Consider the following 59,576-nt stretch of genomic DNA (forward strand, 5'->3'; position numbering starts at 1 on the left):
AGTACCACTGAGATATCGAAGAATGCGTTTGACTGCAACAACATGGGTGTCCATTGGTGAATGCATGAATTGACAACATTAATTTACTGCAAAAGAAATATCAGGTCGAGTAAACGTCAAATAATGTAATGCACCAACTATACTCCTATATTGTTCTAGACTATGATATAGGTTTCCTTCTTCCTTGGGTAACCTATGAAATGGAAGACAAGGAGTGGCACATGGCTTTGCATTCTGCATATCAACTTTGGCCAATAGATCCTTGATATATTTCGATTAAGAAACAAATAATCCAGAAGATTGATATTGAATATGTAACCCCAGGAAATAATGAAGTTGTCCCAAGTCCTTTATATCAAACTATTGAGTTAAAGCTGTGATTACATCAGATATATCACTTGCACTACTCCCAGTTAATATGATATCATCAACATATAATAACAACACCATAATGCCAAGATCAATGTGTTTAACAAAGAGAAAATAATCTGTTGGGATTGTATGAACCCAAGCCTGGTAAGAAACTGGTAAACTTCTTATTCCAGGCTCGTGGAGCCTGTTTTAAACCATATGAAGATTTCTTTAACTTGCAAACAAAATGAGAATGATGAATAGGACTAAGAAAGCTTGGAGGCTGAGCCATATATACCTATTCATGCAATTCCCCATGCAGAAATGCATTCTTGACATCCAACTGTCTTAAACTCCACTTAAACTGAGCTGCAAGGGTAAGAGTTAACCTCACTGTGGTTAGTTTGACCACGGGACTAAAGGTTTCATTATAGTCAATCCCTTTTTCTTGACTATATCCATTGGCAACTAAGCAGACCTTGTATTTGGAAACAGATCCATCGGAATTCTTCTTCACTTTATACACCCACTTAGACCCAACAAGATTCTTACCACTTGGAAGAGGAACAAGATCCCAAGTCTGTTGAGTATGGAGAGCATTGATCTCATCTTTCATTGCTGCTTGCCATTCTAGTATCTTACTAGCAGCTTTGTAAGTAGTTGGTTCATCAATAGAACTCGCAGGTGGAATAACACTAGCTGTAAAAGCCCTCCTCTTAATAATCCCACTCTTAGCTCTAGTCTGCATTGGATGAAGACCAACTGAAGGTATTGAAAGTACAACTGTGAGTTTTTCTGGTTGAAAATTAGGATCCACGGGGATATTGGACTGTGTAGCTGTTGCAGATACTGGAGATGAAGACAAAGACTCAAAAGCACTAGAGGAGGTGATAGGGTGTGACATGGTATTAAACAACTCTAGAGCTGAAGTGTGATTATTCAAAAACTCTGAAGCTCGAAGGGGTTCATTGATAGATTCTGGAGCTCGAGGGGTTGATAGGTTGAGTAATGCAGTTGATGACAAGACATGTGTTTGTGATGGTGATGTGTCAAGTGTTTGTGATGGTGGTAATATTGGAGGAGGTGGTTGTGAGATCACAGTATTGATATTTGTGACTAAATGAACAAGTGGGGTGGAGCTATAATGTGATATAGACTGTGATAATGCAGGTTTGGAGACTAAGGTGATATAAAGGAATGTATGTTCATCAAAGAGAACATGTCAAGACACATAAAACCTCCCTATGTTTGGTTGAAAACAAATATAGCCTTTATATTGACCTGCATATCCCAAGACTATACACTGTACAGTTTTTGGTTGAAGTTTATTCGTATTGTATGATTTTAATAAAGGATAACAGCTACACCCAAATGTTTTCAAGTGTGAAAAGGTAGGATTTGTGTCAAACAAACAAGTATATGGAGATTTCATGGACAAGGTATGACACGGCATTCTATTTATTAGGTAAACTGAGGTTGCACATGCATGAAACCAGAATTTCGAAGGAAGTTTGGAAGTGTGCAGAAGGGTGAGGGCAGTTTCAATAATGTGTTTATGCTTTCTTTCAGCAGGACCATTTTGTTTAGGTATATAAGGACAAGATTTATGGTGTATGATACCATTGTCTAATAGAAATTGGATGAATTTATTGCTACAATACTCACCATCACCATCGTGAAAAATTTTAGTTGCAGCCGAAAACTGAGTAAGTAAAAAAAGCATGAAAATGCACAAATGTTTGAAACACCTCACTTTTATTTATTAAGGGAAAGATTCAGGTAAACCTGGTACATTCATCTACAAAAGTTACATAGAACTTGTATCCTTCAACAGATAATGTGGGAGAAGGTCCCCACACATCACTGTGAATAACTTCTAGGGGTTTTACAGTCTTATTTGCAGGAAAATGAAATGGTAGTTTTGTAATCTTTACTTCTAAACAAGGGACACATACTTGCCTAGATTTATCTACTGAGAAAGGAACTTGAGATTGGTTCAACATTCTTGCAGTGACAAAATTAGAGGGGTGTCCTAATCTGTTGTGCCACAGAGATAAATTTACTTGATGACAAAAAAGCAATGATATTGTGTAGGTAAGTGAGGTGTTTTGCATGTTTCTTTGACAGTGGGTGAAGGTGTATGAAATGGGATGGGATACAATCCAGCTCTACACAGCCTTTGATGTAGAATTATCCCCGTGATCGTGTCCTGAATCTAGAAACAAAACTCATCACATATAAACCTACAGTGATTGTCTTTACACAACTGATATACTGATAACAAGTGTTGGGACAGCTCGGGCACATGCAATATTTCTTTCAGTTCTAAAACACAAGTAGGCATTTTTAAAGTCAAAGAACCAGTATAAGAAATTGGCAAACCTGAACCACTAGTTGTGGTTATAGTGTCACCGCCTATAAAAGATGATGCCAAATTGAGATTAGCCAAATCTGAGGTCATATGGGAGGTTGCACTAGTATCAGCGACCCAAAACTGTTCTTGGGGAGCAGAAGGTTGATAATTGACATGCATAGCAGAGATAGTTGATGGAGGGGACCTGCCTTGGTATGAGAAATTGGCCTTGTGATAGCATTGTATAGCTGAATGCCCAAATTTCCAACAGATTTGGCATTGCATGTGAGAGGAAGACACTGTAGTGGATAAGTGCCGCTGAAAACAGTCAAAAGCAATATGTCCTCGCTTGTTGCATATTTGACATGTTGGGACATCATTACTATGCTCAAAACATATGGAGATATGAGGCCTTGCAGGTCAAAGAATACCAGGACTGGTATTAATATTGGTGCCAGAAAACCTTGTATTGCCATAGTTGTTCCTGCCCTTATTTCTTCCTCGAAAATTAGAACCCTTATATCCTCCAGAGTTGTAACTACCCCCATTATGATAACTAGCAAAAGTACCATTGGAATGTGAGGAACTGCCAATTTGATACTAAGATGGAGTAGATGAATTAGGCTAATAGGACGAACTCTCTACAAGTAAGAGACCCTTGCCTTTGGAACTACCACCTTGAGCGAGCATAGCAGGTATAAAAGATCCAGTTAACTGAGAATTTTCAAGGGTAGCTTCTTCTGCAAGTAATTGGGCTCCAAAATCTTTCAGAGAAATGACATTATCTCTCCCTCGAATAACTGTTCTGAAAGTATTATACTCGGATGACAATCCCTTAAGAGCAATAATGACAATATCATCATCATTAAAAGGCACTCCAGCAGCAACCAAATGATCACGAGCATCCTTAACTCATTGTAAATACTGAGATACTGACTCATATCCCTTTTTAATATTCTGAAGCTCAGTTTTCAATTGAAACATATTGGCTTTTGTAACAGTTGAGAAACGATCTTTAAGATTTACCCACATTTCATGTGCATTAGTACATCCAATGATGCATGACATACCAGTAACAGATAGAGTTGCAATGATAAGTTGCAAGACAACACGATCATGCATTTTCCAGACTTGATATGCATCAGTTTCTATCCCCTCAATATTGCAATCATCAATAAAACGAGCTGGACATTTGGGAGAACCATCCACAAAACCAAGAATTCCATGGCTTTCAAGAAGCAATTGCATTTGATAATGCCAAACTAAGTAATTCGTATCATCTAATTTGACAGTCACAAACCTAGACACATTAAGAATTAAACCTGTAATTGGAGATTGCACAATTTGTAGCTGTGCAGCAGTCACTATATTGACTCAAATCTTGTAGGCAGGAAAGAAGAACATGTACAATTTCTCCAAACTCTCCCATTTGTTTCGGACAAGGATTGTATGTCCTTCCGTTTTCGGTGTCCTTTCGTGCCCTCTTATTTTTTGTAGTTGCAATTAAGTCACGTTAATATTTTATATTGCTTTTTATAGAGATAATAAGACAAAAATAAATAGTAATATAAAATATTTACGTGGCTTAACCGTGACCACATAAATAAAAAGGCACAGGAAAACATCGTAGTGGAAGGCCAGACAATCCTTGCCCATTTGTTTCTTGGTGCACAATAAATGTATTTACCAGTTTAATTCCGTGCCACATAAACCAAAGGAACATATGGGCTGCAGTACTTTTGTTTGTGTCCATAAGAGAAATGTGTGGTGCCAATTTTTTTTCATAGCTGTTAACGTTGTTTAATCTCATCGTAACCATGAAACATATGGGAACCGACCGAAAAGCAAACCAAACATATGGGGAGCAGATGAGGGAAGATGTGAAACATATGGGAAATCGAGTTTCTTGCTCGAAGTTCCATGCATAACATGTATAGAAGCATATGCTGAAGAGCTTTTTCAGAGTGACCGTCACGTCATATAAGATGGTACATTATATAACATTATATAAATTATGGATTATGTATGTGAAAAATTTAATAACTTAAAAATTAAAATTTTCTATCACTTACATAAAAATAAGTAATGTATCATCCGTGTTTCCGTCACAACTAAAAATTTCTCTATATGCTGGCCATGCACGATCAACACGTTGCAGGTTCTAAAAGTTGACTGTTGTTGGATAGTATTTTACAAGGCAGGAACCACAGCCACTTGTCATGTAAGAAAGTAATTGACCTATTAATACAAAATATTTACAACTTGTACCACAATATTCAAAATAAATTAATAAATATTATTACTCACCTTATTTACAAAAGAAAACTAATAAAAAGAGCTTGAAAACTTTGAGTTTTAACGATAAAGACAAAATCAATGGTAAAGTGAATAGTACTATAATTGACTTTTTAGTATAAAAATGTGGTTTTTCGTTAAAATGAACAGTACTGTGAGCTTTTCGTTAAAGTTCCCTATTTACAATGAACAAATAATTTATTGCATATTATTACCCCTAACACACATATATATATACATATATACGTTCAAATGTATATAATACTACCATAAGCTCAATATATATATAGTTTACCTATATATATATATATATATGTATGTATGTATTTATGTATGTATGTATGTATGTATGTATGCAGAGTACTACATATATGATCAAACATATTATACTAATTAATCTACCTATATGTAAATTTATGATGAGCAAATAACATATATTTTGTAGGTATTTTATTTTGTATGTATTATCACATATATTGGGCACGTTTTATTATTATATGTACAAAATAAAGGTAAAATAGTATTGAATAAAATAATAATAATTTTTTATGTAGGTACATTATTTTGCATACATTGGGTTTGCTTTATTTGTAGATAAATTATTTTGCATGTATTTTACATATAGTGGGGAAATTATTTTGCATGTATTTTACATATAGTGGGGAAATTATTTTGTTTTTTTTAAGCAATCTAACATTTTAAAATTCGAATGGTAGGTGCACTGAATCAAATAAAATTTTTTTGTAGGTAAATTATTTTGCATGAATTTTTACGTATACCAGGCTTTTTTTTTTGTTATATATATGTGTGTGAAATAATTTACCTACATGTATATGTAAAATATAATTTGTTGACTTAACTAAGCATGTATTATTACATATATTAGGCATGTTTTGTTGTTATTATATATTAGGCAATAAATTTATGATTATTATTTTTTCGTAAAATCATTAATTCTCCCTTACAATTTGTATGGAACTAATTGTGTACATCAAACATTCAAGTATGGGTGTTTTGGGCATAGAAATTTTTAAATGTGCAAAGTCAAATATAATTAATGAATTTGCTGATATGGAATCTAGTCAATGAGTTTTATTTGTGTAAAGTCAAATATAATTAATGAATTTGATGATGTGTAAACTCATACAAGGATCACACTCTCACAATGAATTAGAAAATTTAAGCATAATACTAATGTATTGGACTCATGAGTTCAATATATTAAACCCATGAGTATGTATTTAACTAATGAATGTGATATCAATATATTGAGCTCACACTAGCACTAATATTATAAATATCAAATTCAAATTACATAATTCATATATATATATATCATACTCACTCAAATTACTATGAAAAACTTTACAAGTTACAAATAAAAATGCAATAGAATCAAGATGAAAAGTAGAGTGTGAAAGAAACAAAGTGTCCAACAAAAAAAAAAGCTCAATTAACTTTTTAACTTTTGAACTGTTAATGTATTTATTTTGTAAGATGGGTATGATTGGCATCGATCCCACACTTTATAAGCTTCTTTTTATTATTGAAAGAAACCGATGCAGGAGCGTATCTTATCCTTACAAAGCGGCTCTCCTCAGACTGCATAATGGCCTGACATCATACAACAGTCTAGAGATCACAAACTTTGAAGTGATACTTTGTAGTTGAACAACCATTGACTAATGTCTTGTTTTTAATAGTTTATTTACAATGAGTTTATAGCTTAGTTTGTTAAGAGCACTCTTACTTGCACTTGAAGTGTCAAGTTCGAATCCCTTCTCTTCCAATATCACGTGTACTGAAAAAAGTGCAATTTAATTCAAATTAAGTCTTATAAGTTATATGGGTGACTGCACAAGATGGTTCACATTTAAGAGAATTACTTGAATTCTCACATATTTGTTGAAGGAACCAAAAACACATTAGATACTATTATCTTCTTTTGTTTGGACCAAAAATTAGATGATAACTAGCTAATGCATTGATTAGAAATTCCTAAATGTTAGGAGAATCTCACATATATACATTGAATCTTGAATTGGTTGCTCACTAGATAACCCTAATGTGACAATGACAAGATTCACCATATTTTTGTTGTTTGGTTTTGTGGCCGGTCGAATTTTCAAACAGTCAAAGAAAAACAAACCACAAGGGACAACCGGTCGGTCTGGTACTCAACAAAACACCGCCGAAACGTGTAGGCGTACTACCCATATTTTAGATTTCACGTGTTTTTGTTTCCAGTAACATTTCTACATGCCTATATATACTTAAAACCAGAAAACAAGAAAAAACCAAGAGTCTAAACTCTTTTTAATTCACTACCATTCCTACCTCAAAACCAGAAAACAAGAAAAAACCAAGAGTCTAAACTCTTTCCTATAGTGCAGTGATGGAAGCCAACGTTGGCTTTCTCTCTTTGTGTTTGCTAGTCACCTTCATTCGTTTTCTGATCAAACGTTTTTGGCATCAAAGCCATAATAAAAACGATAGCAAAGTATTCAAGCCAGACTATCCACTTCCTCCCACTCCAAAATGCCTAAAACCATGGCCTATTGTCGGCAACCTCCCCGAATTGCTGGCTAACAAGCCCACATTCCGGTGGATACACGAGATGATGGACGAAATGAACACCGAAATTACATGCATCCGTCTTGGGAACACGAATGTGATTCCCATCACTTGCCCTCAACTCAGCCGCGAAATCTTAAAGAAGCAAGACGCAATCTTCGCATCGCGTCCACTTAGCATTTCCACTTTTCTTATCACCAAGGGGTACAAAACTGCGGTTATGGTGCCCTTCGGAGAACAATGGAAGAAAATGAGGAAGGTAATAACGAGCGAATTGCTTACTCCAATGAGGCACAAGTGGCTCACGGACAAAAGGGTTGAAGAGGCCGATCACATCGTCAAGTATGTGTACAACCAGTGCAACAACAATGAAGGCGGTGGCATTGTAAATTTGAGATTTGCCACTCAACATTATTGTGCAAATGTGATTAAGAAAATGGTTCTCAACAAGAGGTACTTTGGGGAGGAAATGGAGGATGGTGGGCCTTGTTTGGAGGAACAAAAGTATTTAGAAAATGTATTTACAATGCTTAACTACATCTATTCATTTTCTGCATCCGATTACATTCCATGCTTGAGAGGGCTTGACTTGGACGGCCATGAGAAGATTATCAAGGATGCCATAAGAGATACAAGAAAATACCAAGACCCCTTAATCGAAGAGAGGGTTCGTGAACATCAGAAACTTGGCAATAACAAGGAGGCACACGACTTGCTTGACATTCTTATCTCTCTGAAAGATAAGAATGGCGAACCCTTACTGTCTCTGGAAGAAATCAAAGCTCAAGTCAATGTTAGTCTCTCTCTTACTATCTCTCTCAATTATTATATTTTCATATGTATTACGTGCATGTTCTAGGTGTAAATGCATGTATAGATAAATATTGCTAAGAATGTAAATGAATCGCAATCGCGTCAATAACAGTACAATAAACACAAAAATCGTTGTGTAATACTATAGGATAATGCTAGGCAGACAAAATTTGTAAACTAAATGATATGTTACCAATAGGGGATAAGCACGTTCATCAACACTTAAGTAATAATTCAATCATTAACTTTCATGTCATCATTTAGTTTACAATATTTTGTGTACAAATTTAGTCTCCTAGCATTACCCAATACTTTAATGTTGTAAGTGTTGTTGCTAATTCACGTGTAATCTCAAATGCGTGTTTCACCATGCAAGGTCTTTCCTTCCATCAACGTGGAATTCATTCTCAACACATAATATAATTTCTTTTCTTTTTCCTCCATACGACTAAACTGAAATGATATGCATCTTCTGCCAGTTTTTCTTAGTAAGTACCAATTAATGATCAAGAAATTAACATGTATATTTGTTGTGTGGATACAGGAACTAATAATGGCAGCAGTGGACAATCCCTCAAATGCTGCTGAATGGGCAATTGCAGAGATGATAAATCAACCTGAACTCTTTGAGAAAGCAACACAAGAACTTGATGCTGTGATCGGAAAGAACAGACAAGTTCAAGAGTCGGATTTGTCAAAGCTCAACTTCGTAAAGTCCTGCGCCAGAGAAGCCTTCCGCCTCCACCCGGTGGCACCGTTCAATGTGCCTCACGTGTCTATGGCCGACACAACCGTCGGAGATTACTTCATCCCCAAGGGTAGCCACGTGATTCTCAGCCGAGTCGGACTCGGCCGCAACCCTAAAGTTTGGGACGAGCCTCTCAAGTTCAAGCCGGAGCGGCACCTCAAGGACGACGGGTCAGGGGTTGTGCTCACCGAGTCGGAGTTGCGGTTCATTTCGTTCAGCACGGGGATGCGGGGCTGCGTAGCGAGTACACTCGGCACTGCCATGACCGTAATGCTGTTTGCTAGGCTTCTTCATGGGTTTACATGGCACGTGCCACCCACTGAGTCAAGCATCGAACTCACCGAGTCAACTAACGATCTCTTACTCGCGAAGCCACTGCTTGCATATGCAAAGCCACGTTTGCCTGCTCATGTTTACCAAACGAAATGATTTGAATTGGGTCAAGAGAATCAGTTTCCGTCGGCATGCAAGATTTGATTAGGATCTTGTATTAAACTAAATAAGGTTATATAATATTTACTATGTAATGGGAGTTTGCACAAATACCCACCTAAAAGTACTTAGGGTGTGCAAATGTACTGCTGTGTTTTTCAAATTTTTTAATGCGTCACATAGACTATGCCCCATGTAGCAATGTGGCATATTTCTTTTTGTGTTAAAATTAGTCACGGGTGCATTCCATTTTCTTAAGAATATTAATTATGCTCCTTCTATCGTTGCCAATAAAAATAAAAAGAAGGGATATTATGCTCCATTCAATTCTATCTTTTTTCTCATAAAGTGTTCAAGAAAATCACGAAGATGTTCCAAATTGTAATTGAGCTACCATTTCATAAATGTGGAGATGAGTTTGAGTTTAAGAGTTTGAAATAAGGCATGTTGCTGTTCAGAGACTTCGATTAAGTTTGCTCGTCTCCATATCTGAGACGTCCAGCTTTTTTTAGTTCATAAATTATTCTTGAATTGATACAACAGAGAGATGGCTTCTAAAGAATCAGAGAGAGACAGATAGAAAGTGAGAGATCGAGAAAGGTGAGAGGAGACAGTAAAACATTCTTTTGATGTCGAAACTTGGACAGAGCTTAAACTGGATTCGACATGTATTTGTCCCGAGTATGGCTTCTGGTCTCAGTGCCATGGAATAGCTCAAGAGAAAAAGAAAATAGGTGTGCCATTATTGAAGGTTGCCAACAGACTGAATGTGTTTGAGTGTGAGAGTTGCGCATAAAACTAACTTCTTATGTGACATCCCACATCTTGCAGAGCAGTGAATCATGTAAACCTTATATGTATATTCTCATCTCTACCTAGCATGAGGCCTTTTGGGAGCTCATTGGCTTTGGTTTCCGTAGGAACTCTGAAGTTAAGCGAGAATGGACTAGAGCATTCCCAGGATGGGTGATCCACTGGGAAGTTCTTGTGTGAATTCTCATAAACAAAACCGTGAGGACATGGTCGGGGCCCAAAGCGGACAATATCGTGCTACGGTGGAGTCGAGCCCGGGATGTGATATCTTAACCAAATGATTGTGCACCGAGTGGAACGCTGGTTTGGTTAAGTTCTTTTTGTGTCACAAGTGAATAAGGAGTTACAATTTAGTGTGATTTTGCTACTATTTGCCTAGAAAGTAAACGAAGGGCTAAATAGCCAAAATGGTCCCTGGGATATGCATAACACATCACTTTGGTCCCTGATATTGAAAATTAATAGAAATGGTCCCTAAGATTGTCCACAATCCATCATTTTGGTCATTCTCGGCAATTTTCAAAGTTTCATAATTCAATCGTTTCTTAACCAAATTCAACCTTTAATATATCAAAATGAAGATAGGAAAGTGTAGAGCAAGATTATACCTATTTGGAAGCTCAATGGTTACCGGAGATGGCCGGAAAATAGCCTCAAAGTTGACTGGTCCGCGTAAAAACTAGAAAACTCGCCGGAAACTGGGTAAACTTTAAACGTTCATAACTTATTCAATACTCAACGAAATCGAGTGATTAAAAAACAAAAATCATAATTCTCAATGAGACAAAGAGAATTGTACCTTTATTGACGGCTAATTCGCCGTGGTTTGGCCGGAAAAACTTGTTCTACACTTCCAATAGGTAAAATCTTGTTCTACACTTTCCTATCTTCATTTTGATATATCATGAGTAGAATTTGGTTAAGAAACAATTGAGTTACAAAGATTTGAAAATTGCCCAAAGAGTTTTTAATGGAAGGACCAAAATGATAGATAGTGGACAATCTCAGGGACCATTTCTATTGATTTTCAATCTTAGGAACCAAAGTAATGTGTTATGCATATCTCAGGGACCATTTTGGCTATTTAGCCTAAACGAAATTATAATAGAAATTAAAACAAGAAATTGAATGTGATCATTTCATGATGAAGTCAAGATTACAAACATTTACAAAAGTAAATCTAGGTTGATGAGCCGAGCTACATGACTTAAAAAGGAAATAGACTTGAAAATGTAAAGTAGTAAACTCCAACAAGATTTAGGCCATGTTAATTAGTAGTTAGCTGATATCACTGGTATCTAACTGGACTCAAACGGAAAACATTCCATCAAAGAGGTGATCAGGGTGGTTGGAATTACATCTCAACCGAATCATACCACAGGGTCAGAGCTGTAAAAAATTTAGATCTCAGGGGTCATAGACAATGTTTGCTTCAAAGGAAGGCTTTGAGATTGTAGCTGAATAGCTAAAGGTTTTGCTAAAGAGAGGTTGGGTTGATTGAATAACCACTCAAGGTTTTGTATGATCGTATAGATTTAATTTGACGAAGGTCTAAGCTTGAAGGCCTCTACCTATATTATAGGCAGTTGAAGAAGGAGCAATGTGAAATCCCGTTCCCGGATTTTACTGTTATAATCTACATATTTGTACTATTAAGATTTTATATTATTTATCAAGAATTTATTTTAAATTATTTGGATTTAGATTTTAATTAAACTAGTTATGAAGAGTGAAGTTTGGAAAATAATTATTTAAAATTCGTTGACCTTTTGAGGTCACAAGTAATGTTTTTGAATAGGTCTCGAAACCACGAACGCATAGGCGAAAGCAGTTTGCGAGTCCGAGTTATAACGGTATAGTTACGGACGTTTGAAGTTGTTGCGAAAAAAAAAAAAAAGAGAGAGAGAGAAAGAAAGCCACGGGGGTGGCTGAAAAAAAAAGAGGAAAAGAAAGAAAGCCACGAGAAAAGGAAGAAAAGAAGGTCCAACCGTGGACCTTTACCCGCGCCAACCCGGAGTGGTTTCCAGCCACTTCTACCATTTTTTCAAGCGAAGTTCAACTATCTCTCACCTGCAACCTCTTCTATCATCTCCCATCCTCCATTCCCACCCAAAATTAAGGGTTTTTAGGTCCAAAAACCGTGTAAAACCGTGCGGGTTAACCATGGAGTTTTGATGGCGATTCCGCCGTTTCGGCAAGTCTCACCACCCACCACCACCCTTAATCAACTTCTCTTAGACCCAAGAACAAGACTCAATCAGTTGTAGGGGCGTTGGAACACCAAGGAAGCCGAATTGAAGAACACTCACCTTAGGGTTTTCGACGGGTACGAGCCAGTTTGAGAGCCTTCCCGGCCAAATTGGACTTGGCCATAGGTATAAAGTTTACTTTACTTGTTGAGATCTTTATGTAAAATTTGAGCATTTTTTAGAAAAGTCAAAATTCCCGGTGTGTGACATCCAATTTATGCAACGCTGATGGTTAACGTTATGTATGTATAGTCTTATTTGAAAATTACTCATTTATCACGTTGTCTTTGTTGCTTTAAAGTTAGTGAATGCATTAATGTAATGTTGATGATGGGGAATCGACAATTATATTGTCCCATAATGTGAAATTGTTTCTCTTCATATTTGGTACAATTTTGCTAGAGTTGTTAGTATACATTTAGTTAAACGTGGTCCATATTTTGTCCTTGTGATGACAGTGAATAGCCATTATTGATGAGCATATTGATTCCTTATCATTGGTTTAGCATTATCTGACATTTCTGCTTATGTCTGAAGTTGAACGAATCCTTATATGTATGTATAAATTAATGAAGGAATGAATTTGTTTCCTTATTTATCATATACATATATCTATGTATGCATATTCAAAGGAACTTACTTATATCCCTAGATATATATATATATATGCACCAACTGCCAAAGCTTTTATATACAGGTACATCTATATTTGTAAGTAGCATCTTCACTTATTGTCTCTTAAGTGTTTTCATTCAAATGTTACATTTATTTTGATCATGTTAATTCAAGTTAACCAAAATAGTACTTAGATCTCATAGTGTGAATTAGTAGTTCCAAGTAATCTAATTAAGACTAGAGTCGGAAGTGATGCATTTAGTAATTGCATATACTTGAGAATAGGAGTTGATCGAGGTGATGGATGCTTGTAGTAATAATTCGAAACAATGCTTTGGAACCTAGATGGGAAATACAGAAATGGATGGCGTATGTGCTCATGTTGTAAATCATAAGTGTGGAGGTATGAGGTAAGTTGTGTGTTGGTTTGATAGCACCATGTAGCATTGGTACATCGATGACCTTGCTTGGTTAGTTATCTTGACCCTGCTTGGTTAATCTGTGTTGGGGGGCCACTTCCTATTAGGTTACTTGCATAGGCTTCAGCCGAACGACGTCTACCTAGCTTTAGTTTAGAGTGTATCCGTGAATTTTGGCTTCAAGAACTTTGAGTTTGATTTAGAAAAGTCGTTGGATGTCTATGTGACTCCTTCAAAGTTTGCAAAGGTTTGGCATTAATTTCTTATGAATGATTTATATTCAAAGTTTATAAAATGTGATTGATGGTTAGTTTCATCATTATTATTACATACTTTGTATTATTGTTGCTCACACGAGCTTCGCAGCTTATCCGGATTGTTGGTTGCTCAATGCACCATTTCCATGATGTAGGCACTTATTTCACATGCAACAGGTCTGGGTAAATTATGAGAAACCGTTTGATATTTTGATTTCGTTAAGTAGTCCAGAATCCTCGCTCTTACTCCTTTCCATAAGGTTATCTTAGAATCCTAGATTCGTGTGAATGGGAATTACCCACGATGGATCTTGTGAATACAAATTAGAATTACCATGTTATTACTCATAACCTAAGTAGAGAATTATACAGAGTTCTCTAATTGAATTGGTGAAATGGTATGTTATCTCATTGGTTGATTAATATAGTTAAAAGTTACAATCGTGCATCTTTGATTCATGAATTGATTAATTGATGGGATTGTGGAATGACGTTGGATATAGTTGCTATTAATACGATCAGATTAGTTAATGAATGTGACTAGAGAAAAATATTGTGCTTGGTTGATCCTTGATATGTTACATGATTGGATTGCAATATTATGTTGAAGGGTGGAATGGAAACCTTGATTGTCATATTGGATTGTTATGTAGCCTTGAATCTAGTACTTCCATACTTGTCAAGTTCTAATGATTGATTGAGGAATGTTATATCTTTCGGCTTGAATGTACTATGGTAAATGTAGATGGGTAATGAGTGACGATCTACGAATGGCTTGATCCTTGTCGAGGGTACGTAAGCAGTCTAACGAGAAGGTTAGATGCAGCCATAAAATATATGGAAATTACTACGCAGTTTGGACCTTGAGTGGTGCTTTATTCATATCCAGGAGGCAAAGTATGTTAGAAATACGAGTATTTGGTGACGTCGCGTGTCGATCCTGGACGTATGTTAGGATTGGGCGTGACAAGCAATATGGATCTTATTGTTAAGAAGGGGTTGATCGGCCACTTGGCTATCACTTAATGTAATTTCTGATTGGTGGCCTTTACCTTTGTCCTATGGAGTTTCGCACGAATAATTGCAGTAACATCATCCTGCTAGACGATGTGTTCATCGACATTTAAGGAGGTGAGACATTTTCAGGTTTGGTTGTCCGCATGGAAGACACGCTTTGGGGAGCACCATGTTTGAGCCTTTGGACGAGTTGAGGTGAAATGAGTTGGTCGTCGGAGATATTGGTCGTCGGAGATAAGATCCTAAATTGGGTTTAGAAGTTGGTGGGACAAAATCGTGTGAATAGGTAAATAAAAATAGATTTGCCTAATAGTAGGCCTTATTTTTCTTTATGGCCCAAACACATTCAAAAGAAATTATTAAGTAGTACAGTACTACCACATCAGTATATGATGCTTCTATTTAAAATTTAACATGTGTACAATTATTATACAACTAGACTTAAACTTAAAATTAATATAAAAATGAAATTTTAAGGAAACAAAACTGCGGCAAACTCGCATTCTTCCTCCTACACTCTCTTTGCTCTCTCTCTGATGCACTGACCCTCGCACACTCGTTCGCCATGGAAGAGAGCTTTCCAGACTCGTCGAGGTTGCACCTGGACGGAAACCCATGTCGTCTACTGATTTCCTGCAGAGGCTGCCGTCCGATTCTAAAACGCGATGTTTGATTTTGGTTTATTTAATTTTGCATCTGAAGGTTTGATTTTCTGCCGTCCGATCGGGACTCGAGAGCCTTCTCCCGATTCTAAAATGTCATGCCAACGCCGACAGTCATGGCTGCAGAATTATTTTTCATTTTTCTCTTTTAATTTTTTTGTGTTTTAAGAATAAAATGGATATTTAATCCAACTGTAAATAAGTTGTATATATGGCAGATTTTGAGTATAAGTGAAGTGTTACCGCTGGTGTGGTGATACGGTACCACTCTATAATTTCTTCACATTCAGCCAAAAAAGAGCTAACAACAAATTGACATTTTTTATTTAGACTTAGTCAACGCACACAGCATTTTTAGAGAAAATTCAAGCTAATTTTTGTGTTAGTTAATGTCTATTGAATTTATTATTTTAGAGTTGAATGTTGTTATTTTATTTTATTATTATTATTATTATTTGGGTGAGAGAAGATTCGAAACGATTACAATAATTTAAGAGAGGGAGACTTTTAAACCCATGACACAAGAATGGACACCCAAGAACCTATCTACTATAATATTGAATCGCATGCATGCAAATATTATTTTAATTAACCTTGTTTGCTTCATACTTATATTACACCAAACTATATATGTGACAACCCATCCCAAATTCTACATTTTTATTAATTTTAAAAGCATGATTTTACGAAAATGCTCTTAGAGGCAGGAGTATTGACTTTTGTGATCAGCGTATAGTGAGGTGTATGAATTAATCCTTTAGAGTTTTCCTGAAGTACTCGACATTACGGACTCGTAGGCGCAAGCAGAAGAGATTTGGGGTTACGGTTAAAGTTTTACGAAACTGTAAACTCGAGAAGTACTTTGCTTTCAGTCACTATTTATATTTTAATATATTTTTATAATGTTGATATTATTTATCAATTAATTATTTTAAAGAGGAAGAGGAAAACGGAAAAAAAGAAAGAAGAAAGGCTACTACCCAATCAGGAAGAAGAGTGAGGTGAGGGACCAACCAAAGAAGAGAGACGTACGGATCTTCCCGAATTGGATTTGTAAGTTCGTAAAATAAATGTTAACCCCCACTTGGTTTTGGGCAATTGGCAGAGATCCGACCGTTGGATCGTAATGAAATTTTAGTATGTTATTCTAGAAGCATAATGCGTATCTTTGGAGGTTTCGGATTGGAAATCTGATATGCGGATCTTTCGGATCGAGTTATACAGTGATCAATGGGTCTTAAACTATTTTAGAATGTCCTTAAGGATGTGCTTTATGTGAATTACGTATTCTATTGATAAGAGTTCTGAGATGTGATTCTATAATTGTTCTAGGCGCCAATCGTTCGGGATGCCTCGATGTGAGTGGGCCTTTTCCTTTTTATCATATGTATATAATTGATAGTTTCACAAACACTTCTAAATTGATTTATGCATGTTACCTACAAATAATTAATGTGAACTACGAATGACTTGATCCCTATTTAAGGTACGTAGGTAGTCTAACGAGACGTTAGATGCAGCTATACAATAATTGAGACAATAGCCTTTTTTGGGGAATTATGCAATGTGAGGGACATTGGTGGAAAAATGTGAAATTTAACCTTATGATTTGGGGGTTTAAATGTTGTTCATAAATCAATGTGTGAAGAATTAAGAAATTGAAGTAAGGAAATGTAAGTAATGATCGTAAATTAAACTAGTGTCTAATTGGGCTCATCACCGATAATTATTCTCGAAAATAAATAGTTCGGGAGTAGGGTATTAAGGATTATGCATTTTACGCCATGATACGTATATATACACTTATATATTTGAAAATACCACGATATGGTTGAAATTCAGATTGCATCATGACATATCCATTTGTACATTACCTGCACATAATTATTCTGAACGCTTTGACTTGCAAGGGTGACTGCATGACATACAGGTAAGTTCAGGTGAGTTTATGGTATTAGTTGAAATGATGGAGTTATGACATGACTACATTTATGTTTTAGGCAACCCAGACCTTGTCGTACAGGTTGCAATAGTAGGTAACTCCAACACTGTCGTATAGGTTGCCCATGAGTTACATTATGATGGTGATACATACATGCATGTTGATTTCATAAACCTGCACCCCGGTGTTAATGCTCTTACCCGTGGCCAGGGCACAGTCCTTCACGTGATGTTCACCTTTCGCACCTTACGCTTACCTTAGATTCAAGGTAGGTGCACAATGTTGTTGCATAGACCACTTTAGGTGGTTTCGACTCGTAGGTGACCCGTGATTATTTGCACAGTCTTCATGTGATTATATCACTTAAGCGTATTTATTTACACCCAGTCCTGTCGTACAAACCACTATAGGTGGTTCCAACTCGTGTGCAGGTGTAGTGTCGTACAGGTCACTTTAAGTGACTCCAGCTAGATTGATTTATGAGCTATAGATTCAGCTGTTCAGGCCACTGGAGGTGGATCCGGCTGACATATTACCGAGATATGTGATGAATTATGTGATGAGCTAGCATATGTGATGAGATATGCGATGAGCTAGCATATGTGATGAACTATGGGATGAGGTAGCATATGTGATGAATTATGTGATGAGCTAGTATATGTGATGAGATATGCGATGAGCTAGCATATATGATGAACTATGTGATGAGCTAGCATATGTGATGAACTATGTGATAAGCTAGCATATGTGATGAATTATATGATGAGCTAGCATATGTGATGAGATATGCGATGAGCTAGCATATGTGATAAATTATATGATGAGCTAGCATATGTGATGAACTATGTGATAAGCTAGCATATGTGATGAACTATGTGATGAGCTATCATATCTGATAAATTATGTGATGAGCTAGCATATGTGATGAATTATGTGATGAGCTAGCATATGTGATGAACTATGTGATGAGCTATCATATGTGATAAATTATGTGATGAGCTAGCATATGTGATGAGATATGTGATGAGCTATCATATGTGATGAACTATGTGATGAGTTAGCATATGTGATGAAATATGGTTGTAGTCATACAAGTCACAATTGGTGACTCCAACTGGTGTGCTAGTATGGGTTATTAAGCACTTGATTGTCCATATTCCTAATGAAATAATGTGATGTGGTATACTTCTGGATTTAATGTGAGTATACTTTTGATCTCACGTTTATCCATAGTATGATTTTCTGGAAGCTAAACGGGCGTTACGGTGAGGGATTATATCGTTTAGAAGGTTTCAACTAAAGTTATATTTTCTGGCCACACACTCTTATTTCTATCCCTCTAGGTCTAGTAGCAGAGCTTTCGTATCAACAAAGATTCGTGGAAAATCTTGGTATTGGAGATTACCTTCGATGGTATGATTTTCAATCCATACTACTGTACTTTACTTATGCTCTGACGTCTCATGTGAAATGGGTTCATTTCCGCTCACGGCGTACTCTTGTATTTAGGCATCTTTAGGTTTAAATTTATTCATTTTTTTTTCCACATAATCAACTTTATGGCTTCGTCACCTTCCAGGTGTCGGCCAGCACAGCTCGATTCGGAGTCCTAGTGAACATTCTGGGTCAGGGTGTGTCAATATACATGCATATTTATATAGTCAATTCAATAAAAAAAAATGTATCAAGTTCAACTCCCAATCGAATACATGAGACTAAACCATCTAAAATTATTTAAAAATCAAACATGAGACCTAGTCGATATATCATGGAGGGAAAGATTCACTAGTAAAAAAAAACCCCTTACGCAACGAATCACACATCATCGCATAAAGTCTTACACAATGAAATTTTGTTCGACGAAACTTTAAACTTCGTCACGCAAAGTCTTTACAAAAATAAATAAAATATTATTATTATTTTTTACAAACTTTGCCCGATGAAAACTAAATATTCCGTCGCCTAAACCCAATTTATTTTCTTTTTTATTTAATTATATATTTTAAATTGTAAAAAAAAAAAAATTATAGTTTTTATTATTTTTCAAAAACTTTACATGACGAATATTAATGTTTCATCGCCTAAACCCTATTTATTTTATTTTATATATTTTATTGTTAACCTAAATTATTTTCTCTATTTTTTATCATTTTCTTTGCGCGACGAATCAACATTTCGTTGCCTAAACCTTATTTATTTTATTTTATTTATATTTTAAATTGTAAAATAAAATTATTTTCTTTTTATTATATTTTAAAAACTTTGCGTGACGTATACTAATATTTCATCGCATAAACTCCATTTTTTTTATTTAATTTTGCGTGACAAGTCAATATTTCATCACTCAAAATCGTTAAATTTGGGCGGGTGCTGAAAATGGGACATGAGAAATTTAATTTTAAAATTTTGGGTGGGCGCCAAAAATGGGGCGTGGGAAATTTTTTTAAGGCTTTGTGTCAATTTTTCGTCGCGCAAAATGATACGGTTTTTAAAACCAAAATAACGCCTCCACAATTTTCTCAATGTATCTCTCTAGTTCTCTTACCTTTCATCTCTTTCCCTCTCCCCAAATCCGACCCCTTCTCTCACACTCAATCTCTCCTCTCTCTCTCTCTCTCTCTCTCTCTCTCTCTATCTATCTCTCACTCTCACTCACTCCCTCCCTATCTCTTCTCACTCTCTCATCTCTCCCTATCTCTCACTTACTCCTCTCTCCCTATCTCTCACTCACTCTCAATCTTGCCAAAGGGTATGTTCTCTCTAATTTTAATTTATTTCTCCTTAATGTGTTTTTGAGTTAATTTTGGGTTTGGGTGGGGTTTGGGGTCAGGTTTAGGGTGAGGGCCGGAGTTTGGGGTCGGATTTGGGGTATGCCAATCTTAGGGGAGGTTATGCCCAGTTTTTGATATTATTTTATGTTGTTTTTTGGTTATTTGACCTTTTTTTTTTTAGGGAATCGTCGGGACTTTGATGGTGAAAGTTGAGGAGTTGAGGATTATGACGCTATCGGACCATATCCCCCGCCGCCACCACCACCTCAATAGACTTGTATTAGGATTTTATTATTGTAATTTGTTAACTTATATGTACATTTTTAATAAAATGTATATTATGGATAATTTGATCACTATTTTTCATATGTAATTTTATTTTGAATATGTCAATTTAAATTAAAGTAATTAAAAAATAAAGTCATACAATTAAATTAAATTCAAAAAGTAAAATTCAAAAAATCTTGCGCTACCAAATATTTTGTCACACAAACAATTACTATTATTAAATTAAATAAAAGAAATAATAAAACAAAAAGTCAATTTAATTAAATAAAAAAATAAAAACAAAAACTTTCGTCACGCAAAATCTTAACTTTGTGCGACAAAGATTAATTTTCATCACACAAATGCTATCTTCACGAGCTTTGCACGACAAAAATGTCGTCGCGCAAGGTTTTGAGAGATGAAATCTTACTTTGTCCAACAAATCTTATTTGGTCGCTCAAAGTGCTTTTTGTAGTAGTGAGATTAACCATGTGGTTGACTAGACTTAGTTTTGTAATTCGGATCTTCTTTGTGGGGATCTCGGTGATCAATTAATCGTGTCCGTTCATCGTACATCGTGCGGTTAGAAATCATTTTAAATATTTTTATTTAAAATTAAACACAAACAGTACATGACAAAAACTGACCAAATAATGTACGATGAACGGACACGTTTTATGGATCCCCAAGATCCTCACCAAAAGGATCCGGAGAAGATCCTGTTGGGGGAAAGATAAACCGGGGAAAGAGATCCTTGCAGGTTTACTTGTTTGGAGTATGAAAAGTCAAAGAAACGACTAATTACTTTCTGTGTTGGAAGAAATGTGACTTCCCTTGCGGAAATCAATAATAGGAGAAAAGGAATGGACATAAGCCCTAATAAATCTATTTTTTGGGTTTGTCTGTGTAGGGTTATGGATTGTCTGGTAAAATTCACATATTTTTGGTTCAGTTTGTATTAGAATACGTACGAAAAGTTAAGAGCTATAGCAATTTTAATATTAACAATGTGTTAGCAAACACAAAGAGAAGTCGGCAGTCAAGAACTCTGAGCCAAACCTTTTTTATTTGTTTATTAACATATGGGGTAATGATAGGCTCGTTCATTAATTTAGACGTTTTGCAATAAAGATTGGCCAATTGTAAAAGGTAACCTTAGATTCCCATGACGGGTTTGAAAATATTCTGGGCTGTAGAACAAAAAAATATGAAACATATGGGAGTATATTTTGTAGTACGTAGTTGCATGCATAACATATGCGTGCTCTAACAGTCTTAGTAACACTTAATTGTAAAGCATGAATAACGCGTTCCAGTTTCTAATATCTTCTCAAGATATGGGATCATGTAAGGTTCGGAAATTAATCAAGACAGATCGCCCACTAGACATGAGTGGCCATAACTTGATTATAGCTGGACCAGAAAAAGAAAGAATGCCATACATATAAAATGCGGAGTGACTCTGAATCTATCTTAATTCTTGCAATTCTCACTACAATTGCGTGAGACACCCAAGGCATGAGCCAGTGGAGTTCTACGTAAATAATTAAACTTAGGTTTAACTGAGTTTAACTAAAAAAAACATAGAGTATAGTATTTGTAAACATCCATGCAAGTCCGCTTTTCGATCAAAAACATCCACATGAAGTTATAATTGCATTAGTCGGAATTAGGTTTCCATTCTTTTTTTTTTTTTTTTTTACTTCATTGATTAAAACCTTATTTCTTTTCAAATTTTAATCAAAATTCTTAAATTTTAATAAACGTCACTAATTATTTAAATAATAAAATATTTACATATCAAGATAATTAAATTTTATTTCTTTTCATTTAAACTGTATTTCTAAATATATTTATTTAGTGTTAGAAACATTACATCTGATATATTTATATTCATGGCTAAAATTTATATCAATTTTCTTTTCTGTTTTAATTTGTACCCATATATTAATTTCATTTTGTGCCCATATTTTTTAAACTTTTATTTGTACTCATAAGTTTTTTAACCTCTTATTTGTACCCATAATTTATTTATAATGTATCCATTTTTCTTTTAAAATGTACCAGTTTGTTATATGCAAAATGTACCAATATTTTTGTTTTCTAAGTACCATTCTTTTTATATAAAATGTACCCATTTTTTAAACTAATTTTTTTTTTAATCTAAAATGTACCCATTGTTTTTTATATAAAATGTCCCATTTAATTTATATAAAACATGCCCCTTTTTTGGTATGAAATGTACCAACTTTTTGTATGTGAAATGTAACCACATGTTTATATAAATGTAAAAATTTATTATATGTAAAATGTACCCAATTTTGTTATATAAATGTATTCAAATGTACCCAAATTTTATTATATAAATGTACTCATATTTTACAAAAAAAAAAGGATTTTTTTTTTATAATGCACCCATAAGCTTTTTTTTTTGTTTTTTTTGTTGAAACCCAAAAGCAAATTTCAATAATTAAATTGGTAGTGTAAATGAAAGCAAAACACATAATGGTTTGAGTCTTTATTAGTATTATTGCATCTCTTTTATTATTATGTCATTTATCTGGCGGAAGAAGGACTTCCATATAAAACCTACAATGCATAAAGTTTGAGTCTATAACAATTAGAGGTGAGAAACCACAACTAAACTATCCTTTATTTAAAATATAACACTCAAGACGAGAGATGAACATTTGAAAGAGAAAGTGAGTAAAAGTACGGTTCAACTTCAAACCCCTTAATACTGGCGTTAATTAATGTAAGTTTATTAAGTAATGTTAGGAGATTATATTTTTTTATACAACATTTGTGTACCACATTATATAAAAGAATAATATTAGGTAGACTGACTTTTTAGATAAAATTTGGGAATATGCGATCTGTCACATATAGAAAATAAACACGTTATTTAACACTTAAACAAGTGATCTTCCTAACATTACCTTATATAAAAAGTTATATATGTGATGGGTTCTGAGTGCTGGTAATTTCAATTATAAGGCATGATTAACACGTTCTAAAGGCAGAGATTTCTTGTGAAGATCGGATCATGGAAGGTTGTTCGAAAATCGAAATGATACAAAACAGATCACCCGCATGGCATTGGCATATTTGGTCTGTGGGAGGGAGAGTGAGAATATGGTTCAATTAATTAAATTATTTCTTTCTTCCAATTAATTAATAATTAACTGTTTGAATTGAAAGCTCGTTTAAATGTGTTTTTAAAATGATTGAAAGCGTTTTTAATAAAAATATTTTTACAAACAATCCTTAGTAAAAATGCTAATAAATCTTGAAAAAGCACTTAAAGTGTTTCATGGAAAAAACACATATATGATGCTTCTTGTAGAAAACACTTAGTGCTTTTAGAACCCAAAAATATTTTCTCTAAAAGCACTTTCAGGTATTTTAAAAACACATCCAAATGAGCCTATATAAAAAGGTGTTTATGAATTATGATTACTATTTTTATGCATGCATTATATCGATGACCAAGTCAAACGCTCAGACAGCAAAGCACGGTTTTTACTTTTATTTTTTTGTATAACAATATTTTACGCATTTCCCTCTCGCCTTTCACATAAAAACGTTGTCATTTACCACAATGATAAAAAAAATATTGTGTCCTTAGTGTAGATTCGAACCTGTAACTTATTAACAATATCCTTTCGCTCAAAAAATAAAAAAATAAATAAAAAACCCTCGCCCCTCTCAACCTGCAATCGCCTTAGTCGCTGACTCCTTGCCATGCTTTGGGGTCGATGGCAGCCCATCCTTATCTTCTCCTAGCTTCTCTTTCCTTCCTTTCTTCCCTTGGACTTCCTTCTCATCCCTTCTGCTCTACCGCCCATTTTTCTTCTCTCTGCATCTCAACACGTTTCGTTCCCCCATCCCCCTTTTTTCCTCTCCCACCGTTTTGTGCATTGCTATCCCATGGCTTCGGGTCTCTTTCCCATTTGGGTTATGCACTTCTCAAGGCCTCTTCTTGAACTAGGTTTGATTCGGATTTAGGATTTGGATTGGGACTGTTGGTGGGTTAGAGCCACTTCCGTCTATTTGATTCGGAGTTGTGATACTATCATAGACGTTTTCTGTGGATGCGCCGACATCTGTTGCAGCACCCCTGCGTCGAGCATACATTGGTGTTGCACAGTCTTGGGCATGTTAAGCTGGAGGTTGCACCACCTAGGCCGACTTATTTTGCCACTCTGCCGCTTGCAGATTTCAGATCTGGAATCTCCGGCCTGAGTTTCAATGTTTGCAACTCTGTTGTGTCGTTTTGAATCGTTGATGGTGCAGACCCGTTTTGTGTCATTGCAGGTGGCTTTTGATAGTGTTTCCTAACCCTCCATCGGAATTAGCCGACATGTGGTTCCGTTCTCGGAGTAGTTTGATTTGGTTTGGTTTAGCTTAGTTTAGTTTTTTCGTCTCGCCTCGCAAGTGTTGTGGCCGCGCTGCAATGATGGCTGCATATGGTTTTCGGATTGAGCAATGTGTTATGTGGTCTCGTTTACTTACGGTAATTTTACGTGGGTTGCTTCTACAATAACTTTATGTGTTCTCGTTATTCGACAGTGACCTTTTGTAGTTGCCGATATAAGTCTATTATATCTATCATCTTGTGATAGTTTTGTATGGATGACATGTGATCGTACATCGTGGTAACCGTTTAGGAGTTTACTATTATTGTCTTATTTGAATAAATTCACCTTCAAATCATTTTTTTGGTCATCGGAGTATTATCAATTGACACCTATGTATTGCGTGAAATGATTAATGAAATGCCAATCTATCATTACTTGTCAAAAAACAATATTTTACTCAATAGAATTAAGAGATTGAGTTAAGTCATAATGCGTCAATCATTAGTTAAATATCTAACTCAACATAAAGATAATATGTCATCATATTATTCATATGAGTCGAATCTAAGACTTTTCACTTACAAGTGAAACAGAATAACGCTAGACTGTAGTATTAGTTGGTAACCACAAAATGTGGTTTAATTCTAGGGGTGTGATATCCACACACCTCATTTTACTTCTCACACACTCTTCTAATTTTCGGTCGTCGGATCGGATGAATTAAAGAAGATCAACGGACAGAGATTAACAAGGGGTGTGAGAAGTAATTTGGGATGTGTGGATAGTACACCCCTAATTCTAAGGGACTATATATAGGGACTCTAAAAAGAATTATAAGGATGAAATAATATTAGAGAACGGAAATTCCAAAAACAATGTAATATTTGTTCCAAGCCATAAAGTGTACAGAATTTTATTTTTTTGGCAGAACAACATGTTAGATGATAACCACCATCATCTAATGCTTTATGCAGAAATTCCTAGTTATATTGTCACTAGCTAATGCATTAATTAGAAACTCCTAAATACAACTAGATGTTTTTCTAATCACAGTGATTAGGTAAAATACAGTATAGTCCTTACAAAAGAAAAGACGATAGTACATTCTTTTGAAATGCATCTAATTATTCATCCGTTTTGTACAAGTTAATATGACACATCCCGACTCGGAATGTCCATATGTACATCTGAATCGTGATTGTTAGCTGACATCTAGAAAGTAACGAAGCCATAAAATATGGTTGACATATAAAAGTGTGAATAATATATAATATTAAAAATTAAACAAAGCAAAATGCACAATGTAATTGGGTGGAAACCCTTATTACAAAATATGAAATTCAGAGCATAGCGTAGAAAATAAAAAGTAGTCTCATCTATAAAAGATGATTATTATTACATAGATAATCTACTTTGACCGTAGTACAGTTAGCTACTTCCACTGAATCCTTGTACTCCCATGAACTCAATCTCTATGTCCTAGAGAGGATAAAAAAAGGATGAGTGGACCTATAAAATAACAAAAATAATATTCTTACCATCTGTTTATATCATTATTTGTACCACTTCTCTAATAGAGATGAAACCTACGTATGTTTGTGTGTTATACTTCCGTTAGAGAAATTGTATAAATGATGGTACAAATAAATAGTAAGTGTAGCACTGCTCATAAAAAAAAGTTTTATGAAAACCTATAACCCATAATTGTAAAACAAGTATATAGTTTCTCAAAGTAATAAGATAATTAATAATAGGTAGTTGGGAACCAGCATCACAAATGAGTTAAAGAATATAGGGAGTTACTACGAAATATCTCAAATTACTATCACAGAAAAATTCATGCTCATTACCAAATGAAGGCACATAAGTCATGTAGAAAGTAGATACATGGCTTGTGTGCCTTCATTTGGTAATGAGCATGTGAAGCTGCGTTAGTCACCTCATATACATGTCTATCAACACCCTAAGGGATATCTACCACTACCATAAGGGGGAACAAGCTGGCACCTACTCTGGATCCACAAGTGAATGTGAATGGTGCAATGTGAATTACATGTGGGCTCGTTCACCCATGGACCAGTATAATAAAAGACACTGATGCAATCATGTAATAATGAACAAATATGATATAAAGATGTCATGCCACAGGTTTATGCACACAATAAATATAATAAACGTAAAGTGTATGAAAATCTAACTGTAAGCTAAACATGACATGTCACAACATGGTATGTAAAAGTAGTTATCGAGAAAAATATATTTATATAATATTTGTAAAACAAAAAGACCCACTCATGAACCTAGCACATCACAATTCAAATGGACACGTAAACTTTCCGGATCGGGATGTGTCACAATACGTAAGACAACAACAATTAACAACTCCCCACATTTTTATCGGTTGGCTTTGTGGCGGATCGAAATCCAATCAAAGTAGGAAAACAAAAGAAAGACAACTAGCCCTGCATATCAACCAGACATCAATTTATGGATTAAAGTAAGTTTCACGTGTTAGGCGGAGTACACATAACAATGTAAGGGCTGGTTTGATATTATTGTTCTTTGAAAAAAAAAACTGTTTTTTGCTGTGCTATGAGAATAAGCAGCTGTGAAATAAAATAGCAGAGTGTTTGGTAAACTTTTTTGTAAAAGTGCTTTTGAAAAAAAAAATAGTATTATAGTGTTTGATAAACTTTTATGTAAAACAAATGTGAAAAAGCTGGTTTTTCAAAGTTGGATTTTGCAGCTTTGTATTTTTTGGCTTTTTTCATCCAAAACTGTGAAAAAAAATGAAGCTGAATGTTTACCAAACATAAAAAAGCTTGTAGTAAAGTATGTAAGTATGGATCGTTCTAGGCCGGGGATTAGGAGGGATTGCTAAATCACTTGGAAACTGACTTGAAAACGTGAAAACAAAGTTTAAAACACTAACTAGACTCAAAGAATGCAAAAATATACTTTAAAACACTAAAACAAACCAAAGATTCAAAACAGCCCCTAAACACTCAAAACTACCTTAAAAACACAATATGGGCAATTTTGGGACTCTCACACAAACTTGGACAAATTTTGGTTTTCTAATGAACTAAAACACTTAAAAACATAATCTAAGACAAGTTTTAATTAATATGACTCAAAGAAATAAGATGGGGTTGATTTTCGACGAAAATAATTAAATTAAGACAAGAACAAAGTAAACAAATTCTTAGACAAATTTGGGTGAATCAAAACATTCTAACACACAACCAAAACAGAAATTAAACACTTTGAAACAATAAAGTAAAAGGGGGATTTTGGTTTTAATGAATTTGAAAACAAAACAAACTTTGTAAAACAAAACAGATTGTAAGTGAATTTGAATGAAACTTATGGATGGAAGATTAGCTAGGAGGTTCTTCTCCACATATGTCACACTTGCATACAAAACGATTTCCAGTTGCTTTTCGATAAGCTATGAATACTCAACGCCCCAAATTAACCGTGAATTGCACTAATTAACCCTCAATTTTTCCACAAGTTATTAGGTTGGATGATTGCATACGACAACCCAAAACATTCCCTACAAGTTCCCTACATGAATTGCATAATAGAGATACAAGCAAGAATCATTAAGTTCTATGAAAAACATAAGCATTGACAAGGCACTCGTTACTATGATTTGCATGAAACTTATGCCAAGAGTTTACTTAACGTGATTGTGACTAGCAACCTTCACTACTTGTGAATATAAGTTTATAACGATTAGGTGAAACTCCCTTATATTCTAGCGTCAAATTCATGCATGAAAATTAAGCGTGCACTCTTAACCAACATACACAAATTAGTTTTTAAATGAACGGATAAGTAAATTGAATTCACAACTTATGAATCACAACTGGATGTAATCAAATCATATTGCAAGTATGAACATAGTTTCGAATCACCCCTTAACTAAGAGGGGTTTAGTTCCTCATACTCACAAAGCAAAGATACATAAAATTAGACATTAAAATCAAAGGAAAGAAAACACCTAAAATGCTCCAACTTGGTAGCAAGTGCATCCAAGATTCCTCATTTCCCTTGCTTGCGGCAGATTGGGTTATGGACAGATTTTGGGTAGTTTTATGATGTAGAATGGATGGGGAATGGTATGGAAGGGTTTAGGGTGAGTGTGGAGGAGTGTTTGATGGTTGGAGGGTGGTGGAGAACTAGGCAAAGAGGGTGGAAGAAGGTGGAGTGGCTGTTATGTTTTCTAGGCACTAGAATGGTGTTTTTGGGGTGTTTTGCTTCCTAGGGTGTGTATGGACGAATTTTTGTGATAAAATGATGAATATGGGGGATTGTCCTTTGGCCAAGGGGTGTAAACATGTATTTATAGGCCCCAAAAACCTTAGAAAATCATGTTAGGTTAAGGATGAAATGCATGGCAATTTGTGTGTGTGGTGTGCAATGGTCCAAGGGTGAAAATGAAGTAATGATGCAAAGTGTGAAGGGTAAAATGGAGTGGTGTTGTAGCTAGGGAGCATGAATGATTGTGTACATTGCATAGAGATGGAAAGGGAGGTGAAATGTGTCAACAAATGGGTCAAAGGTGCAACAACATGTGTTGCACATGGCATTGGATTCCAAATGTGAATGATGGAGCATCAATTGGTGCATGTAATTGATGTAAATGTTGTCTAAAATCTAATGAGTGAAGGGAACAAGAGGTATCAAGCAATTAAGTGTAATAATTAAATGAATTGAAGCATGAAATCAGAAATTATGTAGGGGACAAGAGTGATCAAGCATAGCATGGGAATCCAAAGGGAATTCTATGTTGTTTTGCATGACAATGAAGGCAAGTTGGGGTGACAAATTTTTGGGCTGAGTTCTTCATCTTTTGGACCATAATTCTTCACATTCTTGGCCTCTTTAGTTCTCAAATTCGTCCATCCACTTTGGCCCAAATATGTGACATGCATTCCAAGCTCCATTTTGCTCCAAAATGCTCCAAAATGCATCTTCTTGCCTACTTTGTCCAAAAAATCTGAAAACACACGAAAATGACTTTAAACATTAAAATAACTAAGGAAACACGACATAAATGCACAAGAACAAGCCAACTAAGTTGCATAAATATGCTCCTATCATAGCCACTTTTTTCATAATCATTTCAGTACCAAACCAAGGCTAAGTTTCACGTGTTTTCATTTCCTCTAACTCCATCATTGTGTAAGTATATATAGGCGCCAAGACATTCAGAATTCAGAACATCTCAGTTCCCATATCTAAAGCTCTCAACATTTTTTAGCCACCAAAATAAGAAAAGAAACAAGAGTCTAGCTTCCCTCTACTTGCAGTGATGGAAACCAATATTGGCTTCTCTCATTATTCGTGCTAGTTACCTTCATACATTTCTTAATCAAACGTTATTGGCATCAAAGTGATAGTAAAGACAATAAAGTGTTCAAGCAACTCTACCCTCTTCCTCCCACTCCCACATGCCTAAAACCGTGGCCAATTGTCGGAAACCTCCCCCAGTTGCTGGCTAACAAGCCCACATTCCGGTGGATACACAAGATGATGGACGAAATGAACACCGAAATTGCATGCATCCGTCTCGGAAACACGAATGTGATTCCCATCACATGCCCTCAACTCAGCCGCGAAATCTTAAAGAAGCAGGATGCAATTTTTGCCTCGCGGCCGCTTAGCATTTCCACTTTCCTCATTACCAAAGGGTACATAACTACAGTTATGGTGCCCTTCGGTGAACAATGGAAGAAAATGGGGAAGGTGATCACGAGCGAATTGCTTTCTCCGATGAGGCACAAGTGGCTCACCGACAAAAGGGTCGAGGAGGCCAATCACATAGTTAAGTATGTGTACAACCAGTGTGAAGATAATGAAGGTGGTGGCATTGTAAATTTGAGACTTGCCACTCAACATTATTGTGCAAATGTGATTAAGAAAATGGTTCTCAACAAGAGGTACTTTGGGGATGAAATGGAGGATGGTGGGCCTGGTTTGGAGGAGCAAAAGTATTTAGAAAATGTATTTACAATGCTTAACTACATCTATTCATTTTCTGCATCCGATTACATTCCATGCTTGAGAGGGCTTGACTTGGATGGCCATGAGAAAATTATCAAGGATGCCATAAGAGATACAAGAAAATACCAAGACCCCTTAATCGAAGAGAGGGTTCGTGAACATTAGAAATTTGGCAATAACAAGGAGGCACAAGACTTGCTTGACCTTCTTATCTCTCTGAAAGATAAGAATGGCGAACCCTTACTTTCTCTGGAAGAAATCAAAGCCCAAGTCAATGTAAGTGTCTCTCTCTCTCTCTCTCTTTTCCTTTTTCTCCATACGACAAAACTGAAATAATATGCATCCTCTGCCATTGTTTCTTAGTAAGTACCAATTAATGACCAACAAATTAACATGTGTAGTCGTTGCGTTTATACAGGAACTAATAATGGCAGCAGTGGACAATCCCTCGAATGCTGCTGAATGGGCAATTGCAGAGATGATAAATCAGCCCGAACTCTTTCAGAAAGCAACACAAGAGCTTGACGCTATAGTCGGAAAGAACAGACAAGTTCAAGAGTCTGATTTGTCGCAGCTCAACTTCGTAAAGGCCTGCGCCAGAGAAGCCTTCCGCCTCCACCGGTGGCACCGTTCAATGTGCCCCATGTGTCCATGGCCGACACCACCGTCGGAGATTACTTCATCCCCAAGGGTAGCCACGTGATTCTCAGCCGAGTCGGACTCGGCCGCAACCCTAAAGTTTGGGACGAGCCTCTTAAGTTCAAGCCGGAGCGGCACCTCAAGGACGATGGGTCAGGGGTGGTGCTCACCGAGTCGGAGTTGCGGTTCATTTCGTTCAGCACGGGAATGCGGGGCTGCGTAGCCAGTGGACTGGGCACTGCCATGACCGTCATGCTGTTTGCTAGGCTTCTTCCTGGGTTTACATGGCACGTGCCACCTACTGAGTCAAGCATTGAGCTCACCGAATCTCATAACGACCTCTTACTTGCTAAGCCACTTCTTGCGTACGCGAAGCCGCGTTTGGCAGCTCACGTGTACAATACGGGAAATTGAACAATTTCGAGTCTCGACAAGTTGTATTGGCTCAAGAAAATCAAATCTTCGTTTGGTATGGTAGATTTGATCGGACTAAAATAAGTGGAACAAGGTTCACAGTATTTTTTTTGTATTAAAAATTTATGTTATGTAGTGTTTGATATGAAAAAAATAGTCTTTTTATTTTTTTTTTGGAACAAGAAAAATGAACAAAAAATAACCCTCTCTCTCTCTCTCTCTCTCTCTCTCTCTCTCTCCCGATTTAGCATGTAGGCCTATATGCTTACACAAATTTGGTCCTGGGAGGCAGTGTTCACATCTTTGGGAGTGAAATTTGTGGAGCCAAAAATATTCGCTAGGCGACACGTGGACTTTTGAACGAAAGAGGACAAAAATACCCTTGAGGCATACCGGGATTCCTACGCGCAAGTAGTGGGTAATCATCCTCAACCAATTCAAAAATGCTCCAAAAGAGGTAACCAATTCCAAATTATCTTATTTTAGGTAATTATTTCCAAAACTTAATTTCCCTAATATATTATTTAGTTAATTAATTATCTAAATAATATATTCTTCCCATATCTCCTAAAATCATCCCTTAATTATCAATTTGAAACATCCACTCAAACCTAAAAAATGATATAGGGCCGGCTACCCCATTCAAAGCCTATTCCATCACCTTTTTCTACCTTTTCCACCTTTCCTTCCCTTTTAAATTAGCCAATCAATACCATAAATACTAAAACATTTCCTTTCATATTTAATTAGCCAATTAATTGGCTAATTAAACCTAAAATAAACCCTAAAATCCCACCTAGTAGACCGGCCACATTCCCTCTCTTTGCTCCACACCTTTTCAAATTTCTTCCACTTTATTAGCCAAATAATGCTAGTCATTCAATTGGGTAACTTCCCATTTATTTCTATTATATTTTATTAGCCAATAAAGTGGCTAATAAAACCACAAAATTCATCCCAAAGCAGAAAGAAAGGGCCGGCCATTTCTTGAAGATGTGGACCAATTTGGTCCTATAAATAGTCACCCATTTTTACCAAACACTCATTCCAAATCTCTTGCAAAAATTCCAAAACACTCTAAACACTATTTCTCTCTAAAATTCTAACTTTGGCATCGGAGGTTCTTCGGCCAAAGCGCCCCCCATTCATCGTGGGCGCGTGAGGCTTTTGGCCTTAACCTAAGGTGCTAGTTGTTTTGTAGGTGCAAAATCGTCCAAGATCGAAGAGGAGAAAATTTGCATCCACAAAATTGGCTCAAGCTTTACCTGAGAATTGGTCCCATGTAAGTATTATTTTACGAGGATTTTCTTACCATCTAAATATATCATAATTGTTGGAGCAATTTCAGAAAATATGAAAAGAATAATTAACAGAGTAACAATATATAATTATTTTAAAAAATCGCAACACCAAAAGTGTACAAGAGAATGTGAACAATAGTAGAAGAAGAAAGAAATAGACAAATTTGAAGATTGAGGCTTACATAAATGTAATATCCTAAATCCAGAATTTCACTCATGCCCTTGTGCTTGCAGTTCGTTAGACGTCCATCTCCCAAAATTCAACAGTTTATAATCCGAAGTCGAAGCACTATAATCTTCGGACTATGATGAACCTTATATATTCGGACTATGATCAACCTTATATTCCGTACTTTCAAGACATGACTCGAAATTTGACCAACAAAGAATAAAAGACAAAGGGGAAAACTCATCTCCCTTTATTTTAGAATGGTGGGATGCTTGAGTTTATATAGAACTCAAGCCACCATTTTTAAAACATTATGATTGTTGCATAGTTCCAACGAACAGATGCAACTCATGCATCTTGGTAAGAGACATGTCCATGGAAAATTAAGCACATTATTTTCATTAACAGAATGTCATCATTGCCACTTAGTTCTACGGTCTAGTGGTATTCCTTTTCATTTGTAAGTGAGAGGTCTTATGTTTGATTCTTGCCAAAGACGATTTTGAACCACATTATTGCTAGCTCATTGTGAGGCTAAACCCACCCTCTCCCCATTAATGTAGATAATAACGTTTGTTAATTAAAAACAGAATGCCATTGGTTAATCAAAAGGCATGAAACAATCAAATTTGAATTCAACTAAACCCTTGGCTCTTATTTTTCATCACATATAGAAATTAAATATTATACTATCATGAATTAAGATATAAACATATAAATTTTCAACAATCCTTCATATGAATATTGGTTAAGAATAGTATGCTCATTTCCTCTTTTTTTATAAGATATTAATGTCGTTAAGTATAAATATATATCTTAAAATATCTATGGAATGAGATATAGTGTGTTAAGTACTTTAAATCATGCCTAATCAACTTGCCTATTTAACTTAGACCATGAGATCCCCAATCAACTAAATTAGGTTTCTGTTCAGCTGATTTATTAGTTATGTTAGCTTTAGCCACATTCTCCTCGTTGATCAAATCACTCTCTAGTCAATTCCATAATTAATTGGTACCACTTAGGTTGATTAATTATCTCTTAGGTGTGCACACCCCATCTTACGAAATTTTATTTCATATAAAAGTAGTTGTTTTCAAATGTTAAGTCTGCAAATCATATGTTAGGACTTATTCGATAATTTGCTAACACTTGGAAAGTAGACTTCCCCCACATTTAAAGTATTTACAAGAAGGTCTCTAACTTTTTCATATCTTGGAAAATTACTCATTGCAATATATGAAATCTTGATTGTTCTTTTCAGTTAACAAATTACTGTCTCATTCTTCTTAAATAAATCTCATATCTCAAAAATAGGTATGCTAACCCATAATTCTTCCATAATTTTGGTTAATTTTAATCCATCGATAAATCGACCACGTTTTATACTTGAAGGAGTAGGAAACGGTTAAGAGATAAATTATATCTATCTTCTTAGGCTTTAATGCCTCACTATTTAAGGCGAAGTACTTTTTGACTTTCATCCCTTAGCCCACTTTAAATGGTCACGGGTCTACAACCCTCATAAAGGAATCTCCTTTTGATTATAGGCTTTGGCCTGTCAAGGTAATCAATTATGCAAAGTATTCCCGTACTCGATGTCTCTTTATTTCCCTCAGCATAGGACTTGATCCCCACAATTTAATAGTCATCTTACTAAGAGAAAAGCAACTTCATCCCGAATGATGAAGCTTTATGCGTTGACGAATGGAACATCAGTTCTAATGTCACATGTATGAAAACTTCATACATCATCATGTGGTATTTAAGGACAAAACTCTTCTATCGTGGTTGCCACAACCCACAATACTATTTGTCTTCTTGCCAATATTGAAGCGAGGTTTATGATATATGGAAAATGTTGCAATGCCCTTATTCACGCTCATCTGAACTGGCCTAAAGATATGTGGCATATATAAATCAATCCATTTGATCAAACAAAACAATGTTTATCAACTTGCCAGAACCACCAACCACACCAATCGAAACTGGTTGTGTTGGTCCAAAGCACCGAATGCTTTTCCATAAAATATATATAATCATACAATACGATTCATGTGGTTCTGAAAACAAGAGAACTTATTTTTAATATGCCAGCCTAATGTTTTGGTGAATCATTCTGCAAAGAAAGGCTTTGAATTGAAATGCACACATTATATCATGTGTTGTTTCACTAATTAAAATCCACACAAGATTATTATAATACATCACACAATTATTAAGTGATTACCCGTTATACTATCCAAGTGATATTACCGACACAGGGCAAATTAAGCAATTTTCCAAGAATTTGAAACTCCACCGTACCCCCAAACAGCAACACCAATTTGCATACGGACAATTGTATCAATTGCAATGTTTCTTCAAACCAGTCCCTTTAGTGGCACTTGATATTTTGCTATTTTGGATACTAAATAAGCAACAAGCGTGCCTTGCCAAATGATCTAAATTAGTCAGACCCATTAACAAATACTCATCTTCTTTGCCAATTTCTCTCTTTCTCTCAATATAATTCTCACATCCATATTTCTAATTATTGCAGAAGTAAATTTCTTTGGATTGTTGGAGCAATTTCAGAAGATTAAAAATATCAAAATAATTATAATTATAAAAAATCACAACAACAAAAGTTTTCAAGAGAAATTTGAACAATAGTTAAAATGAAAAAAATACTAACAAACTTAGAGGTTGAGCTTGCATATTTTACAAATAAACCACTAGTAATTTATTATCACATGATGTGACAGTCAATTTAGAATCCGGATCCTGGGGATCCGTGAATTATATATGTTCATCATACATCGTAATGTTAGAAATCATTTTAAATATTTTCATTTAAAATTAAATACAAACAATGCCTAACAAAAACTGATCTCACGATGTACGATAAACAGATACGATTTATGAATCCTCAAGATCCTCACCAAAAGGATCCGGAGAGGATCCTGTTGGGTCAAGTTAAATAACCACACGAATTAAAAACCACAACATCAATTAAAAATAATCTTTGTAGTATAAAAAGGTAGTAAACCTAGCATATTATTGTGCATATTAATATACTGTATGTCCAATTTGTGGCGTGCACATATGTACTAGGGCTCCGACCGAAAAAGTACGAAACATATGGGAAGCACTTACATTGATATCGTTTTGTGCGTAGTTGCATGCATAACATGTTTACCATGTGTGGTCTGAGAGTTGGTAATAATTAATTGTAAGTCATGAGTAGCGCCTTCCAAATTTAAATTTCTAAAGGGGGAGATTAATCGTGCATGAAATAAGATTACATCCATATGGAAAGGTTGTTTAACATTATATACAAGGCATATCACCAACATGAATGTGGCACGTCTGTGTGGATATGCGCTGATTACAGCTATATTAGCAGGAAGAGAAACAAAAAAAAAAAAAAAGAGAAAAATGAGGGTTTTCTCTTTGTTCTTCTTCTTTTGTTTCATTGGTGTGAATCGAACCTGTCATGTCAAGCTTATTGGCGCGCTTCCTCACCTTTTAGGTTTTCAATGGATATAAAAAAATAATAATAATCTCTACTAATTAACGAAACCTTTTTTGTCAACCAAAAGATGATGAAAAGATAAATTAGTCTTCTATTATGCAACAAAAATGATGGGCAATAATGTAATTTTACATGTCCAAATTTTACTGTTTTCTAGTAAAGCCTCACATGCAGGTAATGTTAAAATACCTCCAATATTTAAAAAAAAAACAGAAACAAAACAAAAAACAAAAAACAAAAACCTTCCACTCCCCCCACGTTCTCTCTCTTTCTCCCCCTCCCTCCCTCCTTCTCATTTTCTATAAAAAAATGTTCATATACACAAAGTGTGTAGGCAAATGCTAGTAATAATAATAAAAACTGGTTAATCAGATAAGATCATAATAATTCTCCTAAAAATATAGTTGATAGTCTTAAATAGTACTCTGTGACATCCATACAAGCTATAACTCTGGTATGACAATAATTTCCACCAACACATATGCATGATTGTGAACTAACAGAGTATGGGAAGTTATGTAGAAAATAGGAAGAAGCAAGCAAGGGAAAGTTCCGAAAAAGCGATTGATCCACTTAAGATAAGATTGATAAATAGAGCATGCGACATGACCAACACCAACCGGCAAAGTAGAACATATTTATTTAAAAGAATCGTCAGACAAAACAAAAAGCTAGAAGAAAGATGATCACTAGGGCCGGGAATAGAAAATAGTAGAGTGTGAAGGGCAAAGTTGAGATCGAGTAAAGTAGGTTTCTATTTCTATTTTATTGCAATTCGAGAGGAATGGAAGACATCGACCAAAAAATTGAAAACACTCTGAAGGCAAAGCGTTTTTTTGAGTGTCTCTCTGTCTATTACATGTGTCTGTGTAGTATATTTACTCTAACGGCTTGTATGGATGAAATAATTTAAGAGAATGTACTTGAATTCTCAGAATGAGGTAACATTTGTTTGCGAACTTGCAAGAACCATAAAATCGGTAGACCTTTTTTCTGCTTAATTAACAACAATTTTTTTTTTACAAATGATCGATACGATCTCGATCACGCCTTCAATCTTCAGACTTTGCCATCAACGACTTAATTAGCAGTATTCTGCCATCTCTTCCTCCCTTCACTTCAACGTCGCCCTTAGACGGCTAGACCCAGTTTGTACGACTCTCCTTCGACTACCTGACCTCCCCCATCTTCGTCTCATCGTGCCGTTACAAACATCAGAGGTGCCTTCGACAATGCCCACCATGTTCTGCAAGACCAAGGCGTACTTGACTCGGTCCCGGGCTCGGAGCTGGTCAAGTTCCATTCGGTGGCTCGGGGGAGATATGCTTGAAATTCTCGGCGATTTTAGGGGCAATATCGACGAAGAGATCCATCTTGATGCAATCGGAGGGGATGGTACCGATGGTGATGTCGAATAAAATAATTGGGGTTTTAGGGTTTGGAGGCCGCATATGCCACTCCAGTACTCCTCCATCGCGTTCCCAAATTGATTTCAAAAAATTCAGAGAGAGAGAGAGAGAATTGTAGAGGTGGGTCCCAATATTTAAATAATTAATTTATTAATATTTTTATCTAGTCGGGCAAGAAGTGAGCCCGTCCACGTCAAGATTTAACAGAAAATTTAACAGTCAAATTGACGAAGGCTTGACATTGCAACAAATTCGTAATACGAGGTATGACATTGAAATTTTTGAAATTTTTAAAACATGAGCTATGAGATTATGGTTCGACCCTTAGCCTCACAATGAGCTAGCAATAATATGGTTCAAATTCGTCTTCAGCGAGAATTGAACTTAACCTTTCACTTACAAGTGAATAGGAATCTCACTAAATCATAGTACTAAGTGGCTGCTTAAAAGCAAAATGTTTAATTAATTAGATGGTCACAATGCATTTAATTAGATATTCCTAAGTGCAAAACAATGTTTTTGTAACTCAAAATATGGGAATGGTGATATGCACTCCAAACATTTAATTATGAATTTTAAACTTTCTGTGTTTAAAAAGAAAAATACTCTTATACAGAGTTCACAATTAAATTTTTAGAGGGGTGCGGCGGCATAGAAAGGAAAGAGAGAGATGTGTAATTGTGAGGTGTGTGTTATCTCACCATATTGTGCCTTTATTTATAGTAGTAGGGAAGGTAAATTCCTTACGCCTGTAAGATTACAACTCTAATAAGATAATATCTAATTGTTTGGACCCAAAATTACACCATCGGCCCGAGTAATCGAGGTCGTTAAATGAGCAGAACTTTAGACCGTTGAATGATAAAACGGTTGAAATGATTTTCAAATAATATTGTGATTTTAATTATGATATTATCTCTTAATATATAATATTAGGTACATTCAGCTGGATGTTTTGAAAAGAGAGGATCCGTCTTCAAAGGATTGCACAAAGACATTCCAATGGGCTCATCATATCGAAGCCCCAGGTGCATGCAATCTCCTACGTGGCTAATTATTATCAAAACCAAGTCCTATCTCTGATATTGAAGTGGGTGGTACAATTCAAATTGGCTTGGAATTCATGGACGTGTTGGAGTGAATGGGGTTGTAGCACGTGGCTTTATCTTGAGATATGGTGATTGTATTTCATCAATTAGAATTACTTTTCAGAGTTTAATTTGGTGAAGGGACCATCATGCATGTACATGGTCTTCGTCAGGGGAAATGTGCATGATGGATTCAATTGGTGAAGTGAATTGATGGAATTATGATGAGGTAAAATGCTTGGGTAGGCTAGGCTTTTGGTTATGATGGGATAAGTTTGCCACGGATAGGCTTTTGGATGGGTTATGGGATAGGTTTTTATCTTGTTTGAAAAGTCAGCCATCTGGAAGATAGGCTTTAACCTATGCCACAGATCAGCCTTAATTATAAGAGTTTGAGTTTCAGTTGGTTTCTATGAAATTATTAGGTCGTGCCAAGTAGATAACCAACCCTATAAATACAAGACTCAATGTATCGTTCAAACCCCCTCCAATTCAACACACAAATTACCCTGCGCAAAGTTTCTCAACAATCTTGAGATTTTATCATTCTCCCCTTTCTTCCTGCCAACACATCTTTAGTTTGGATAAATAGCACTGTGAAGGCAACCAGCGACATCTTCAGTTTGGATAGATAGAACTGGAGCCGTAGAATCAGCCGATCGAGGATCACCTTCAGTTTGGATAGACAACACTGCTTCTCGACCGAATGGTTATTTATCCAAGTCTCGATTGACAAGGATTTTTTAGTCCTTGTTGGTAAATGTCATCTCATCAGCCTTCTCGGCAAAGTGAGGTGTTACAGATTACTACGTTCAACACATTAAAAGCCGAATTTGATATTGAATTTTGCAGAACTAGCAGCTTTTCTTCAGGCTCTAGAAATCGAAGGCTGAGACGTGTTCCTTCCTCGACCGCAGCCATAAGATCAAGAAGTCAGCAGCACGCTTAACGCGACATCATCATATTTTACTCCCGGTCGTCGAGTTGGCACGCCCCGTACATAACCGAATGACGTAGTTAGCTCATTAGTTACTCGGCCTACATGCCACGTAAGCTTAGTGGTTTTTAGGGTCAACATTAATATAAGAGATATGGTAGAATCCATAAGGATATCCAATTATGATATGATTTACACAATCACATTTATAATATAATAGGATTGCAACATTAATAATAATTCCATAAAATGTTTGGTATAGGGATTTGGAATCCATCTAATTATTTTCTCTTATTTATGAGTCCACATATAACAAAAGAAATTAACAATTAATTAACAAAACTTTCCACATTTTTTCCGTTGTGTCTTTATTTATAATGGTAGGGAAAGTAAATTCCTTAATCCAATAAGATTACAACTTTAATAGGATAATATTTAATCTAAGAGATATGGTAGAATCCCATAAAGATATCCAAATATGATATAATTTACACAATCACATTTCTAATCTAATATAATTTACATAATAATATTTAATCTAATATGGCGAATCGAAACACAATCATTGAAGAAAAAAGAGGACAACTGATCCTCCCCACTCCACCAACCCATAGTATTTTGTTTTAAGTTTCACATGTTTTCATTTCTCCATGTCGGTAGCCCTGTATAAATACGTGAAATGACACCAACATTTTGTAGAGATCTCAACATTTTGTAGCTACCAATATAGAAAAGAAACAAGAGTTCTTTAGCTAAATCCTTTCCAAGTGCAAAGATGGAAGCCAATATCGGCCTTCTCTCATTGTTCTTACTAGTCCCCTTTATACATTTCTTAACCAAACGTTTTTGGCATCAAAGGGATTGTAAAGAAAACCAAGTGTGCAAGCAACACTACCCTCTTCCTCCCACTCCCAAATGCCTAAAACCGTGGCCTATTATCGGAAACCTGCCCCAGTTGCTCGCGAACAAGCCCACGTTCCGGTGGATACACAAGATGATGGACGAAATGAACACCGAAATTGCATGCATTCGCCTCGGAAACACGAATGTGATTCCCATCACATGCCCTCAACTCAGCCGCGAAATCTTGAAGAAGCAAGATGCGATTTTTGCCTCGCGGCCACTTAGCATTTCCACGTTCCTTATCACCAAAGGGTACATAACTACGGTTATGGTGCCCTTCGGAGAACAATGGAAGAAAATGAGGAAGGTAATCACGAGCGAATTGCTTTCTCCGATGAGGCACAAGTGGCTCACAGACAAAAGGGTCGAGGAGGCTGATCACATCGTTCAGTATGTGTACAACCAATGCAAGAATAATGAAGGTGGTGGCATTGTGAATTTGAGACTTGCCACTCAACATTATTGTGCAAATGTGATTAAGAAAATGGTTCTCAACAAGAGATACTTTGGGGAGGAAATGGAGGATGGCGGACCTGGTTTGGAGGAACAAAAGTATTTGGAAAATGTATTTACAATGCTTAACTACATCTATTCATTTTCTGCATCCGATTACATCCCATGCTTGAGAGGGCTTGACTTGGATGGCCATGAGAAGATTATCAAGGATGCCATAAGAGATACAGGGAAATACCAAGACCCCTTAATCGAAGAGAGGGTTCGTGAACATATGGAACTTGGTAATAACAAGGAAGCACAAGACTTGCTTGACATTCTTATCTCTCTCAAGGACAAGACTGGTGAACCCTTACTGTCTGTGGAGGAAATCAAAGCTCAAGTCAACGTAAGTCTCTCTCTTATCTCTCTTGAAATTATTGAGTTTTTACAGTTTGTGCATGTGCTTATAATAATAAATAATTATTAAGCGTCAGTGTAATACAATAGAACCTCGATCATTTAGTACCCGATAAAGTAATAACTTCGGTTAAATAATATTTTTTTTCTTTTTTAAAAAATGAGATAACTGATGGCAAGCCACAGTTATCCATCACTTTCGGGGACGGAGAAGACTCACAGAGGCATTTCAGTCTCTTCTGGCCACAAGTCTAGCTTTCACACCAATAGTGGGTTTCGAACCCGATACCTCCAATTTTTAGTTTTAAGGAAGACTCGTAATTCGTCATTTACCATTGAACAACTAGCTTGTGATTGGTTAAATAATATTTTTGGCCTGTCTCAATTTGGCGATAACGTGCTAAATTAATAATTTACTAAATTTATAAGATAATACATTATAAAAAATTATAAGATATAAATAAATAATTTTTTGTTACAATAACTTTTGTTTATATAAATAGAGTTTTTGTTTAGTTAAATGTTCATAAAATAAAATAATGCAGAACATTGGGCAACTTACTATTTATTTTAGAGAAAAATAAGTACAAACAAATACATAGAATTATTAGTTTATAAAACTCTCTAAGTAAAACGTACAATATTTATAAAAGAAAAAGAAAAAAAAAAGAAGTGCCTTGGTAATTAATAAGTTATTAATTAATAGTTAAATTAATAAATTATTACTTTATCAGGTATTCGATATTTTGCTAAATTAATAAATTTTCTTAATCCCAAGGCTATTATTTTATAGAAATTTAACTGTTTTGGTCATTAATATCCCTATAGTTACATAACATAATTCCTCTAAAAAGAATTCATACTCCTAAACTGCAATAATATGCATAAATCCTCTTCAAGTTTTTGTTGGTACCAATTAATGATCAAGAAATTAACATGTATATTTGTTGTGTGGATACAGGAACTAATAATGGCAGCAGTGGACAATCCCTCAAATGCTGCTGAATGGGCAATTGCAGAGATGATAAATCAACCCGAACTCTTTGAGAAAGCAACACAAGAACTTGATGCTGTGGTCGGAAAGAACAGACAAGTTCAAGAGTCCGATTTGTCGCAGCTCAACTTTGTAAAGGCCTGCGCCAGAGAAGCCTTCCGCCTCCATCCTGTGGCACCGTTCAATGTGCCCCATGTGTCCATGGCCGACACCACCGTCGGAGATTACTTCATCCCCAAGGGTAGCCACGTGATTCTCAGCCGAGTCGGGCTCGGCCGTAACCCTAAAGTTTGGGACGAGCCTCTCAAGTTCAAGCCGGAGCGGCACCTCAAGGACGACGGGTCCGGGGTGGTGCTCACCGAGTCGGAGTTGCGGTTCATTTCGTTCAGCACGGGAATGCGGGGCTGCGTAGCCAGTGGACTGGGCACTGCCATGACCGTCATGCTGTTTGCTAGGCTTCTTCATGGGTTTAGCTGGCACGTGCCGCCTACTGAGTCGAGCATTGAACTCACGGAGTCACAAAACGACCTCTTACTCGCTAAGCCACTGCTTGCGTATGCGAAGCCGCGCTTGGCAGCTCACGTTTACAATACGGGAAACTGAAGCAACTGGACAGATTATATTTGATTGGATCGGCTAAAATAAGTGGAACAGATTCATACCCTCTCTTGTATTTGATTAAATGATGTTATTTAAAAGGGACACTTTGGATGCGGTCCCTAACTATCAATATTCTTTGATTGAAACCTTGTTAGTTTTTAGTTTTTGATTGAGGTCTCTGACATTAATGTAATAATGTAAGTTACTATATTTTTTAAATTAAAAATTGAAATTTGAAATTTGTAATTGTTTATATTAATGAGATTTTAAATAAAACCCATAATTTATGGGATTAAAAATAATAAAATATAAATTATACTCTCTATTATATTGTGTGTGTGTACATATATGTATGGGTACATTAACCAAAATTAACAAAAAAAGTTATTGTACCAAAACATGGATACATTCTCAAATCAACGAAAAAGAATGTACCCATATAAGTTTAAACATGGATTAAAAAATTTGAATGGATTTTATATTAAAAAAGGGTACATTTTACATATAAAAAATTGATATATTTGAGAATGGGTACATTTAAGATTAAAAAAATTGAAAAATTATATGAATGGGTACATTTAAGATTAAAAATTAAGAATCTTTTTATATATATAAAAAAACTAATAGGTACAAACTTAATTTAATTTAATTTTTTATTATTTTGGAAATGTTTGAATTGAAAATTAATTAGAAGTTTAATAGAGGTGTGGGTATTAAACCCTAAATTAATTACTACTTTTTATATTAAAAAATTATATAATAAACATGTAAATTCATTATCACATTAATGCTAGGGACTTGAATCAAAATTTGATAACTAATAAGGTCTTAGTTAATAAACAGTAAGAACTAGGGACCAGATACTAATTTTTCCTATTTAAAATTTGATATGTAAAAAAGATTAGTCATGTGCGTGCAATGAGTTTTTTTGAAGGATATAAATTACGGTCCTTTCAATCTCTTTCTCTTATTTTCTCTAATCATCTAATATTTTTTTTCTTCTATACAACGATATATTATATTAAAAATAGAGTAATATTTGTATTTTATATTTTTAATTATTTTTTTCAGATGACGCTTTGTCACAATTGTGGAAAGTAATGATGTATACGCACCTTAGTGTGGGTTCCATCCCTACTAATAGCCTACCTCCTAACAATTAATTATTGAATATGCTAATGCTATCTTTTGTCAAAAATATGTAAAATAAATTTGTATGAAGCTTATCATTCAAAAGATTATATTAATTTGGAGTTTAGGGTTCAATGAACAAGTTGATTTAGCAAATCACATATCAAGTTCTAACCGTTGTCGTTTTCGACCATGACAATCTTGTCTCACGACTATTCTCCACAAAATTTTCATCAAACCTTAGAAAAAATCTTAAACAAAGGAACATAATAATTAGGAACATAATATCCACAATGAACTCACCGAAAAGACTGTTGATAAAATACAAAATTTTCTCAACATATGTGAGTTCTTATTACCTTAATTTGGATCAAGATATATATGTTTATAATGTTATATGGCAAGTAGGAGAACCGACCCTAATATTATTAGAAGATAACCCAAAAAAAAGGACAGAAAAACTGAGTAAAAACGTGTGAAAAACCCGAAATCAGGAAACTGAAGATTGAGTGCCAACCACTTTCCGCTGAGCACGACATGCACCCACTCAATTTTCAGTTTAGAACTATTCCTAAATCTAGATATGAAAACATAGATGCATGTTAAGAACATATTAACTAATACTGATTGAGTTTAACCACCTAGGTATGCATGCACGGTTTCTAACATGGAATCTAATTTAGATCACAATTAAGTTACCTTAGAACAACGTACATTGGTTGGATTATAAGCTTTGATCTTTACCTTCAACCGAATAACTTGAGTAGAATCAACCAATCTTAACATCTAAGACTCAACTTGGTTACAATGACTATGGTTATGAACAGGGTGAATTCCCCATAGCTTTTTCGGGCCCGAAAAGAGTGGACAACTGTGACTTATCACCAATTATCCCATTTTATAAATAAAATAAAATAAAATAAAAAATAATAATAATAATAAAAGAAAAGAGAGAAAAAAAAAGAACAATCCATTGTCACTAGATTCAATGTTTGTTGTTAGAACAGACGCTTAAATAATACTCTTCCGTATTGCCACTTAGTACTACGGTCTAGTGGTATTTCTCTTCACTTGTAAGTGAGAGGTCTAAGGTTCGATTCTCGCCAAAAGCGAGTTTGAACCACATTATTGCTAGCCCATTGTGAGCCTAAGCTCACCCTCTTCCCCTTAATATAGATAATATCGTTTGTTCAAAAAAAAAAAATTTCTTCCGTATTATAAGATCACTCCATTAAGAGTCAAGACCATCGAAGCATGAAAACTAACAATTGCTCCATCCAAAATTATTTCTTTCCTGCTTTTTTATTATTTTATCTTTGTGTGTTATGATTTACAAGCGAGCCAAATAATTTTGGGCTTGTTAACAAGTGCTTTTAAGATGATTGAAAGCGTTTTTAGTGAAAATACTTTTGGAATTAATTCTCAGTAAAATGACAGTGAATCCTAAAGAAAAAAAAACACTTTACTACTTCTTGCAAGAAGTACTTTAAATGTTTTTGTAACCTAAAGACATTTTCTATAAAAAAAATGTCAATCATTTATAGAGTAAACTGTCATTTAACCCCCTAAACTATCACGTGAGTGTCAATTTCCCCCCTGAACTATTTTTTCAGCCAATTGACCCCCTAAACTATGTTAAAGTGCCAATTCACCACCTACCGTTAACTATCTTTAACTCCATCTAATTTTCTGTTAGAAAGTGTCATGTGCTTGGCACATGACCACCTTTTTACATTTTCTGTCTAAATCTTTACAAAGAAAACATATAAAAACAAATATTAAAAAAAAGAAGAAAAAACATGCAAACCCTAAACTTAATCATTCAAAATAATATAAAAAGTAAGGCTTTTTATATTAACACCCACAAAATGTTGAATGCACCCCATATTAAAATTTAATATTAAATGACTTATTTACTCCACTATGCAATGACAATTTTGACCTTATTAGGTTTAAAAATAAAATAAAATTTTGTAAATACACCCCAAATCACTTTTAGCGTATTATTCATCTTCTCAACTATCAAAATCATCTCATCCTCCATTGTTGAACAAAACTCTAACCAATGAAACTACAAACATGTTGATTGAGAAAAATTGTTTTTAACGAATGAAACACGAAATCGATGTTTCTGAAGCTTCACATGAGGTAAGACTTCACATTTTTCATTGTTTTAGTGATTTCGATGACATCGGTAATTATTTAATCTTGTGTTTGCTGCATTATTTAAACTTCTATATTCATATTCATCTTTTAGGGTTCATATTGAAAAATAATGCAGCAAACGCAAGAGTAAATAATTATCGATGTCATCAAAATCACTAAAACAATGAAAAATGTGAAGTCTTAACTCATGTGAAGCTTCAAAAACATCGATTTCGTATTTCATTCATCAAAAACAATTTTTCTCAATCAACATGTTTGTAGTTTCATTGGTTAGGGTTTTGTTCAACAATGGAGGATGAGATGATTTTGATAGTTGAGAAGATAAATAATACGCTAAAAGTGATTTGGGGTGTATTTATAAATTTTTTTTAAAAAAAATACATAATAAAGTCAAAATTGTCATTGCATAGTGGAGTAAATAAGTCATTTAATATTAAATTTTAATATAGGGTGCATTCAACATTTTGTGGGGTGTTAATATAAAAAGCCTTACTTTTTCTATTATTTTGAATGATTAAGTTTAGGGTTTGTATGTTTTTTTTTTAATATTTGTTTTATATGTTTTCTTTGTAAAGATTTAGACAGAAAATGTAAAAAGGTGGTCAAGTGCCAAGCACATGACACTTTCTAACAGAAAATTAGATGGAGTTAAAGACACTTAACGGTAGGGGGTGAATTGGCCACTTTAACATAGTTTAGGGGGTCAATTGGCTGAAAAATTAGTTCATAAGGGAAATTGACACTCACGTGATAGTTTAGGAGGTTAAATAACAGTTTATACATCATTTATAAGCAGTTTCAAGCCTTTGCATGTGGGCTAATTTTGTACAAAAGGGTAAGGAATTGGGATTATAAAGGGTATGGTCCCAAGTTTTGACCCAAAAGAAAAAGAGCAAGGCCCAATGACCCGTAAATTTATATAGAAACCTTACAGCCCAATGGCGGCTATGAACATCTTCTAGGGCTCAGATCCGATTCGTCACCGAGGCTCTCTCCTCTCGCTCCCTCCCTCCCTCCCTCCTACACAATTCAAGCTGTGCGCTCTCTCTCTTTCTCTCTCTCTGCGCGACCATGCTTTCAGGGGACATTCCACCGAACCAAACCATATACATTAAGAACCTCAACGAGAAAATCAAAAAAGAAGGTAACTCAATCTTTGCCCTATCTCTTGTTCCCTTTGTTTGGTTGCCGAGAAAATCACAAAAGAAAGAAACTACAGGAAAATTAAATGTTGGGTCTCTAATTTTAAATTCACCATAGTAATTTATAGTACGCAAAATTTAAGCTTTATTTTTGTAATTTTGAATTTTAAGTTCTCTACTTGGGGTTTAGGGTTTTGGTTTAAATTGGTGAATGCAAGCTCAGAAGCTAGGGCATTTGTGAATTTAGTGGACATTGGGAATAGTGGGTGATTGAGAAATTGGTTGCAGATTGAATTGGATGCTTAAATTTACTCAGGTTGAAATTGATTGATGAATGTAAAAGGAGGGTTTAGATTTAACCATTTGATATACATGGTGTATTGAATTCTCAAGGGATTCAAAGATTTTCAATTTCATTTAATCAAGTTTATTACTTCTAGCGTCTCATCATATAGTTTATATGAAGAATCAATTCAAAATTTTATCATCTGAATCCGCCAAACCAAATGCAACACTAGACAATTTGGTGTTTGTAAAATGATTCTGGTTCACTGGGGGTGCTTTTATGGATCATAAAATTGAGAAAGTGACGCTATATAGGCAAGAGAGTAATCACAATTTTCTTATCTATATTGGTCTTGACACCTTGCTTTGGTTTTTGTGCATTCGAATTTTGAATTGTCTAGCATGAAAAGATGTTTTTTTACTACCTTTAGGGATACGCTTTGTATGTTAATAGTGGCATTCTTTTAACTTAGCAGAATTGAAGAGGTCCCTCTATTGCTTATTCTCTCAATATGGAAGGATTTTGGATGTTGTTGCCTTGAAGACACCCAGGCTTCGGGGGCAAGCATGGGTTGCATTTCTAGAAGTGGCTTCTGCCAGTAATGCTGTGCGGCAGATGCAAAACTTTCCGTTTTATGATAAACCCATGGTGAGTCTAAAATTGAATGAGCCCAGTTGGTAGCGTATTTATATATGTTGGACATGCTTGTTACTAATCCAAATTCTATAACCATATTAAGCTTTCCTGCCTATGCATTATTCTTCCTTTTTTTCTCAATTTTTAGTTCTATATGTATGCGTGTTTATCATTGAGGATGATTTTGTTTTAATTGTGAGCTTGAAGACCACAACCGGCATTGCATACACTGAAAGATGAAGTTATTGGTACCTCGAAGTTTACTTTGAAAGAAAATAATCTATTTACGGACATGCACTCTGTTTTTGAGTTGCTTTGTTTTTCTCAAATGATGGCATTTGATTTAACTATTGCGATATTCACATCCACTAAATTTTCTTATTCAAAAATGTAAATACGAGCACAATTTATTTGGTGCAGCGGATTCAATATGCCAAAACAAAGTCAGATTGCATTGCTGAAGCAGAAGGAACCTTAGCTCCAAAAGAAAAGAAAAGGAAGCAGGAAGACAAAGGTGACTGAAACTTTCTTTGAATTATGAATAACCTTAAAATTAGTTATGATATGCATGAACCACCGTTATAGCATAAGAATGTAAAGATTACAATGAATGAAAGGACTGGCTTTATATGTTCCCGAGGATCTTAAGAACACATTGTTTCCAATTGAACCATCAGGGCATAGGAACACATTGCTTCCACTTGAACCAATGGAACCTATTGGGTATGTGCGTACTAATAGTAAGAAAAAGTAATATTATTGTGATAGTTTGCGAGCCATTCTTAGTATTAAAGTACTGTCTTACTTTGGCCGCACGTCCAGAGAAATTTGATGGACTGCATTTGACTTGTTTGGGTTTCTCTGGCCTGCTGGTTGCAGGAACATCACGGTATTATTTATAGCATTCATTTTTCCCTTGACTTGGGAAAATTAAGATAATATTTGATTGACGTGGTTTTAATATAGTAAGGTCTATTTAGGTTGGATATATATACAAGTTGGCTGATACAGAATATCAAAATTTTCAGTTTCTAGAGACAAAAATGTTTGCTCAAATTAGATTGTTTAATATCAAGTGAGTTACGTTTTGAAACAAATCTGTTGATTCAGCTGAAAGAAAGCGGCGAGGTGATGAAGGGCAACAACCTGCTACCGAAAATGGTGCAGCTGCTGAAAATGGAGGCAGAACGGTAAGTGTTTTCGATATGATCACTGCTAAGCAATGCTATTTGATATACTTCTTTGTCCACTCCCTCCCACGCTCTGAATGGTGGATTTATTTGAATTCTCTGTGTATCGCCAACAGGCCCCATCCCGCCATGGTAACTCAAATGCACAGGAAGCAGCAGCTCCGAACAATATTCTGTTCATTGAGAATTTGCCCCACGAAACCACTAGCGATATGCTTGAACTGCTCTTCAAACAGTTTGCAGGGTTTAGGGAAGTCAGGATGATTGATGCAAAGCCAGGCATCGCCTTTGTAGAGTATGAGGATGACATTCAGTCATCGATCGCCATGCAGGCCCTTCAAGGCTTCAAAGTCACCCCTCAAAATGCCGTTGCCATCACTTTTGCCAAGAAGTAACCGAAAATTACGGTTCCTATTCTCTGTAGTCGAGTGTTGTTTCGTTGCGGATATGTAATAGTTGAATAGTTGTTAATCTTACTGTGCTCATGCTGATCCTCAAGAAACTAAATGCAGAAGCAATTTATCATATGTTTGGTTTCATATGTAATCGGAGTATTGAACCTAAATACATGAGAACTGGGTTTTGTTGATATTCTCCATTGAAAAGCACTTCTCTTAAAGCTGCGAAGCATCATATTCCACCAGTTCAACAGCTAAGAACCATCTGATTTTGCTAACGTGCCGGCAATTTTTTAGTTGGGAAATGTTAGGAGGTCAAATTTTTAGACATTTTTTGTACACAGTATAATGTGTTGGTTGATGGTTGAGCTTTTTTTTTAATAATTTAAGAAAAAATTCAATCATCAAACGCCACATTATATGATCTACAAAAAATGGTCTAAAAATTTAGTCTCTCCAGTATCAATTTTTTTTAGTCGTGACCCCAACGTGCTCGTGTATGCAGGGGCCGTTTTTGACCCTTGATCGAGTGTGAATCACATACAGATCAAAGGTGTCGTGCTACTGATCATAGCTCGGCTTGAGAACCATCAGATTCCACTTTCACGCTTCTTTTTTGGACGGTTGGTTGGTTGCACGTCACTCATAGGATCGTGAAATGAAATGCGTAACCTTGACATTTACGTTACAATCTCTTCGATATTCTTTTTTTTTTATTATTTATAAGTAAAAGGTTCAACTCACTAATACGAATTTGTTAATTAATTATGATGGACTTTTTCGTTCTATGTGTTGGAGCTCAAATTTTTCATTATCGGTACACCGAATGGTACATCACGTGTCACTAAACAAACGATAAAATATGTATGCTTATTTCCTGTCACAACTAATGCTTACTTTCCCTGATAAGAAAGAATGGAGTCGATGGTCAACAAGGACATTATCGTAATTTGACATCCGGATATCCTTCCGTCTCCCCCAAATCCACCGTTTTCTGTTAATTTAGTTTGTCGCCTTCAAACTCTTATCGACTCAGGCACGCACTCACTCCCATGAAAAAGCTCAGCCTCACAGCCGCCATGAACAACCCATTCGATATCTTCACCGACGAGATCATCCACGCCGTCCTTGACCACCTAGACGACGACCCATTTACCAGAAAGTCCTTCTCTCTCGTCTGCAAGTCCTTCTACCTCCTCGAGCGCCTCCACCGCAAATCCCTCAAGCCCCTCCGCTCCGAGCTCCTCCACAGAGTCCTCCACCGCTACCCTTCGATTTCCCACCTCGACCTCTCCTGCTGTCCACGCGTCAACGACCCCTTACTCGCCTCACTCTCTGCTTCCTGGAAGTCCACGCTCCGTTCGATCAATCTCTCGCGCTCCAGACACTTCACCGCCACTGGGCTGCGTAGGTTGGCGGAGAACTGTTCTTTTTTGGTGGAAATTGATTTTTCGAACGGCACTGAGTTGACTGACGTGGCGGCAGAGGCTGTGGCGGAGGCGAAGAACTTGGAGAGGTTGATGCTGGCGCGGTGTAAGTTGATTACGGATATCGGGATTGGTTGTGTGGCTGTTGGGTGTAGAAAGCTGAGATTGCTGTGCTTGAGATGGTGCATACGTATCACTGATCTGGGCGTTGGATTTATCGCTGTGAAATGCAAGGAGCTTCGGAGCTTGGATCTCTCTTGCTTGCCGGTATTCCTTTGCCTCTGGCTCTCTCTGCTTTTTCACTTTTCAGCTATTTGCATTTGATGGTGTTTTTTTATACAAGCGATATTCTACTTTCAAACTAATGTAAGTGCGGGGAAGGGTATTTGAGCTCGGGTGCATAAGGGTAGCTCGGATACGAAACATTTACCCCGATCTACAGACTACAATATGATTATAATTGTAGGTCTCATGACGTATTTTTCGCGTGCCTAGAGCAAATTTATCTGTTTCTTAAATGATTTATCATTGTGCATATGATACTTCGAAGGGGTAAGGTTTCGGTGGTGGATCATTAGTTAAAAGGATGCTTGTTTGATCTTGATTTGTTCGCCTACGGAGACATATTAGGGCGATGTAATTATGTAATCATGAACAAAACTAGGTACAAGTGAATTAAGATGGAGGAATGCACGCCCAGTTGATCCAGTTTTACATTTGGTAGTTTATGTTTTTCACTTGTTTTGGTACACGCCATTTCGGATGTTTTTATGAACAGAAGAAAAACATGTATGCTTTTTACTGCAGATCACAGAAAAATGTCTTCCACCTATCCTGCAACTACAACATCTTGAAGACTTGGTTCTTGAAGGATGCCTTGGAATTGATGATGAAGGCCTTGCGACCCTTAACCATAGTTGCAAGTCCCTCAAGGTATTCATTTGCTTGTGATGTGTTGATGCACAAAACCGAAGATCTTGGAACAACGTAAATCCGACCGTGAATCTGCAAGAAATGTAAATAACACAAGATGTATCTTGGTTCACCCCAATGTTTGGGCTACGTCCACACGGATATTGTATTTCTCTGTTTGTGAGGGGATTGAGAGGGGGAGAGCTTTGCTCTGAATATGAGAGGGGATGTGAGGCTTATGGCCTAGGAATTGGCCTCTTCTAATGAGGAGAGTGAGGGGTCCTTTTATAGAATAAGGGCTCCTCACTTATTACATATTTGCCCCTTCTTTTATTACATAATTACATTTGAGTCCCCCGAGTATTTATACAAGGTCTAAATACGGAGGCTCTAAGTATGGTACAAACATGATGCTTTAGATAAGTTTACATAAGTTTAAGACACCGCTCTTTAGCAATATATGATGTATTTATGTAACAGAAGGGAATCATAAATTTCTGCCACTTGACGGTGAATGTCTTCCGCTTTATAAAAATTCAATTAGGAGCAGCATTCATTTTTCTCCACTCATTTCAGCTGTATGTGTGTTAATGTTTTCACTAATTTTCTCTTCTGCAGACGCTTAATTTGTCGAAATGTCAGAATATCAGTCACGTGGGTTTGTCTTCTCTGACAAATGGTGCTGAACACCTGAAGCAGCTTGTCTTAGCATATGGTCCTGCAGTGAGTCTGAAACCCTCTATGGTAATCACCTTAGTCACAATTTCTTTGCTTGAACCTGTTCTGACATTTTTTTTAAATTGTGGTTTAGGTCACCACTGACTTGGGAAAATGCCTACTTAATTATTCGAGGTTGAAATCAATTAGACTAGATGGCTGTTTGGTCACATGTTCTGCGACAAAAGCCATTGGAAGTTGGTGTGCCTCACTGACCGAGCTGAGCTTAAGCAAGTGCTCGGGAGTGACAGATGAGTGTGTCTCATTCCTTGTGCAATCCCATAGAGAGTTACTGAAATTAGACATCACCTGCTGCACCAAAATAACTTATGCCTCTATAGACTGCATAACAAGATCATGCACCTCCCTCACTTCCCTCAGGATGGAATCGTGTAGCCTTGTTTCTGAAGACGCTTTTCTCTTGATTGGACAGCGTTGCCAATTCTTGGAGGAATTGGATGTCACGGACAACGAAATCAACAATGAAGGTTTATTTCAAATCTAACATCTCCTTCGAGTGACTTAACTACTTTTCGTGTGTAATTTCTATCTCTTCATAATTGACGACTTTTGATTTGTTTAGGCTTAAAGTATATCTCAAGATGTTCCAAACTTCGTAGTCTAAAGCTGGGGATCTGCTCGAACATTACTGATGATGGACTTACACATGTTGGAAGTGGCTGTCCAAAGCTTAAAGAGCTCGATTTGTACAGGTTAGTGACTTTAGCGATTAGAAGGTATTCCCTTCAGTCCTATATCTGAAACGACTGACTGCTACATGTATGGGTTGTTCTATCATTTGATGAATTGAATGATCAAATAGGTTCGGTTTGAACATTCTTTTAAGACAGGATCTGTGTATCACCTTATTGGTTAAATTGCATTTGTTTCGTGGTTTCTACTAACTTTTCCATCTGCTGTCAAGTTTCTAAAACAAAAACGTTTGTTGGTGTTATCTCTCAAAGTAATGTAGGCACTGATATCCTGATTTGGCATGTCAAGTTAGTAGCTCTCAAATACCAATTCCATGTCGAAATTTATGCATTTTTCATAAGCTTTTTCCTCTGCTAGTAATTTTATTGGGATTTTTTTCCTCTCTTTTTTTCCCCTTAGGTCCAGGGGAATAACTGATGCCGGCATTGCAAAAATTGCCTGCGGATGTCCTGCAATGGAGATGATTAACATTGCTTATAACGATAAAATTACAGATTCTTCATTAATATCATTGTCACAGTGTTTGAGGTTAAGGATACTTGAAATTCGAGGATGTCCTCGTGTCTCGACAGTGGGTCTTTCAACTATTGCAAGGGCATGCAGGGAACTTGAAGTTCTAGACATAAAAAAGTGCGTAGACATCAATGATAACGCAATGTTTGCGCTTGGTCAATTTTGCCAAAACCTCAGACAGGTACTTTCCCTTTCCACTGTGTCTGGAACATCAAAGTCGATGCAAAACTAAGACCATGGGTTCATTTCTTCATGTTGCAGATAAACTTGTCATATTGTTCAGTCACTGATGCTGGACTCTTATCTCTTGCAAACACCAACCGCCTACAGAACATTACTATTTTACACTTGGCAGGATTGACTCAGAACGGCCTTGCTGCTGCTCTATTGGCATGTGGAGGCCTAACAAAAGTAAAGCTCCACACATCCTTCAAACCATTGCTCCCTAAATATATTTTTGAGCACATGGAAGGCCGCGGTTGTGTGTTTCACTGGAGGAACAAGGCATTCCAGGTACTTTTAATTCTTTCAGTTCTGATGCAGCTCCATCATGTTAAGCAAATAAATTGAGTTAATTTCATGAATTTTAGTCGTCGAGAAACAAAACTTGCCCTCCGACATATAGCGTTTTGTGGGTAAGGACGACAACATAAGAACAACTGACGCCAATGGTCAGAATTGTAGAGACTGTTGTTCTTTAACAAGTTCTTCCCTCATGTCAAATTCCTGACATCCCTCACTACTTTGGCTACTAATACTATACTGAATCACTGATGAGGATCAAATGAGCGTTTTTATGTCTTGTTTTCAGGTGGAAATAGATCCAAATGGATGGCAACTGCATGTTGGAAAGACCCCCTGAAGCGACGTAGATTGAAAAACAGACATCCATATGAAGTGCTTGTAACCCCTTAAGATGTTTTTGATACTTCGGCCATAAAGCAAAAGCTTATGTTATCGATACATTGAAGAAAGGAATCAATAAGCGACGCAATCACTTTTAGACAGTTTAGTAGTATTCTTCTACATTTGCAAAGCGGGAAGTCTTCCATTCTTTAACTAACATTTGAATTAGAGTCGGACTACGATTCATGAAAATTATTATTATTTCAGTATCATTGATAACATTTAAATACTTTTATACTTTTGTACACAACTTCATCAATTAATTTTGGTTTTTTGATAAAGGTTTCAATAATTTAGATATTAACTTTTATGCACGTGCCTTAAAAAGGTGCTCAAGTTCGATAAATTTGAGAGAAGGATCCTGGCGAGTTCATCATGCTTTCATCTCTGTGTATCACTGCGACTTCGACTATGTTACGATGTTGATCATACACATTCCACATGACAAGATGCACAAAGAGTAATGTTAGGGAGACCAATGTTTAAACCACATTTGTAGACTATATGATGTATTACCAATAAAAAATAAGTAGGTTAGTCAACAATTAAGTAATAATCTAATTATCAACAACCACGTTGTATGATTTACAAAATATAATTTAACGAGGAAATTGTAGCAATGATTCCTTAACTTTAACCCAATTGGATGAATTATCCCTCAACTAAAAATTTGTGACCATTGATCCTTTAACTCATCAAAACCTGCAATTATGATCTTTTTTATCAACTCCAATAGAATTTTCGTCAATATGAGTCACGTGCCACGGACGTGAGGCTGAATCAAGGAGCAAATATGGAAACCAAATGAGAAAATTGTAACAATGGTACTTAAACTCAATTGGAGAATTACTCTCTCAACTTTAACCTAACTGGTGCAATAGTTCCTCAACTTTAGTCCAATTGTAGTAATGTTTCTTCCAACATGAAGTTGACAAAAATGATCACATTTTGATGAGTTAAGGGATCAATGGTCAAATATTTTTAGTTCAGAGACCATTACTCCAATTAAGTTAAAGTTGAGAGATCATTGCTACATTTTTCTCTAATTTAAATTGATGGTCTCTCTAACATTATCCATACGCAAATTATATACTCGACAGCCAAATCACTTAGGGCATGTTTACCAAAGGGGAATGGAATGGTGGGAAACGGAATTGCACATATCCCCAACCATTCCAATGTTTACCAAACCATCATGAATCAAAATAATTGTGGGACCCGCATAAAATCAGGAATTCAACTCCTGAAATGGCCGGAGTCCGACTCTCGAGTAGGAGGAGGTATTTGGATTCCTAGAAATGGTTTTCATCAGGAATCCAAATTTTATACCGGCAATACCCTCAAACTCCAAAGATGAGAACAATGTTAGTGTTTGCAGCCTTTGTCATGGTGATGGTTGGCCATAGGTGCTGCCTTCAAGCCCTTGCTTGACAAGGCTTGCGTTCCTGACGAAGACCAAAGAACAGGGAAGATGGTGATCTCACAATGAGGGGTGGGTCGACAGTAGAGGAAGATGGGGAAGAGACGAGGACGAGAGAGAGATGCCTGGAGAATTTTAGAAAGGGGTGGGTCACCAGAGAGATGGGGAAGATAGGGGAAGAGAGAGAGGTGCCTGGGAAATTTTAGAAATGGATGGGTCAGCATGGTAGCAGAGAGATGGGGGAGAGAGAGGACAGCAAGTGATTTTTTTTTTTTTTTTTTTTTTTTTTTGGGGTTTGTTTTATGTTGGTAACTGGTAAGGAGTAATGAAAGAATAAAAGTTTTACTAAAAATAATTAGATATAAAATAAATTAGTTACAATAGGGGTATTTTAGTAATCATATTAATTTTCATTCCGATTCATGTGAATTAGTAAACAGTTTATATAAATCAATATCATTCATATTCCGATTTCAGCCAATTTTAGTGAACATGTTTAACAAGAATTTGATTTTGATTCCACCTCATTCAAATTCCTCCTCAATTCAATTCCTCTCAATCTAATTACGGATTAATAAATGAGTCCTTAACACTCGTGTAATCACCAGATAAATAGTACAACGCTACACTGCAAATAACGTAGCATTATTTTGGTTTTTGAACCGACAATAATACATGCATGTTACTTTGGTTATTTCGTGTGCCCTTTCAAACTAATACTAATTTGTAAGATTTCAAATCATAATTAACGTAGCATTATTTTAAGAGAAAATTTGAAATAGGTCCAATTTTATAGGCATACTTTTAAAATAGGTCCAATTTTTAGTTACTTTGGACCCATATCTAAACATTTTTTTTTTTAATTACTAGTTATAGGCTTATAGCGCCAAAACGATGCCAGGCACAGACTTATTATCCGAGAGCTTACTCTGCCAGACGCTCTGGCAAGTCCCCCGCTGTGATCTGATATCCGGTGAGGATAACCGCGTGACCGTCACGGACGTGTTGCAGTATTCCCTGACCTGGGTAATAATCCCATCCTTGACGGTCCATGCATGCACCCACGAAACCGAACGAACCTCGTCGTATCCTTCAGCCAGCACCATTGACCCAAATGCAACGATCGAGAGAGGGACAAATTTGAACGATGAGTCATACGGAGGTGCGCCGGTGAGCAGGCGGTTCAAATGCTGGTGAGTTGGGGGGCCATGGAACCACCACTCGAGATACGGGGCTAGGAGAAAGTGAACGACATCAACGTCCTTGGAGGTTAAGGCTTGGTATAAAGCCGTCACTGTCGTTTCGTTTCTGGCTTCTTCCGAATGTTCTCCCTCCAGCAGACATGGTTGAGAGTTTGCCAGGTCTGGAGCTCAAAGCAATGGCTCTCAGTAAGAGGGACTTGCTGAGTTGGGAGTGTTTCACAGTTTTGTACTTTGAAGTTGGACGAGCCTTGGTGTTTATATAGCGGTACAAAGTTGGTGAGTGGGGGAGTTTGGGTAGTTGCATGAAGCAGTAAGATAGTCTGAAACGATGGAGTTTTGGTTATGCTCGTACATAGTTTTGACTATAATTGTATATAGTATAACGTTACATACCAAAAATTTGAGATCAAATTTTCTGCACTTATTTTGTGTATGGCCTCTTTATGGTCTCTATAATCAACACGTGTTAAATTTATGACAAAAATTTTAACTTACTAAGTTAGTTTTATTTCAATAATTGATGTATCATTTATTCAAGTCTAGTGAACATATCCGTGCATGCATTTGCTAAACGAGACGAACAAACTCAAACCATTGGATCACAATGCTTAGTTTTTTTATTTTTTCACTAGTCTTCTTAATTGGAATTTCATTGGGTCCAAAGGCCAAGGGTCATGATTAATATTGTAAGAACTTCCTCACATGTCACCTTCCAATTTTTAACAAGAGTAATGCTAGGTAAATTAAATTTGCAAACTAAATTATATGTCACCAATAAAAAAATAAGCACGTTAATCAACGTTTGAATAATAATTCAATCATCAACTTCTATGTTAATTTAATTTACAAAATTAATCTACAAATTTAGTCTCTATAGCATTACTCTTTTTACAAAGGAGTAATGCTAGGTAGGCTAAATTTGTAAATTAAAATTGCAAACTAAATGATGTGTCACCAATAAAAATAAGCACGTTAACTAACACTTAAGTAAAAGTCGAATCATCAATTTCCATGTAATTTAGTTTAGAAGATTTTGTTT

At 35.9% G+C, this 59,576-nt stretch overlaps 5 protein-coding genes and 1 pseudogene across 6 annotated transcripts; 5 read left to right on the plus strand and 1 right to left on the minus strand.

The window, feature by feature from the left end:
* Window positions 1-3,328: 3,328 nt before the first annotated feature.
* LOC139189388 (uncharacterized) lies at window positions 3,329-3,952 on the minus strand. Its single transcript, XM_070808334.1, has 2 exons — window positions 3,731-3,952; window positions 3,329-3,610 (listed from the first exon to the last, which is right to left on the minus strand). Exons 1-2 carry the CDS (start codon window positions 3,950-3,952, stop codon window positions 3,329-3,331), a joined length of 504 nt encoding a protein of 167 aa, XP_070664435.1.
* Window positions 3,953-7,292: 3,340 nt separating this feature from the next.
* Window positions 7,293-9,898, plus strand: LOC103412906 (phenylalanine N-monooxygenase CYP79D16-like). Its single transcript, XM_029088154.2, has 2 exons — window positions 7,293-8,366; window positions 8,931-9,898. The coding sequence occupies exons 1-2, from the start codon at window positions 7,395-7,397 to the stop codon at window positions 9,561-9,563; spliced, it is 1,605 nt and encodes a 534-aa protein (XP_028943987.1). The 5' UTR covers window positions 7,293-7,394; the 3' UTR covers window positions 9,564-9,898.
* Window positions 9,899-30,262: 20,364 nt separating this feature from the next.
* Window positions 30,263-32,212, plus strand: LOC103447597 (phenylalanine N-monooxygenase CYP79D16-like; annotated as a pseudogene).
* An 8,906-nt stretch (window positions 32,213-41,118) lies between these two features.
* On the plus strand, window positions 41,119-44,016 carry LOC108171946 (phenylalanine N-monooxygenase CYP79D16-like). Its single transcript, XM_029088155.2, has 2 exons — window positions 41,119-42,172; window positions 43,145-44,016. Exons 1-2 carry the CDS (start codon window positions 41,204-41,206, stop codon window positions 43,778-43,780), a joined length of 1,605 nt encoding a protein of 534 aa, XP_028943988.1. The 5' UTR covers window positions 41,119-41,203; the 3' UTR covers window positions 43,781-44,016.
* A 3,997-nt stretch (window positions 44,017-48,013) lies between these two features.
* Window positions 48,014-50,919, plus strand: LOC103422654 (U2 small nuclear ribonucleoprotein B''). Its single transcript, XM_008360715.4, has 5 exons — window positions 48,014-48,218; window positions 48,978-49,150; window positions 49,559-49,652; window positions 50,249-50,328; window positions 50,445-50,919. The coding sequence occupies exons 1-5, from the start codon at window positions 48,146-48,148 to the stop codon at window positions 50,721-50,723; spliced, it is 699 nt and encodes a 232-aa protein (XP_008358937.2). The 5' UTR covers window positions 48,014-48,145; the 3' UTR covers window positions 50,724-50,919.
* Window positions 50,920-51,687: 768 nt separating this feature from the next.
* LOC103447300 (F-box/LRR-repeat protein 3-like) lies at window positions 51,688-56,196 on the plus strand. Of its 2 annotated transcripts, XM_008386498.4 has the most exons (8): window positions 51,688-52,420; window positions 52,961-53,086; window positions 53,684-53,788; window positions 53,877-54,270; window positions 54,366-54,495; window positions 54,896-55,190; window positions 55,271-55,522; window positions 55,821-56,196. In XM_008386498.4, exons 1-8 carry the CDS (start codon window positions 51,779-51,781, stop codon window positions 55,869-55,871), a joined length of 1,995 nt encoding a protein of 664 aa, XP_008384720.2. In that variant the 5' UTR covers window positions 51,688-51,778; the 3' UTR covers window positions 55,872-56,196. The 2 variants fall into 2 exon arrangements, with proteins under 2 accessions (XP_008384720.2, XP_028943989.1); XM_029088156.2 differs by lacking the exon at window positions 52,961-53,086 and having other exon boundaries at window positions 51,692-52,420.
* Window positions 56,197-59,576: the final 3,380 nt, after the last annotated feature.

Source organism: Malus domestica, chromosome 11 (genome assembly GCF_042453785.1).
Source record: "Malus domestica chromosome 11, GDT2T_hap1".
In the NCBI taxonomy this organism is placed as follows: Eukaryota; Viridiplantae; Streptophyta; class Magnoliopsida; order Rosales; family Rosaceae; genus Malus; species Malus domestica.

Coding starts and splice junctions, on each gene's coding strand:
- LOC139189388 (XM_070808334.1), bottom strand. CDS start 3,952: ATGCAATTGCTTCTTGAAAGCCATGGAATTCTTGGTTTTGTGGATGGT. Junction 3,611..3,730: donor CTAATGCACATGAAATGTGG/GTAAATCTTAAA, acceptor CAATGAGTTAAG/GATGCTCGTGATCATTTGGT.
- LOC108171946 (XM_029088155.2), top strand. CDS start 41,204: ATGGAAGCCAATATCGGCCTTCTCTCATTGTTCTTACTAGTCCCCTTT. Junction 42,173..43,144: donor AAATCAAAGCTCAAGTCAAC/GTAAGTCTCTCT, acceptor GTGTGGATACAG/GAACTAATAATGGCAGCAGT.
- LOC103422654 (XM_008360715.4), top strand. CDS start 48,146: ATGCTTTCAGGGGACATTCCACCGAACCAAACCATATACATTAAGAAC. Junction 48,219..48,977: donor CGAGAAAATCAAAAAAGAAG/GTAACTCAATCT, acceptor TTAACTTAGCAG/AATTGAAGAGGTCCCTCTAT. Junction 50,329..50,444: donor CTGAAAATGGAGGCAGAACG/GTAAGTGTTTTC, acceptor TATCGCCAACAG/GCCCCATCCCGCCATGGTAA.
- LOC103412906 (XM_029088154.2), top strand. CDS start 7,395: ATGGAAGCCAACGTTGGCTTTCTCTCTTTGTGTTTGCTAGTCACCTTC. Junction 8,367..8,930: donor AAATCAAAGCTCAAGTCAAT/GTTAGTCTCTCT, acceptor GTGTGGATACAG/GAACTAATAATGGCAGCAGT.
- LOC103447300 (XM_008386498.4), top strand. CDS start 51,779: ATGAAAAAGCTCAGCCTCACAGCCGCCATGAACAACCCATTCGATATC. Junction 52,421..52,960: donor TGGATCTCTCTTGCTTGCCG/GTATTCCTTTGC, acceptor TTTTTACTGCAG/ATCACAGAAAAATGTCTTCC. Junction 53,789..53,876: donor TCTTAGCATATGGTCCTGCA/GTGAGTCTGAAA, acceptor ATTGTGGTTTAG/GTCACCACTGACTTGGGAAA.